Here is a 72089-nt window from a genome sequence, read left to right on the forward strand (position 1 = left end):
TATTGTTCCTGGATACGATGCTTCCACGTTAACTTGGAGTCGAAATGTACTCCTAAGTACTTGACTGTTTGCGCCAGCTGGATTTCCGCCCCTGCTAAGGTGGGTAGCGTATAGCTACCCCACCTGACGTTCCTAGTGAACATAACTAGTCCAGTCTTCCTAGCGTTCACCGTGAGTCCATTGCGGAAGCACCAGCTGTGGATTACATGCAGAGTTGCATTCAAGCGGTCACATACTGTGTCCGCAAACTTGCCGGTAATTATTACGGCTAGGTCGTACGCAAATGCTTGCGCGAAGACCTTTTTGTCCTCCAGGAGCCACAGCAGAGTATCCATTACCAAGAGCTATAACAGTGGAGAGAGAACCCCTCCCTGTGGGCAGCCCCTGAGACATCCTGCTTCAATAGACTTCTGGCCGACCGATATGTGGATTTTTCTCCATTCTAGCATGTGAAGGATCCAACTGATTAGCAGCGGCTCGATTCCATGCTGTCTTGCCGCATCACAAATTGCCGCGAATGAGGCATAATTGAAGGCACCTTCGATGTCCATGAATGCGCCTAAGGCGTATTCTTTTTCGCCGTAAGTTCATGGAGTGCTGTCTCCGTGGATTTGCCTTTCTGGTAGGCGTGTTGCCTATGGTAAAGTGGCCACTTAGGAATGTGTGTGTCCCTTATGAACCGATCTACTAGTCTTTCTAGTCCTTTTAGCAGAAAGGACGTTAGGCTGATCGGTCGAAAGCTTTTTGCGTCTGTGTAGGTGGGTTTTCCTGGTTTAGGAATGAACAGCACCTTCACATCACGCCATTTAATTGGAATATAAGCGTGTGCTAGGCATGCGCGATATATATTCCGAATATGTAGACCCATGGCATCCATTCCTTCTATTACTAGTGCAGGGATGATGCCATCCGGACCTGCAGACTTGTATCTATGGAACGAGTTAAATGCCCATTTCACTCGCTCCAGTGATACTACTTTGCATGCCAGATTCCAGTCTCTCGGTTGAGGGCTGTATCCACCTGTTGGCCCCGAGATTAGATTTTGGATGCTGCCTGGGAAGTGTACTTCAAGCAAATGATTTGCCGTTTCTTCATCGCTTTCTGTGTACTTCCCATTCTGTAAACGTAAATAACCCAGTTTCTGGCTACGTTCTTTAACCAGAATCCGCTTCAGCTTTGAGGTTGCCTCAAGAGAGTTAGTCTCTTCGCAAAAGCGTCTCCAAGATGATCGTTTGGCCGATCTTATGCTCTTCTTTAGAGCCTTCTGTGCCTCTTTATAGCGATTCCAGCTAGTGCTTGATTCACCCTTCAGAGCACGATTGAGGAGCATCCTTGTCGTTCTCCTCTGTTTTGCCAAATCCGAGTTCCACCATGGTGTTTTACCCTTCTTTGGCATCTTGAGTGGACAGCTTTCTTCGAAAGCTTCTCTCATGCTAGTTGTGATCATCTGGGTTGTCTTCTCAATTCCAGTAATGGATTTGATGCGCTTCCCAGGGATCGTGATTCGGGCGCTCAATTCAGTTTGATACATTACCCAATCTGTCTTCCTCGGATTCCGAAATGGAGTGGGTGGAGGTGGATCCATGCCCATAACGAAATCAATGCGTCTGTGATCCGAGAGTGTGATATCGTTTCATACTCTCCACTCTCCGATCAGAGCCGCGATGTCAGGAGATGCCACCGTGATGTCGGTGACCTCTCGCCTGACCACGTTGAAGAAAGTGGGTTCATTACCCACATTTAGGATCTGCAAATCGGTTCCTGCTAGATACTCCAGTAGTCTCGATCCTCTTGCATTGATGTTCGAACTTCCCCAGCATATGTGGTGAGCGTTGACATCACATCCTGCTATTACCCCCATGCCTCTACTTTTGGCATATTGGATAGCTCTGATGAATGTTCCACTGGGAACGTCTTCTGCGTCGTAGGGGAAATATGCAGAGCACCATAGTATCTCTTTATCTCCCTGTTGACTTTTTACGGTTAGTTTAGCCGATGTGGTGTCGCCATCACATAGGTCGTTAACCGTCGTTCCTACCATGCTTCTCGAAAATCATTTTCTGAGGAGATATGCCATAAACGGACCTAGAGTTGCAGAAAATACTACAAATGTTCAACTAGAATCAGGTTTACCGATTGGAGAGCCGCAAAGAGTCGGCGTTGGACATTATACAATAGCCATTCTCGTGCCGAGAAGGAAGTGTATTAAGGGTTGTTTCCCTATTGGAAAATAAAGAGTTGTTTTATGCCTAAGATGGAGGTTTGTAAGTATAGCTCATTACGGTATACTTCGATTTCATGTTCCAGTCCGCAAATACCAATATATTCACTCCTGTAGCTTTGAAGCTCTAATTCAACTGATTCCCCCCACTAAGATTGAATGTGAAAACTAAGACGGCTTTGAAAAGTACTAATCGAGACCTTTAATTTGATACCCCACATGAATATATTTGATGAAAAAAAATTTTACATTCCCTCTCTTGCATGTATGGGGACCCCCCCTTAAATTCAAGCTAACAGGATGTAACTCACTGTGTGCGTGAGCGTTCACAGTTCCCATCTTTGTACCAAATTTGGTGTTAATCGCTATAAGCGCCTCCGCGAAAAATGCGTGTGACGGACAGACAGACAGACGGACAGACAGACAGACAGTAAACCGACTTTAATAAGGTTTTGTGCAAATTAAATTAATTAATTAAATACTCGACATGTTAAATTTTTCCTGGATTTCATGATATCTTTAAAAAATTCTTTCTTATCAAGGGAGCTGAAAATAATTGTCGCCTGCAGCTGATCCTATTAAAAAAAAACATTTTTGGGAATGGGGGATATGCAATTAACTTCTTCTCTCCTCTCTAAAAGAATTACTTTAAAAAATTAACCGCCTTTGATACAATGAAAAAGTTTCAAAATCGATGTTTAGCAAGCTGTGCAAATCATCTGACATGGGAATATCTTTTGTCAGGTTGTTTGCATACTGAACCCATGGTGAGCTAGTCAAGTGATTTTTAATTGGGTGCACCAGAACAAACATTATATTTGAATATCTGAGGATAGCTGCTATTCTTATTTAAAATAGTAGGAAGCATTCCCCACTTGGTAAGTATGAAAAAATTATTAGCGATAACTGTGAATAGGCTGGATGCATGGATGAACCTCTGGATTAATTTAGCTGATTTATGGAGGGCTCATGAATTTTATTAGCAATGGTAATTCCAATAGATTTCTTCCGGCACATAGCTACAATACTAGCCTTAGGACACAAACAAGAATTATCATTTGTATATATGTATATTTATTCTGTTCATTATGGAATGAGCAACGACCCCATTATTTTTAATTCATAGATTTGCTTATAAATGGAGAATACAATCAGGAATTGAATTGGTATTGGTTTCGTACCAATAAACAGCGTCCAACTCAGGAAAACCATTATTGCAATAAAAGCTGAAGGAATATTTTCGTCTTCCGACAATGTGGATTTGCTAAATGATTCTTTTGTTACCTCACTACATTCATACATATGATAGGAACTGGACTGCCTTGAATGAACATCACTTAAAACACTATTGTATGGAAGTTGCAATGCGATGTGCATACAATTACAGCGAGCATCAATAAATTTTTCAACTTCCAAACAATTTGAAAAATATATGCAAATTTATTCAAAATTCCGAAGAGCAAATCTGATAGTGCTGTAAAAAGTTAAACCCCCAAAAATATTTCTTACTTTCTAAAAATTCCCTGAAAGCAAATTTGTTTCTAGTCGGCGACTTGGTTGTTTACATTACTGCTGGGCTGCACAGAGCATGCTTCTAGGATTATTTTCGGAAGGATCCTAAGAAGTTAATGAGAAGATTTAATTCACAAATGCATTTGATTAATTTGGAAATCATTTCCTTCTTGTGTGTAAATCAGAGGTTTAATTTCGACCTAGCATAACACAAACTTATGATTTAGCAAAAACTTTCGAATAGGTAGCTTACTACATCAGAGTGGGATCTGGTGGATACGCTTTCACGTTATCGTTTCAGCTCCGTCCATATAATAATACTGGTATGGCTGCAAGTGCGGTCAAGTTACCAATTAGTGGTGAAGACAACATTAAGGGAAGAAACCACTTTAGGAGGTTTTCAGCACCAGCTTACCAGCTTTTACCCGCTAAAAACCCCCCCTAACTCATGCCCTTGTGGCGCAGCAGGGTTAACAACATTCAAAATTTATTTCGAGTGTTGTTAACCCTGCTGCGCCACACCCTCTTCACCTCGGAATCACCACAAATTATTTCGTCGCAGGGTGGGCATGGCTCTAGCTTCTCCCTTCATCCATCAATTGCATTCGCAACCACCCCTTGCACGCCCCTGTGCATCTCTTAATCTGGACGGACCATGGGGACCATGTCATTAACTGCATTCCATTTCTCCTGGCACTCAAGCACCTTCCTAATTATATTTTCCGGTGCTACTGTTTCTCCCAATGTCTCTTCTTTTCCTCTACGAATCGGGATACCGTGATAGCTAGGACAGTTGGGTAAGCTGCCCCGTTTAAACCAATAGAGATATTCACGGTATCTGCCATGTCTCGTTAGAAACTGCGTGAGATCATAGTTTATATTACTAAGTGTTCTGTGCATCCACACCTTGATACTGGGAATCAATCTGTAGGTTCATCGGCCACTTCCCACCTGCTTAACGATTCCTCCCTTTTTGCATTTTTCACGTGCCGATTAGAGGAAGGAACGGGCCCATCATAAATACACATCATCTCATCGGCAAAATGTCGATCGGCATCATTCCGCTACGCGTAGGCTGCTTCGTCTGAGATGGCGCTAAAACCACAGCAGTCTTATCGTCGTGTTTCCGTAAATCGCGCTAGTCTTTTCAACATTGCATGCGGTATGCAATACAGTTACCCGAATTGGCGCTGCGTAGACTACTATGGAGCTCCCCACTCACTACTATAAGCAACCTACGAGTGCATCGCGGTCCACAACATTTGGCAGCATCCTCGCCAGAGCCATACTGGCATTAAACATCTGAGGGCAAACATGTTTTAAGTGAAATTGAACTTCGCATCTATCATCCTTCCAAGGTATTTATGTAATTGTTGATTTTTAAGTGATGATATGCTTCTCCACACTGATACAAGCAGTAGTTTCCTTACGCCGCTTCGTGATAAGCGTCACCTCTGTTTTATCCTCCGAGAATGCAAGACTTGCATCTTTCAGCCACTTCTTAGATGCGGATGAATACAATTCTACATCCGCGAGATGTCATCAGCGTAACCAGACCGCGTTTGTAACGGAGATATTGAGGTCGCCATTATACACGATGTTCCGCAACCGCGTCCTAGAGCAGAACCCTGCGGAATACCCGCGAAAACATTGTATTCTTTAGTACCATTATCTATGTCGCACCATGGCCTTCTACTTGTTAAATAGCTGTCGACAAATGTAGTTAATTAACTGGGTTCAAACAATTATCCACGGGTACACGGTTTTGAAATTTGTTGAAAAGGCGGGGAACGAGGCGTCGAAATTTTTAATTGCTTTAATAGACCCATTCTCAGAAACTACCCAACCGAAAAATCTGAAAAAAAATCATAAAGCTGCCTCTATACGATGCAAGGCCCCAAAATACTCTCTATTTGGGTAGCTACTCATAATAGTGTATGACTATGTTTTTGGAAGGCTGATTAGATGCCCCCTTAAGTTTATCCTAGGGTTATAAAAATGCAGCAATGTAGACTATGACGCGGAGCATAATATCCCCAAGTTTGATCAAAACAAAGTTCCGTACCTCAAAATTGTCTTTTCCGTGTAAATCCACTATAAGCCAAAATATTAGATATCAATATCACACTAAAATGAGTAGGTTACCATGCAGAATCATCATCATCATCAACGGCGCAACAACCGGTATCCGGTCTACCCTTGCCTTAGTAAGTGGTTTTGCGCCGAGGTCCACCATTTCCAATTCCACCGCCACCTTCTAAAAGCTGTCTGGCATCCTGACCTATGCCATCGCTCCATTTTAGGCAGGGTCTGCCTCGTCTTCTTATAGACATTCCGGGCTGGATCATCCTCATCCATACGGATAAAGTGACCCGCTCACCGTAACCTATTGAGGCGGATTTTAGCCACAACCGGACGGTAATGGTATCGCTCATAGAATTTGTCGTTATGTAGGCTATGGAATCGTCCATCCTCATGTATGGGGGCCAAAAATTCTTCGGAGGATTCTTCTCTCGAACGCGGCCAAGAGTTCACAATTCTTCTTGCTAAGAACCCAAGTCTGCGAGGAATACATGAGAACTGGCAAGATCATAGTCTTGTACAGTAAGAGCTTTGACCCTATGGTGAGACGTTTCGAGCGGAACAGTTTTTGTAAGCTGAATTAGGCTCTGTTGGCTAACAATACCCAGTGCGCGGATTTCATTATCCATCCATGCCATGCAGAATATACATATATACATATATATGCGTTGCAAGCGAAGGAGCAAGCGGTCCAGTGCATCATCAAGTGGATGAGGATTCAGGACTCCTAGAATGGCCAACAAAAAAAATCAGTTATGCTAGACGAGAAGGTTATTTAGAACAAAAATATGGAGGCAAAGATGAAACGAACTTTCACAGCTTATGGGCTGTGTGGGCGAACCTTTACTTCGACATGGGAACTAAGGCCTCAGATAGTAATATGGATAGATATTCCTATCATTAGGCCGATGTTCGCTTAGGCGACCGCAGTGTTGTGGGTAAGGGTGAAACAAAAGAGTTTTCACTGCAAACCCCTCCAGCCTTTGTATTTATTTATTCAGAACATTGCAATGAGAGCAGCTCATAGACTAGTTCGATTAGGTCTATGGGGAAACAATGGACGTGGGGCACAGAGCATTGGAACAGTTATTGGGAGAAGTGAATCCAATTTTCGCAATGCGAAACAAAACTGGGACAAACCAGAAGAATGCGTGTCAGGATATACTGACGTCTTCTACACCTGTCTCAAAGACAGAAAACGGTTCTGGAACATTAGTCAACCTTTCGAATAAAAACGAGAAGTGGGCTTTTCCTTTGGGACAATACACAACGGTCTTTCAGGCAGAAGTGTATGCGATCCTAAGGGCGGCAACCTGGATGATTGACGAGCGGTTGAAGGGCAGGCGCATTGCTATCTGCAGCGATAGTCAAGCTGTATTGCGGGCGTTAAATAGTCCTTTGATTACTTCAAAAATCGTTCAAGTATGTAGCAATCGATTGAGTACACGGTCATTGTGGTGCTCGAATGCTTTAGCAAAAGAGGGTTCAATTCCGCATGCCCGAACCGGAATCAGCGATCCTGTAATGAGGAAGCGAAATCCACTGAATATTTTCAATGTGAGTGCCCCGCCTATGGAAGCATGAGACATCAAATTTTCGGTGCTGATGCGCTACAACTTCATCTGGAAGCATCACATCCACTAATGGAAATCCTACGATACATAAACGAATGCGGGATATTCAACGGACTGGATGGATTCAATGGACCACCAAGGTCTGGATGCTCAGAGGCTTTACCTCTCCTCCACCTCCCTTAATTGCTGAATCGAAAATTGCATTAACCTGACCTTCTTTTCTTACGTACTTAGACAAATTGAGCTTCATATGTGACTGGGCAAAGCAGATGGTGCTTGTGAATTAGATAGATATCAGATAGACATTCGTTTAACTGAATCAGGGAAAATTACGACTCCTCTTTGGTCATTCCCAAGAACCCCACTTAGTTTTCTACACAATTTGATCATTACTGGAACTTGTTGGTCTCCTATGCAGAAATTCGTCATCCATGTTTGTACCCGTTTAGGGAAAAAGTGAATTGAATCTGCCACAAAAATGGAGATTGCAACAGTTTCTGCTTAATAACTTTCCTCTCTTGGGGGCAATGGCCAACTACCATTCCGAAATCTAGGTACATTAATTTGCAATTCATCATTAACACTACATTCTATGGAAAAGGATATTCAATGGTAATTTCCAGGTGAAATTTATTTCACTTGCAAAGTATCTCATAACAGCGGAAACTATGTGTATTGTACTCATTGTTGGGATAATCAAAATGCATTTTTTTAAAAACTGAAAATTGAGCAATTTGCTGCTGGTTGGTTTAATTACGTTATGTCACGAAACACAAATTATGCTCACTGACTTCCAGAGTTCGTCTTCGGTGCTTGTTTACATGTGTTTTATGCATCAATTCTTTCCTCTGCTGACATTGAAAGGTATATGCACTTTTATTTCACAGAAGTTTAGTGCAAATTCACATGTCCAACATCTCATTAAATGCTAAAAAGATTACCCAAAAACTTATAGCATAACCACGGTAGTGACGCTTTGGAATCCATTCCAATTTAATTGAGCGTAAACGTTTCTAGTAAGCTTGATACCTACTTACGTCAGTTGTAATTATCAACTGAATTCTTTGATAACTCAACCGAATAATTCTATGATCTAGAGAAACTACACCTCAAGTTCTATTAGATGTATCGTAATTCATGTAGCATTGAGACATGATTTTGATTTACATAGTCAATTTTGAACCATCTAAATTTTTTTATTTTCTCCTTGGGTTTATCTGATTCGGCTAATCATGATTTCTAGTTTATATTCCGTGGCATTAAATGAGTACATATTAGTAATGTTGCTTTTCTTTTGCATCCCGGATTTACCGGAAAGAATTGTTTATATCTTGTTAGGGATGCGAAAAAATAAACAAATTTTATTATAAATAAACGTGATCATCGATATTTGGGTGATGATAATATACAAACGTACGTCACAACATACACATCTTTTTCCAACCCTTATTCAACCTTAATTATAAATAGATGCGATGTGGTTCATTAAATTAGAAAAATTATATATTTTCAAAGCTTTTCCAATATACTATTTTACCTGTTTTCTGTTGCACGCTATTCGATACCACAGGACCGGAATTTTCTGGAAATAAACCTTTTTGTGTTCCGTTTTAGCCAGGTTGGTAGCTCGAATCGTGTTAGCAACCTCTCTTGTTTTGGTGCTTGGTCAAAGAGAAAGCAAATATTAAATGGGCCTCCCACCTGTTGATATGCGTGTCAACTGTAAAAATTGCACAAACTGCCATGATGTCTAGCTTTGTCCAAATTCTCACCTTCATTTCGAATTGGTGAGTTAGATTTTCAATTTTGAATACCACGATGAAACTCGATAGTTAAATTCCGTAGTCATCCCTGCCAATCGAATATAACACGCGCTCGATAGTGGAAATTTACTTACAATTTTCAAGTTATTCACTTGGAGAGTAAAGCTAGAACAATGACAAAACATCGTCATAAAAACGTCATATTTGAGAATTTCCGAAAAAAAAAAGATTTCGTTAAAAAGGGGACAGTTTAGCTTGTTAAGTTTGCCAGTTTTTACTGATTTGTTTCAAATGCTTTCCATATTATTTTCATTATACGTTAGCCATTAGAAGCTTAGATGGTTAAACCGAACAAATATGTAATAGCATTCATGAAAACAACCTCTGGTGATGGTAATTTCCACAAGTTAATTTAAGAACGTTCTGGTCTTACCTATTAAGTTGACTTTTGCATAAGCGTGTGCTTATGTTATATTGAATTCATTAGAAGCAATTATAAGATAGTTTTTATATTAAGAAAATTCAAAATACATTGAGGTAGCAAGCCTAGAATCATTTGAACATTTTCACCTTGGCCACATTACGCTTTTTTGAGTCTCTTATCAACTGTAAGATGTTGAGTGCTAATGTTGGGTGAAGTTAGTATCTTGTCAAGTGCATGGTCACCGCAAGTGTAATAATTAACTCTCCACTTAAAGTAGTTCAACGACTTTGTTGTTTAAGTCCATTTGTACCCAAAGCAGCGCATAAATGTATCCTCTTTGGACACTATGTTTAAACTACATACACTATGCAAAATCCGTATTCGTACACCATCATTTTAAGCAATAATTTGGAAAGTGTCTGTAAAATACTAGACGAAATCAAATGAAAGTGAGCAATTATTACAAGGAATAACATTGTTTATTGCAAACAGTAATATATAAACATAAACTATTTCAAACATAAACAACTTGGGAAACCGGAAGCTGTGCGCTTGTTTGTTTGCTTCTTCTGTGAGTATATTTGAGTGTAGAACTACCCACTTTAGTGTGATATTCATATTAATTGCAGTAAATTTACACGGTAGTCAAATTTGAGCTACTGTAACTTTCTAACTAATAGTGTGATTTCTATCAAATTTGCGGATAATATGCTTCACATTATAACTTTTATAACTCTGGAACAAACTTAAGGGCGGTTTTACTCAATTCCCTCAAAAATATGGTAATATACAATTATTAACTTAATTTGAATAGATATTGATGTGGAGAGTATTTTGAGGACTGGGCACCATATAGAGGCAGCTTCATGAATTTTTTAAGATTTTTCGGTTGCGGTCCATAAAAGAAATCATCACTCTCCACCCCTCCCACTACCCGCCTTTCTAATAAATATCAAAACTAAGACAAGCATTGAAAAGTACTAATCGAGGCCTTTCACTTGATACCCCACATGACTATATTTGGTGAAAAAATTTTACACCCCCTTTTTACATGTATGGGGACCTCCCCTAAATCTCAACGTAGAAGGATATCACTCACGGCATGTTTGGCCGTTCACAGTCCCCACCTTCTAACCAAATTTCGTGTCAATCCGCATAGCCATTTCTGAGAAAAGCGCGTGTGACAGACAGACAGACAGACAGAACAAGAACATCTTATGAGGCAGCATGCGTGATTGCGGGGATAATCCCGGTAGATATTTTAACCGATGAGGCAAGTCGTCTGTACGAAAATCAGGAAGCAAGCCTAAACAAGCAAAGTGAAAGTTTGCGGTCACGGGCTGCATGGGAAACAGCATAGGACCAGGCGGAGAATGGCCAGTAGACGCACAGGCTTATCCCAGACATAAGCATGTGGACTATGCGGAACTACGGTGAGACGAGTTACGATCTGACTCAGTTCTTAACTGGACACGGTGGATACAGAAATTATCTCATAGGTTCGGTCTAGATGAGTCCCCCGATTGTCCTACGTGTGAAGGTGCAGTCGAAAATGCAGAACACGTTTTGTTCGCAGAGCTAAATACCCGTTTAACGATGGGAAATCTGATAAGGTACATGGTGCCATTAAATACAACATAGGACGCGGTAGTTGCAATGGTGAAACGGATCCACCAGCAACTAAAAACAGCAGAAGTACAGCGGAGACATAGAAAAGAAGCTACTGCAATTAACGCCACGCAAAGCGAGAGTGTGAAGCAAATATGGAAAAGTTTAGTCAGTAAGAGTCCGGCATGAGTGTCCTAGATTTCAGATGCGTATTCATGACGGATTTCCCTCAGCCAAAAAAACAGAAAAACGGACAGACAGACATTGAACCAATTTTAATAAGGTTTTGTTTTGCAAACAACATTTCATATTCTGATCCAAGCGAAATCCGTATTCGTACACTTAATTAGTTAAAAAAAAAACTAACATAATTTTATTTTTAATAATTCAATGTCTGTCTGTCTGTCGGTCACACGCATTTCTTTCCAAAACGGCTAAACCGATCCAAACGGAATTTGGTGAACAGATGGGAACTATGAAATCACACGCGTGCAGCGAGTGGCATAAATTTAGGTGGTGTCTAAAGGAGGCTCCCCATACATGCAAAGGGGGGATTCAAAAAGTTTTTACGCCGGATATAGTTGTTCTGTAGTTATTGGTAACACACAAGTAATTCAAAGTGTAATTGGAGTTAAACTATGTTCTCATAATATTTGTAAAATTTCCTATAAACGGTAGGTTTGAATTTATTGAGCAAGTTCGTTTAATAATTTAAATGTTGCTGGGCAGTTCAAAGGTTACAAAAGTTAATTGTTATAATCGAATGGATAATAACACTATATCAGCTAAACTGATTGATCAAATTTATCACTAAGTAGGCAAAGTATTATGAACAAATAAAAATCACTTTTTCTTTTAGGTGGTTACGTGTGTATGCCGCCGCGGTTTGGAACAGAAGAGACCGATTTATTTCCATGCGGTCCTTACTGTCCCAAACAACGGCATTTTTCCACCGCTAATTCTCCATTCCCCCGGTGCGTTCAGAAAATGAGTGAGTGGAGAGTTCCGCACCATCTACCCGTCCGCATCCGCAGCATTCGAAATAAATTTCGAATGCTGCAGATCCTGCCGCGCCACATAGTCGTGTCAGGTATCAAATGAAAGATCTCGATTTGTACTGACATTAGAATTGCAAAGTACGTGAGTAAGGAGATAATGTACGCCCTTAAAGTGAGACAGGACTCATTTTCGGAAACTACTCAATCTAAAAATCCGAAAATAATCAGGGTGGTGGGCTTAGATGAAATCTAGACCTCAAAATATGTCCCATTCCATTATTGGAGCGATGGGTTGAGTACTTTGATGAGCTACTGAACAACCAGAACATCGGCGAGTTGGAGGTCCCGTCAACTAAAGACGACGGACAAATACTGGTACCACCAAATATAGGAGAAAAAGTTCGGGCAATTCATCGGCTAAAAAATCATAAGTCGCCAGGAGCCGATGGAATTACAGCCGAATATGAGTCAATTACAGCCAATTATGAGGTTGATACGTTGCTGAGTATCATCTATAAGATATTCTCCACTATCTTGCTAGACTGGATAGCCCCATACGCCCAGAACATCATTGGCCATACCAATGCACTCCAGGCAAATCAGCAACAGATCAGATTTTCTCTGTGCGGCTAGCGATGGAGAAACTGTTGGAATATGGACACCAGTTGCACCATTTATTTATCGACTTTAAAGCCGCTTATGATAGCATAGCTAGTGTAAAACTGTACACCGGCATGGGTGAATTCGGTATCCCGACGAAATTAATAAGACTGACTAGGCTGATCCTGATCAATGTGCGAGGCCAAATAAAAGCAGCCGGATCACTCTCCAGACCATTCTTCATCAACAACGGTCTACGACAAGGGGATGCCCTATCATGCGTCCTCTTCAACCTGGCCCTCGAGAAAGTGATCCGTGATGCTGAGGTGAATGCAAGAGGTACGGTCCTCTTCAAGTCCACCCAACTACTGGCCTATGCTGACGATATCGACATCATGGGAAGAACCACCCGAGACGTACAAACTGCCTTCATCCAGATCGAGCAGCGGCGCGAGATCTTGGGCTGCACATCAATGAAGGCAAGACAAAATATATGGTGGCAACATCAGCACCGAAGACGAATCAACCAACAACATCAAACCGCACTGGTCAAACACAAACACGAAGAAGAATAAGGATAGGAGAATACAACTTTGAGACCGTTGATAATTTCTTCTACCTAGGGTCGAAAATCACAACCGATAACAGCTACGATGATGAAATCCGTGCACTGTTTTTGGGTGCCAACGGAGCTTATTTCAGCTTAGAAAAACTGTTCCGCTTGAAACGTTTCACCATAGGGTCAAAGCTCTTACTGTACAAGACAATGATCTTGCCAGTCCTCATATATTCCTTGGAGACTTGGGTTCTTAGCCAGAAAAATTGCGAACTCTTGGCCGCGTTCGAGAGAAGAATCCTCCGAAGAATTTTTGGCCCCCTACATGAGGATGGACGATTTCCTAGCTTAAATAACGACGAAATCTGTGAACGATGTCATGACCGGCTGGTTATGGATAGAATTCGGCTTAATAGGTTACGGTGGGTGGGTGGAGAAAGTCTATAAGGGCAATATCGATGGTAGAAAACGAAAACGAGGCAGACCCTGCCTAAGATGGAGCGATGGCGTAGGTCTGGAACTGGTGGACCTCGCTGCAAAACCGGGATGTTTGGAGTTCCTTATTAAGGCAGGCTTAGACCGGATACCGGTTGTTGCGACGTTGATGATGATAGAAGACAATATTTCGTATATACATGCTAATTTGCATGGATTTCCATCAACGCCAAAGTTATAGCAGTTGAAACTTAGCAATTTCGCATGAATTAACTGCGTCCAAAGCCAAGCAAATAAGATGCTGAGGTCATAATCAACGGGAATAATTGATATTCGCGTGAAATATTAAAGTCACATTTATGAAGAATCTACTTATCTGCAGTCCTTTTTTTAGGTTTTGTGTAAAACACTTATGTGAAATCTAATCTTTGAGATATGTACCATTCCGGTATCTGCTCAAATAAATTTACTAATAGTATATTATCAGCTTTTAGAAATTGACTAAAACTCCCCTGAAGTTCATCCTAGGTGTTCTAAACGTGCGAATTAACAGCATCCTAAGTCATACAAATAAGATGCTGACGTCATAATTAAAGAGAATAATTGACATTCCAGGGAAATATTAAAATTCCATTCAACAGGAATCTACATAATTCTCTCTAGCCTTTTTTTATATTTGATATAGGTTACATTCTTGGCATTTGCTAATAATATAAGACTCAGAGTGTGAAGCGTATTGGGTTGTTATCAATACAGGTTGTCAGTATAGGGGTTTCCATCAAATGATTTATTTAAATCGCTTTCAAAAAAATAGAGGGCAATGGAATTTTGAACTATGTGATACGGAGCTGTCGGGCACTCGTCGCTCCTCATATTTTCTTTTTTCTTCAGCCTTTGTTTCGTTCACAAGCGGGGTCGGCTCGTCGTGATCGGTTTCATCATTTTATTTTATCAAATGCTTGATCAGGATGTAATTACCATTAATTTCGATGTTCACACCAATATTGGTAAGTGAATTCTCGTTAGCGTAATTTACGTGACCACAGCATCGAAAACGCCTCTCTCGCAGTTTTTCCAAACTCAAATCGGTCGCGAATATTCTCATTTCAGACGTGATCAAAACGTGTCATCGCACCAATGCAACATCCTCAATCCCATTACCGCAAGACACCGTTCATTGTCTTTGTAGTCGGCCAATACTCAGCACTATAGAGACCGGCAGACGGACGACATTGCAGTAAATTTTAGATTAGGGATGTGCGTTGTTACGTCGATCACAAAGAACACCAGTTGTGGAATGCCACCTCATCCAGGTTGCGCTAATGCATGAAGCATTTTCATTACACAGTTCTCCATTGACTGAGAGCATTGACTGGAGATATTTAAATCGCTGAGTTCTGGCAATGGCAATAACCTGCCCCTCGAGATATTTAAATCGCTCAGTTTTGGCGATGGCAGTAACCTGCCCAGAACTGAGTGATTTAAATATCTCGGGTCAATGCTATCAGCCAATGGAGAACTACGTTATGCTCCTTACATAGGGAAACACAAAACCTTTTATACCTGAAGCGTCAAGTGTTATTGACTTAAGTCTATTTGGCATAGATTTAACTAATTTTTTTGTTAAATTTGGTGAAAATTTTTCCGATTCTGTACGCAAAGCGATTTGAAGGTCTTTTGTGTTCCTTATGTTATAATATTTTAATTTTTTCTTAAAAATTAACCATAAACTTTGTATGGGATTAATGTCGGAACCTTGGAACCAATTATAAAACAACCAAAGCCACGTGGATGTTTGAAATTCGGCACTCTCATGCAAATTACCTTTTAAAATTTGAACGCATTGTTTGGCATCCTTTATACCATCGACAAAGTGTAAATTGCCGGCACTAGAAGCAGCAAAAGATCCCAGGGCCATTACGAAACCGCCACCATGTTTGAAAGTTGGTATAAGGTTTCTAGTGGAGAGCCTTGTATTACTTTGACGCCATATTCGCACACGCCCGTCGGATATTTTCATATTAAATTTATTCTTGTCTGAAAAAATTACCCTTCTCCAAAGCGGAAATTCTTGTCAAAATATTTATTTCCGAAATTTGCATTTTTTTTCTATTGACGTTACTAATAAATGGTTTGAGAGCAGCAATGCAACTGCGCAACCCAAGTCTCCGGAAGTAATTCCGAACACTCTGCGGAGTTAATTTGATTTTGAATTGATCGTCGATAAGTGCCAGTAATTTCACTCCACTCGAATAAAGGATTGCTGTCACCTTGCTAAAACCCTTGTATTTCGGTTTCGTATTGTCTTTTGGATTCTGTCGGTCTCTTCATAAATCGCAACGACACTTTGGTTGGTAGAATGACTTCTATGGAAAATTTTTGCTATTTCACTTAATGATTTGCCGTCCTTGTGTAATTGCACCATTAACTTTCGCTCATTGTTAGGTAGTTCACCAGATTTCCTACCCATTATAATATCCTTTATTTTAACTATGCTTTGCTCGAAATTGCTTATCACACTTTACTTGAGGTTAACAACTGAAATTTTACAGGGTGGAACAACAAGTATTGTACTAAAAGCATATTTTAACCGATCGGCAGGGTGTTCGAATACGAATTTTGTTTTGACTTAAGCAAGAAATTCCATTCATGTTAATGCAATAGTAATTGCAGCTAATATTTGCCATTGTTAGATAATTGCAGACACTGTAAGAAATAAAATTTGTTTATTTCACTTCACATATTTAGTACTAATGTGTAGTGTACGAATACGGATTTTGCATAGTGTATATCAAATTACTTGTAAATGTACTTAAATTACCCCAAAATGCCCAATTAGTAATGTCCATACTTTGGTTTACATTCACAATTTAATCTGTAAGCGTTTCAACCATAAACCAGTTATAATGCTAATTTCCCGGAAGAATTGCAAGACAAGCAGGGATGGCGTAAGTTGGACGTCAGAGATATAAAAATATTGTGTTTTCTTATGTGAGGAACCTTGAATGCATAACAGTCGGACCTGCATATAGCTAAAAATTAGAATCTTAATCTGATTTTTCAAGAACCATTAACACAACTAATTTGTTCTAGAAACTACAGGTAAATACATATGGCTTGGTCTTAATCGCCGTAACAACAACGGTGAAAGGTTCATAGATTTCAGCCTTGAATGAACCCAGGCTAAGTCCGACTGACTTTCAACGGACATCAAATCACTTTAGCCACACTGCGATCACGAATTGATTTAAGGGGGGGCATTCTGTGTGAAGGCGGTTTTTTTTGAAAAACAAAACCTTATTAAAATCGTTTCAATGTCTGTCTGTCTTTTTTTTTTCCGATGGAAGGTGGAAAGCTTCAAAAGCTACCGCAGGTTCCTGCCACACGGTTATGTGGGACTCTTACCCACTAAAACCACCTCCTTCTCCTTCCACTCTCCCCGCGGGACTCCCATTTGGTATTACGTCGCGGGGCTGGATCAGAATTTATTCTGCGCTCATGTCAACATTCGTGTTCCTCTCGCGTTCATTCTTTCGGATGACTTCCTCTTGCCTAAGCTTCTTTCCGATGGCTGTAATCACTTTTTCAACTTCGGTCCATATCCCCTTGGCTTTCACCATAAGCTCCATGATATTTTCGGGTGTAAAGTGCTCCCCGGTTTTAGCTTCTAATGTAGCCCTTTGGGTTTCGAATCTGGGGCATCTTGAAATAAGGAGTCGACGGCTCGGCCTTGGGCCACCTATATTTGGTAGCATTCTCGCAACCAGCGCTCCGATGTTATATGCCTTGGTTGCTGCACCCTCCACATGCAATCTGAAATTCAACCTCTGGTCAATCATTACACCTAAGTACTTAAGTGCAGGCTTGGAATAAATTGTTTGCGTTCCAACTTTGATCTTCATGGAAGTGCACTTTCTCCGCTTGGTAATAAGTACTACTTCCGTCTTATGCTCTGCGAGCTGTAGACCAGCATTCTCTAACCAGGATTTAATCTCATAGACTGCTTCATTTGCATAGAGCTCGGCTTCCTCGAGAAGGCGTGCAACAACCGTCACACCAAGTGCGGTCTTAGCTGTGTTTTAGCTACTAGGACAAGTGCATCCGTTGTAGACCTCCCCTTTCGAAAACCGAACTGATTTTCGGAGAGACCGCCATCCTTTTCGGCAATTCGAATTAATCTGTTATAGATTACTTGTTCGAATAGCTTGCCAGTATTATTTAGAAGGCATATCGGCCTGTAGGACGAAGCTTCACCCAAAGGTTTGTTTGGCTTGGGGACTAGAATTAATTTCTGCTTCTTCCATTGTGTAGGAAATACTCCTTCTTTAAGGCATGTGGTGAACGCCTCGGCAAACATATTTGGAGCTATTTTTACTGCTGCCTTCAGAGCTTTATTGGGGATGCTATCCAAGCCAGGTGATTTATTTCCAACAATTTTATCCGCAGCTTCGAGGACCTCCTTTTCGCTTACCATGGGAACTTCCGCGGTGTCTATCTCGACAGTGGGAAGGTTAGCGGTATTCATATTCTGTGGGAAAAGATCCGTTACTATTTCATCAAGCAGAGTAGGGGAAGAGATCGGTGGGAAGCGTTTGCCTTTAACTTTCGATACTACGGTTTTATAAGCGCCACCCCAGGGGTTCGTGTCAGCTTCATTACACAGTCGCTTAAAGTGTTCGCATTTACTTTTCATGATGGCCACATGTCGTTTCTTCCGAGCGTTTTTATATTCTTCATGTAATTGCTCGTATCCAGATCGGTTTCTATTTCGCTGACTGCGCCTTCTGGCCTTGAGGCAGGCCTTGCGGCATTCTCCGATTTCAGAATTCCACCAAAAGTTCGGAACTCGCTTCTGTGATACAACATACCTTGGCATGGATGCGTCACATGCTCGTCGCAACTTCTCGCCAATCTGCAGAGCTTTATTTTCTGCACTTCCTTCAAGCACTGTATTTTGCTGCAGAGCCTCTCCGGAAATTTCCTCGTCTAACCTATTAGCTGCCCACCTTTCAGCTCTCGTCCGAGACCGTTTCATTCGTTTTCCATGTCTGATTTCAAAAATGATGGCCTGGTGGTCGCTATGTGTATATTCGTCACTGACATACCACTGCAGATCTTTAGCTAAAACATTGCTAACAAAAGTGACATCTATCACGGACCCCATTTCTCTCTTACGAAAAGTGTTCACGCATCCAGTGTTAGCCACTACAAGATTCAGACGAGAAAGAGCTTCGAGTAATATTCGTCCTCTTGCGTTCGTTTCTCGGCTGCCCCATTCGTCAGCCCATGCGTTGAAATCTCCAGCCACTATCTTAGGACTATGGTTTTGTGCGTCTGTTGCTAGCCTCTCCACCAAAGAATGGAACTCCTCTGTCGTAAAGCTTGGATAGACAGACAGAATGTCTGTCTGTCTATCTATCTGTCCGTCTGTCTGTCTGTCACAGGCACTTTTCTCAGAAATGGCTACACCGATTGACACGAAATTTGGTGAGAAGGTGGGACCTGTAGTCCCCCAGAGATGCAGTGAGTGATATCCTTCAACGAGATTTAAGGGGGGTCCCCATACATGTAAAAGGGGGGTGTTAAATCTTCTTTCACCAAATATAGTCATGTGGAATATCAAATGAAAGGGCTCTATTAGTACTTTTCGAAGCCGGTCTTAGTTTTGAGATTTGTTAAGATAGCGCGGAGTGGGAGGAGTGTAAAGTCATGATTTCTTTAACGGACGCATTCTCAGAAACTACCCAACCGACAAATCTGAAAAAAATCATGAAGCTGCCTCTATGTGGCGCCCAGGCCTCAAAATACTCTCCATATCGATATCTGTTCAAATTAAGTTAATAATAGGATATTGCCATATTTTTGGGAAAATTGAGTAAAACCCCCCTTAAGTTTATCTGAGAGTTATAAAAGTTGGTAGTAGTATAAAATATAATATGCCTCATCTCCAAGTTTGATCAAAATGATACTATTAGTAACAAAGTTACAGTAGCTCGAAGTTGTCTTTTCCGTGTAAATTTACACCCAGAAGTATTAAATCTGATATGCTAAATACATATTCTTAACGGGCTACCTACAAATGGGATAGTTCTACACTCAAATATACTGACACAAGAAGCAAACAAAACCTTTCATACCTGAAGCGTCCAGCATCCGGTTTCCCGAATTGTTTAAAATTTTTTTTCTTTTGTGAAGAACTGGATAAAGATACAAATGCGAATTTTTGATCATGGCTTTATTAATATCTTGAGCGTGCATAGTAAGTTTCCCAGTCCAATCACATAGTTCGTTATTGAAATACAGAGCAATTTATCCACCAATCTCCAAAAAAGGTGTTTCTCTGCTGCCACGCAAGAGAGCGCTGCGATCATCTTAAAGAAAAAAAGTAAAAGGAATCTTAACGTACAGACTTAACTATCGTCCGCAAACTAGGATTTTTACAAAATATTAAAAGCTAAATTTTTGGTGCCTTGTTCAACTTTTTTTTGTGAATTTTGGTGGTTTTTCACGGCTTCTTCAATGAATAAAAAAAATTACTGAATGAAGCGCAATTATCCTAGTTTGCGGACCGTAGAAATATGTTCTGAATAAGTAGTGAAAATTTCAAAGAATTTCGTTGGATAGATTTTGGGCTATGGTGGCAGCCGATTTTCAACATGCAGTTTCGAGAAAAACGTATTTAAAAAGTAGAATGCGATTTTTACCCATGAAACCTTAACTGGCCATTAATCTGCTATACCTAATCCATAAACCTTAGGTTTCTTCAATAAACACATGTACAGCCTTAGCTCAATTCTTGTCCTTTTAGCAAAGTCATTCGAAAGTCATTCGGACCGATACATACGAGCTTTATTACGACGATCGACATAAATCTGGCATGTGACTTATCACGTGTTCAACACTATAATTTTCGAACGACTCCGAATATCAAAAAATCATTTCACCTATATATTCCCCACTATATCTAAATATAATTGACGCCAAAAAAGAAAATTCGATTTTGCGGATTCGACACACGGGACGATCCCCTTAAGAGTTGCCTTCTCTGAGAGCCTCGGCACCAAAATTAAATACGAGCTGCTTCAACGATCCGGCTGTCGTCTACAAGTTTGAAAACCTTCTTATTCCACAGTCGACGTAAACTCTAAACAATTTGTCCGAGAATATGGAGGAGCTCTGGGTGGTCATCAAAAGCGCCTTTGTCTTTAGTCATCATCATCATCAACGACGCAACAACCGGTATCCGGTCTAGGCCGGCTTTAATAAGGAACTCCAGACATTCCGGTTTTGCACCGAGATCCGCCAATTCGATATCCCTAAAAGCTGTCTGGCGTCCTGACCTACGCCATCGCTCCATCTTAGGCAGGATCTGCCTCGTCTTCTTTTTCTACCGTAGACCCTTATAGACTTTCCGGGCTGGATCATCCTCATCCATACGGACTAAGTGACAACCCGACGGTCATGGTATCGCTCATATCTTTAGCACGGGGCAAAATTGTCGGTTCCTTGCAAGCGTGGAGGCGAATTGACGAGAATAAGGAACTCTGTTGATGGCTCTGAGAAAGGATAAGCACAACGCATTGGATCTTCATTACCGCAAAAAGTGCGATAAGTACTGACTAAATGAATACCGCCACTGCGTAAATAAGGAAAACAAAAACTGCAAATAGCAACGATTTTTTTATTGTGTATCGCCTCATGAATGTCCTTGGAGATGTTTGTTAATGTTAGCCTTCTTCTCAACGATGATGAGTAGCTGAAGAGATAGAAGGAGCAATTCATTGATTCACAACGGTGTAATATCCGTAATGCAGTTCCACCTATTGCCAATGATATGGCAAATCACCATAACATGCGGGTGACTAAAAGTATTTCCATCATAAAAGCGTTTTAGCTTTTATGATCACAACGGTATAATATCCGATGGAGTTCCATCTATTGTCAATGATATGGAAAATGACCATAATATGCGGGTGACAAAAATATTTCCATCATAAAAGCGTTCAAGCGTAGTAAAGTCGCCGGCCGGGTTGATGAGCTTCCGGCGTAACTTTCCCCTGCAACCCTTATATATCACGAATTGCTACTTCCAATCAGTCGTGAATCCTGGAATCTGAGAAAGGGGTGACTGTTAACAATCCAAACCAATGCACTCACCTTGAGTATGACAACCGGAGTCGTATTTACCCGCTACTTACTGTCCTGAAGATACTAGCTAAAATCATCTTGGAACGCACCAAATAACACCTACAAAATCGTTTGAAGATCCTCTTTTGTTGTGTTGTCTAAAATCTGCAAGCGCAGTTATTTCAACACTGACACCAAGTTAAGACTGTCCCGCGCTAACTTTCCTTCTCCGTTATAGTACGGTAATAGCAAATGGAGAGTGACCATCACCGTTACTCGAAAGCTGCACATCATCTGCGTCGTATCATCAGACTACTCTGGCCTTATAAAATTTCGAAGGAAGATTCCTTTGGCGCTAGAAGATTAATTAGAAACTCTGAATCGCATACATGAAGAGGCTTGTCCTATTTCTCGAGGCAAAAGCAATAAAACGGTTCTATGGTGGAATTGTGAATTGCAACACCTTAGGAAATCAACCCGTCGACTCCTGAATCGCGCTTGAAAAAGCAATAAGAATGAAGACTAGTTACAATTTCGGAACACAAATCGTGTAAATAAAGGGCTCGTTAAGTATTCGAAGGGCGTACTGTGAGGAACTGAAAGGCCTTCCTTTCGCCGGAGAAAGGGAGGCTGTCTGGAGTCCTTAAAGGGGATGAGTCCCCCAAAATGGACTCTCTTGCAAAATCCGATGGTATTGAAGCAGCTGAGTGGCGACAAGGTCGGTGCGGAGCTCTTAAAGTTTTGGGCTTCAGCGACTGCCGGGAGGCACGCAGACCATCCTAGCGTGTGCAGGCCGCGGTTCTCTTTAGATGCTGACCGCGACTGCGGATACACGAAGCGCACACGCGCCCCGCGGGCACAATTGGCCGCAAACAATGTGGCCACACTTACAGCGGCCGTGGATGGTTTGCGTTTGAGATAGCGGTCTGGAACTTGTTCAACGATCGCCTCGAGAAATGGGCATTCGGGTAGCCACTCCCCGCGCTCCAGATCAAACTCCGATGTGTGCTGGTACCACCGTAGATTTGCAGATCAAGCCACGAAATGTACCACCCCATGTACTTTCAACGCGGCTCCAAAAAACTGAATTCGCAGGGGGGACCGGTGACTTCCACTCGAAATGCAGCAACGCTTCGCCTTACAGTATACGGCTTCCTTAGTGAGCGCAATTAGCTGGCAGAGACAAGCGCGGAAGTCTCGGTCCTTCCCGTCTCTAGACCCAACAAGCTATTCCCCCGCAACTAAAATTACCGGCAGCAAACTGCACGCCCATTGCAACCTGCGGTTACAGGCAAGTATGCGTGGCGCTTAATTTTATCTGACATCAGTATCCCCATATTAGGCGCAGACTTCAGACAGGGGACGGCAGGAATTTCAACCTGCTCTAACAACAACACTCTTCCTGTCATATTTGAGGGTCTTGTGATCCACGCGTTGGCGCACTCCCACAAAAATATCGTAACGTTATTTGCGAATGTCGTCTCTCTTAGCCACTTAATCATGATGAAATTTGAACCACCGCTTAGTAGTGTAAATGCAGACCTTCCAACAGCAGTTAGTCATCTTCACTTCATTTGGTCCTTAAGTCTAATGGCGAATGGCGACCTTGTGGAGATTATAGACGCCTGAATGCTCAAATTCCTGACCGGTACCATTCGACTCACCCCAGACTTTGCGTATTATTTGGCAAACAGTCGTGTTTTCTCGATATTGGATCTTGCCAAAGTCTGCCATCAAATCCCTGTCGCTCCCAAAGACAGCAATTTGCACAACTACTGGACTCTTCGAATTCACACGGATGAGTTTTAGCCTGTGCAATGCGGTTCAAACCTTCCAGATATTCATCCACTCTATACTACGAAACTTCGGCTTCTATTTCGTCTAGTTGGATGACATTCTGGTCGCTTCTTTCATAGAGTCTGAGCGTTTGGCATATCTCGATTGTATTTGTCACCGCTTCCTTGAAAATGGCCTACTTTTCAACGTTGACAAGTGCAAATTTCTCCAACAGCAGGTGAAATTTGTATTCCATTTCCAGACAAGGTGCAAGCGATTACGAGCTTACCACTGCCAAATACGGTCAAAGACCTTAGAAGTTTCTTAGGCACTGTAAACACCAACCGCCGTTTCCTGTCTAAAGCCGCCCACCATCTGACAGGTACTCCCTTGAAAGCAGGCCGTTCATCTTGTTTACGGACCGTAAGCCTCTGATTTTTGCCTTACGGCAAAAGCCCAACAAAGCGTCAACTTCGGCACTTAGCTGACATCAGCCTGCTCACATCACTAACGCTTTGTCCTGTATCTCCGAGATCAACATACCATCCACCGTCGATTTTTCAGCAATCACTGTGGTCCGGAAGGATGACGCAGTTCTCACAGCCTGCAATCTTACTCAAAATACAAATTCAATGACTTCTTATTTTCGTTCCTCTATCTATTGCGGTTGCCTGAGACAATACCTCTGAAGGACAAAACAGCACAACCATGTGCTGAGGCCCTCCGTCAAGAGTGGATTTCTCGTTTTGGTGTTCCCGCCGTTATCATTACAGATCAGGGAACACAATTTGAATCTTGTCTCTTCTTGGAGCTCGGGCTTCAAATGTCAGCGGACAACTGCATGTCATCCGAAGTACAATGGAGTGTTACAATCAATGTTGATCACAGGCCTTGTCTTTCGTTCTGCTTGGCCTCCATACAGCTCTCCGTGAAGAGTTTGCCGCCAGCCCTGCTGAGCTGGTGTACGGGCAGAACCGCTTACTATGAGAGACCGTTCCCAAGTTAAAGCCAGCTCCGCCATCTCGTTATACGCAGCGGACAGTCCACACTCCTGGGGAACTTAAAGTTTGTACCCATGTTCTGGTGAGGACTGATGCCCTCCGGCACTGGAAGGAAGCGATTTGACGTTCGAGATCGCTTGAGCTGCGTCCTTCGAAATCCACATGTTCCCATGGTAATATAACTATAAAACTAAAGTTAAAGAATCCTAGGAGAGAAGTTCTCCTTTCTTTTCCTTCTTACTATTTCCATTCAATTATTTTTTCAAAACTTTTTTAAAAATCCATTGAGCGGGCAAGGCCTACTTAACATGACAGCAATTACTCCGTTTGAAGTTATCCTGCAATCGGCCTAGTTGCAGATTGCGTCCTCTTCCAGTACCTCCACTCCACCATAGTACTTTCACGAATCCAGACTGAAATCAATACAGACCTTCTGAGAACTACACCATACGAGGAAACCGGTGAGAGAAGTGGAAGGGCTGTTTTTGCAACTTCTTCAACACGTAAGTGTTGATGAATTGAAGTACTGCGAAAGCAGTTGTTGCCAATGAAAAAGTGAGAGCTACCATATTGTCCTTTGAACACACAAACTCTTTGACATGGATGACACCTATCCAGCAATTCTAAAGGAAAGCATAAAGTAGTTAGAGCGACTGTTAAGAAATATGTTTCTAGCATGTCTTGCTTTGGGTGACGTGCCTACCTCTTGACAAAAACTTTAAGGTAGTTTTCATACCGAAGCCTGGTTAAGATGACTATTCAAAGCCAAAAAACTTATGACAGATCACCTTGATATAATTCTTGCAGAAAGGCTTGGACATAATGGTCGAGCCTCACATTCGTGGGAAGGCTTTTTGATTTCAAACATAAAGGATGCACCTCTGAAAAGTGAGTACACCATGGTCTTCGTGGACATTGAACTTTATGATGCCGCCAGAGCTTATGGTGGCGATGATACTTTAATTAAGCGTATCTATGCTACACAGAGACTGCTGGGCGCTGAAGTGGGTGTCGACCGCCACCTAATAACAGAAGTAACGAAAGGCTGTCCAAGGGAGTTTGCTATCGCCACTTCTGGGTACTAAAATTTGACAAGCTTATACTGGTAACGTGGCTGCGTATTGGGATCCCAGAACAGTGTGCAGAGGTATACAACGTGTCTTTGATTTGATTGACCTCAGTCATGGACTTTCAGCAAATCCAAATAAAGCTACGCTAGTATTATTCCCATATAACTCGGAATACCGGAAGCTGGACGCTCTATGAAGGTTTTATGTTCATCTTTTGTGAGAAACTCTCTATGCCAATTTTTCCTTTCGTACCCAGCTAAGAATGCAAAATATTCTGTCATATAATGCCAAACAAAATATGCATATTTATGTACATACTTATTAAAGATATAAATATTATGTTTAAAATTGATCTGACGAATCTTCGCCCATTCCCACTTTACTCTGTGCACGAAAGCATACTTACGTACACACATGTCTACCTTATTGAATTACACCCGCAAATTTCATTAACATACACACATGCCTGGAACCAGTAAATGATATTGATATTCAAATAACCCAGAACATAAAACCACCATGGAAGACGAGAGAAAGAGGAAACCGGGGGCTTTTAGGAGTAAGCAAACGGGCTCCAGGTCGTCAATATTCCTCGGCGGTAGTGAATCGGTGGTGGACAACTTGGCCACCGCGGCGGACAGGCAATTCTGAAAACCAGCACTAATATTTCAGAAGGAGGAAAACATGCACAAAAAGTAACAAAGTCAGCTAGTGTTGCGAATCCCCAGATGAATGAAATATATATGGATTAAAGTTACCAGCCAAAAAGCTAAAGGAAAAGCAAAAGTGCGAACTCGTCCAGATGCGATTGCTATCTCCAGTAAGGGCTATCTGTTCTGCGCGGAGATACTCAGAAAGTTGATGCCGATCTAGAAGATCAGAGCGGAAATGTGAACAAAATCTGAAGAACCCAGAAAAAGGATCTCATGTTCGAGCTGAAAAGATCCAACGTAGGGAAAACTGATGACTTTCCCACTTAAGTAAAAAACTCACTTGGGGAGAATGCCGTAGTTCGTGCCCAAAAACATGAGATCTACATTCAATGTAAGGATCTCGATGAAGTGACATCGAAGGGCGAAATTTGTACTGTTCTGAACGAGCAATTCAAGTTGGAAACACTTGCCGACGAGTCTATTGTGGGTTTACGCAAAGCCTATGGCAGTACTCAATCAGCCACAATACGAGTACCAGCGTAGGTAGCGCAGAAGTTGTTAGCGGCCTGAAGAGTTCGGATTGGATGGGTAGGTAGTCTGCCGCCTAAGAGAGCAAACTTCGCTAAAGAGGTGCCTTAAATGCCGTGTCCGGATAGCTGAGTGGTTAGAGCACAAGGCTGTTGTACGGAAGGTCACGGTTCAAATCTCACTGGTGGCAGTGGAATTTCTATCGTGATTTGATATCGGATACCAGTCGACTCAGCTGTAAATGAGTACCTGAGTCAAATCAGGGTAATAATCTCGGGCGAGCACAATGCTGACCACATTGCCTCCTACAGTGTACTGTAGTGTACCGTTACGGTCTTGAATGAATTGCTCTAACACACTTCAAGGCCCTGATCCAGTATGGATTGTTGTGCCAACGATTATTATTATTATTTAAATGCCTCATGTTTGGGCATTTCTGGAAGACATGCACCGGCGGCATTGATCGATTCAATCGATGTAGGAGATGTGGGAAGAAAGACCGCATTGACAAGAAGTGCAATAGGGACCCCAAATGCCTATTGTGCGAAATAAAAGAGGGACAGGATGACCGGCGTATTGCTGGAAGTGGTAAGGGTAAGGAAATTAGGAAGGCGCTGACTGCAATGAGGTTTATTCAAATAAACCTCAGTCATTGAAGGATCGCTAAGGATTTATTTGAGCAGACCACGTTCGAATTTGAGATGGAAATTGCCATCATAAGTGAACCATATAGAAACCGTCACGGTGGCATATGGGTCACAGATTCGACTGGTGGAGCGGTGACAGGGTTACTCCTTTTATACGCTCCTTCACTTTTGGCATTTATTGGCCTTGCCTGTACCTTATCCTTTACCGTCTTTGACAATGGTGGAGATCTCATAGTTGATGAGCTTCTTTTGAATGGGTCTCTTTCTTGGTGCTGGAGTTCCTCCTGCTGCCGCGCATCCTGAAAATATGCGGTGGGTGTTATCTCTTTGAACACCCCCTCCTCCAGATCCAAATCATTTGTAGTATTATATGCCACGGTGGCCGAGCTGTCCACCATCGAGGCAATGCGGCCGGGGGATATCACGACTACGAGCCCGCTTGCTCACTTTAAAAAAAAAACCGCCGATATTGGGCTGTCGCCTTCCATGGTGGTTTATGTTCTGGGTATCCTTCCCACAGCCATTTGGATCCACGCAACAGAGATGAGCAAACTCTAACCCATGCATTGTCAGAAAAGAAAGTGGATCTCACAGGGTCTGCCTGCCTGTCACAATTAATTTATTCGGAAATGGCCGAACCGATTGTCACGAAATTTGGTGAGCAAGTGGCGCCATTTTTCGTTGAGATTAAGAGGAGACTCCCTATACATCCGAAAAGGGGGTGAATGGGGGTCGCAAAGAAACATTGCCGTTTACTACTTTTTCAGACATACCTACGTATGTATTTATATGTATATGCTAATGAAGCTTTGAGGAAGTGTCGAATTCAGATAGATATATTTGTACATTAAACCAGCAGTATTTAATGCACGTACTGTATACGTACATAGGTAGCATAAGCAATGACACTTCAAAATTAGTGAGTATTTTGCTTTTCTGTGTGCCTATTGCATTTGATAGTATTCCACCGTAAGTTGGGATGTCGAGGCTGATTCCTTGTCATCCTCAAACTAACGGAGAAGACGATTGTTTAGTGGACTACCAATGCTCTTTGTTTTTACTTCTTTTTAGCCATCCTTTAGGGCACTTAGACCATTTGGCCTATGAATGGAGGTTAAAAGACATTAATATACAACATTTATGAAGGTGAATAAAAATGTATTATATAAATTTAACAGGAGTGAAGCATATTGTCGGAAGAGGAAGCTTTTAATGGAAACAGGTCCAATCATTTCGGTGTACGATAATAAACTTTACGATTATTGAGTGGTTGCAAAGCTCGATTATTTTTAACCAGCCTCTTGACGCTGCCATCTCTCGCAATGGTTTGAAGTCTACGCAATTGATTCAACTGTAAACGAGTTGACAAATGAGAAAGTTGTCATTGAAGAAATTTTTTTTTCTTTTCACTCACCTCTCTAGGAGAGCATTGGAGTGTATCATCAAAAATAATCCATGTTACGCTCTCTGAACAAGGAGGTGTTGTGAGTGATCCTGGAAAGTAATTTAGGCAAGAGAAATGGACATTTATAAATTAATGAAAATAAATCGAGAGTAATACCTTGATATTGATAGTAACGCCTGGTATCAACATCACCTAAGAAGTAGCGGATATTAAATGATGGCTTGATTAAAACGCTCGAACCGTATTCCAGTACTTTATCTAGGTTCTCAATAATAGGGTCCAAGTTGTGGCCACTCCCTTTCTTCAGCTACGAATTTTACAAGATAGTTTGTGGGTGAATCAGATACCACGTTCTGCAATATTCTTCGACTTACCTCATATAACACAGCTAGAACAACGAATCCATCTTCTTTTCTAGGAGCCTCCTCCCTAGTATATTTGACGTTTCTATGAACAATATGCAATTCCAGGACGGTTTCCCTATTGTTTATTGTATGCTCTGAGCCCCGATCGTCAGACTTCCCCCAATGGAAATGCAAGCCTTCAAACTGATATCGACCCTTTAAATTTCCGCCGCTTATAGAAGGAGGTTTGGCACCTTTTCGAATTGCCTGTTCGTCAATTGCTAAGTTCACTGTAAAGAAACGGAAGCATTTAATCGAAACATTGAGATGTTTTGAAGTTCATTCTTTTCACCAGTTGGGGTTATAAACTAGTCATAGTTATAGTTTTGCGCCGAGTTCCAATTTAATATCCCCAAAAGCTATCTGACGTCCTGATGTACGCCATCACTCCATCTCAGGAAGGGTCTGTCTCATCTTCTTTCTCTACGATAGATATTGATCTTATAGACTTTCCGGGTTGGATCAGCCTCATCGATATGGATCGCAACCATCGCAACCTGTTGAGCCAGATTTTATCTACAACCAGACGATCGTGGTATTGTTAATAGATTTCGTCGTTATGTCGGCTACGGAATAGTCCATCCTCATATAGGGGGCCAAAAATTCTTCGGAAGATTCCTCCCTGGAACGCGGCCAAGAGCTCGCAATTTTTCTTGCTAATAACTCAAGTCTCCGAGGAATACATAAGGACGGGCTACGATCTTGCCAGTCTTGTATATTAAGAGCTTTACCCTGTCTAGAGACGTTTCGAGCGAAACAGCTTTTGTGAGCTGAAATAGGTTCTGTTGGCAGCCATCAACCGTTCGCGGATTTCATCGTCATCGCTGTTATCGGTTGTAATTTTCGATCCTAGGCCGGAGAAATTTTCAACGGTCAGTTGTAGTCTCCTATCTTTATTGTTTTTGTTTGACCAGTGCGATTCGGTGTTGTTCATTCTTTGGCTTTTGACACTGGGCAGGTTAGGGATTAAGGATATATTTAAAATCTTCCAGGCTTATGGTAATTGTCGACTAAAAGAGATAGACATTTTTGGGCTATCAACTTGGAAATTTTTAAGCTTTATTGCTACCGAAACATCAACAACGCCTCAGATAGGGACTGACCTTTGGCTACCGAAAACAGACTGTGATTGATTTGTGGAATGTGACGCAAATCCTATGTCGGGATACATCTGACGGCTACCGTAAGGCGCGGTTTCTGGTAGACTTGTGACTGCAGGATTCCTATCCAGGTTAAGTAGTATCAGAATCATGTTCACCAATGGAGACTTCCGACATAGCGGAGAAGGATGCTTTTTACGAGCAATTATACGTAATTCAGGAGAGGCATCCTAAAGATGATTTTGTGATCGTGATTTGTGATGAGTGAGTTCTGACGGGCTCTTACAACCCTTTGCTCGGACATGTGATGGGGACACAAGGTCCTGGCGATCGTAACAATAATGGTGGCAGGTTTGTGGATTTCTGCAAGTGGGTTTTACCTGACCAACACCGTACGAGCAATCAGATCGAACACTTCGCGATCAGCAGTAAATTTAGGAGCTATCTGCTGGATGTGCATAACAAGAGAGGCGCTGACATGTTCCTCGAAGAAGATCACCATCTGATTGTCGTTTATGTTCCTTTTGCATGTTGCGTCCGCTAGTTTCGACAGGGTTGGAGGGCTGTAACCCATCAAGTTCAACATTGACCGTTTATATGATCCAGCTGTGGCTTGACAGTGAGGGAGCTAACTTACTGATTGGATGGCAGATTTACTGAGTTACCCATCGGAAAATATCGATGAGCTTGGGCCACCATCTAAAATACTTTTTTTTCCGGGTACTAGGCAGGTCGTCGATCACGACCTGAAGGGGCATCATAAGGTCTGGCTGATTTCGAAATTGCTGAATCGGATCAATGAACGGAAGGGGTTGAAGCCTCCATTACCGCTGCGAGTAATGGACGGCATGGCCTGATCAAACTCCGATACCGAGCAGAATCTTGAGGAATTGGCTGGCTTCCTGGTGGTGATATTGCAACCATGATGAGCGATCTTAATGCGAAGATATGTAATGGAAGCATTGACTTGGTGAAAGTAATAGGTGGTTTGAAAGGTTTGTAGATTTTTGCAAGCGTGGTGCATTATTCAAGCACAGGGCCTGTTACAACATTTGCTGTGTTTCAACTGACGTCAATTGGCATCTGACAAGAGTGGTTACTTTGCGGACCAAGCGGATCGATGAACGGAAATGGTTGAAGGCTCTATTGTGCTGCGTGTGATGGTGGGCTCCAAATCCGATATCGAACAATTGTACGCGCCGTTACAGGAGAGAATTTGCGATTGCGCTGGTCTGAGAAGCGAAAAATAGGTCGAGTATCTAGATGCTCCTTGCCTGTCGTCGCAAGAATAACTCAAGTAATGCCGAACTGCATTAAAGAGCATCTCAAAATCCTGACCGACAGAGAGCAGGCTGGTTTCCGCACGGGATCCTCCCGCATTGACCTCATCAACTCGCAAAGGATCATTTTGAAACAGTAAGCGGTGTTTAGATTTTCTGTTCACCTGCTCTTCATTGATTTCGAGGAAGATTTCCATTGCATTCATTAAGAGTGCATCTGGCATGCTCTACGTAAGAAGAACATTCCCGGGAAATTAACAGTTATTACGATAGCGGCATATGATGGCGCAAAATGTCACGTGCTACACCGAGGTAAAATCTCAGACAATTTTAAGGTCGAGAGCGGAGTCCATCAGTGTTGCATCTTGTCGCCGATTATTATTATTTTTTCTTGTTATCGATGACGTTCTTCATGCTGCCTTGTCTAGAGGGCGTGAAGAGCTTCAATTGACGAAGACATCTTTCCTCAATTACCTCAACTGCACTTATAACATGTTTGTTCTCTCAGCGGGTTGTGGACCTTCGCCAAATGGCTCTGGATTTGGAAAGAGAGGTAGGTATTTTCAGTTCAACTGAAAATGAAAACCAACAAAACCAAGGGTCATCGCATTCCTTCTGTCTGCATTAATTGGGAGAGCATCGACGCATCGCTCAATTTGTGTATCTAGGAAGTGTCGTTTCCGCCGACGATGACATCGCTGTACCCGCTTTCGCTAACCTGTTTCAAATCTGAAAATGCAGTTATCTAAACTCAATTTGAGACTGTTCTGTGCTGGTATTCTTTACGTGTTGCAGGGGGTTGAGAGTAGTACTCGGAAACTGCCCTCTTGCGCAGTATCACAGAAGTACGCTGACCTGATAATATCACAAACAATGAATTTAGTCGGGGCACATGTCAGGCACCAGGAAGTGATTTAGGATTACTTGCGGTATATTCAGAGGTCAGTGTAGGCTAAACAACTAATTATAGAAGAAAATACTCGGATATTATTTGCAGATTCGATCGTGAAGGAAGTGATACCACCATTCACATTTTGGGTAATGTCCAAATGTCTTAGAGAGCAGACAATTATACCTGAGCGCTTATTAAATATTCGTCGCATGGTTGAAGTATGTGGTACAATAAAATTCCTATTGCTTTTTGAACGTAATGACATACTGCAGCTTGCTCGTCATTTTAACAAACTGATGGGTCTAGAATGAAATCCTTTGGGGCATTATCACTTCGCAGCATCACTTGAATAGCACATACTTGAATAACGCAATGCATTCTTTGTTATTTTCAGCATGATCTCTATCAACACCAAGCTAGAGTAAGGAATTTCATACTCTATACAGCGGAACTCTTTCTTCGTATTAGCTATGAAGGGACCAGTGGTCAGTAGGAGGCGGCGATGAATTTTTAGAACCTGTTAAGCAGTGAATGTCCTTCCGTAGAATAATTTACGGTATACCTGCACAAGACTATCTGCACTTAGGTCGGCATTTTACCTGTTTGTCAGTAACCTTCAAATCATAATCTGGTATAACATGACAATATCGGTTAGTTCGTCAGGTGGCTACGAATGTGTCGATAAAGCCGGAGACTACAGAGACGGTTCACAGTCTAAGCACTATCAAAGGACCACGGTTTTTCCTTTATCCACATTGTGTTGATTTTTCCATAAAGCATGAACTTTTTCAGGTCCATATAATGCAGAATAGTCAAAGGATTACCTGTCAAAAGCTGTTGCACCACATGTTATTGATAGAGTTCTATAAAGGGCACTTTTGGGGTGATGAGCTAGCATATATGGAAATTCCGCGTTTGTTACTGACACAACGAAGGTGGAGAAACAAGAACCAACGAAATAAATATCTTCGTAAAATTAGCCCACCTGATTTACGTCTTAAGATTCCTTAAACTTGCCCCTGATTAATCTGCATTCTTAATAGAATTGATTTATAATATTTTGAAGAAACTTGCAACGGTGATGCCAAACACAAGTTATTCAATATTAATATACATCTAGACAAGATACCTGTGTGCCCGTTGTTGGATAGCCGTAGCAAAGGCAGGTCCTTTTGGTAGTCATCAAGATTTAAAGCAGCAGCCCTGGAGTTAATAGCCTTGTGAAAAATCGAGAATGATAATTCAATTTAATTATTTCTTAATCGGGACTCAGAAAATATTACCTTTCTCGTCAAAATTGCAATGGGGGACTGCTGGGTGCCGCCACATTCGGGGTAGTATTTAGGCCAGAGTTTCTGTTCGGCAGGAGAGTATCCAAAGTAATCACTGTTGTCCGCCGCTGCGTAATTTCAGAATCAATGTTATGAATTTAGGCATATCCTTCCACTGGTGTAAAATATAAAGTACCTTCAACTCTGATTGCTATAAGCACTAGCAATATCGCGAGACTTGTGTAACTCATCTTGAACCTTCCAATCTGAATGACCATCTTTTCGATATTTCATATATTTTATATGATTCCGCCTGTAAGCTGGACTTGCTAAAGTTCTTTCTGTAACTGCTGCCTCGTACTGGCATGCAGGTGTTTCACTGAATACCTGCATTGTTCTAGTGTGTTCACACCTTTTCTGGTTGATAAAAATGGGGCTAATCTGGTAGTTTTGCAAGAAATTATTAACAATGAATTTCACTCAACGCAAAATGGACTCAAATGAAGAATAATTTATGTTCTGTTTAAGCTGCATTTTTACGGTAATGTCATGTTCCATTATCGCATGGGCGTTTGTGTTATCATGGGGATAGTGCCGCGCTAATGCAAAGTATTCACTCAAAACGGCGGCACGAATGAGGTCTCATATGCAAAAATAGAACGATTTAGAATCGAATATTCATGAACAAAACTGCCCATATGGGTGTACATACATATATTATTGTAGGAGAAATTCGTATGCTACCGTCTTTCTACAGCTTCTACCGGCCATTCGGAATTTCAAATCAAGCTGAAAGGACTCTGAGTTTGTGTGAAAAGAATTTGAATATCCGTCAGTTTGTCCAGCTGTCTGTAAATTTGCTATTTTCCTAGCAAAATTACCACGAAATATAACGCGGGGTGGACTTAACTCTTGCTTCCTCTTCACCGATCGATTGCATTTGCATCCGGGCCTTGTCTCTCTCAGCCTACACTGAATCTGCCTCATGCCCTCACTTAAAGTTTTCGAAAAAGGAGTATCATCGCATCTGAGTCAGTTAGGTGAGCTGTCCAGTTTAAACTATAAAGATATTTACGATATCCGCCATATCTTGCACTCTGCGTCCACATTTAGATGCTGGGAATGAACCTCTGGATCCACTGATCCCTCTGCAAACATTTCCAGCGTTGTTGCTACCTGCCTAGTTATTCCTCCCTTTTAGCGTTTTTTACGTGAGGATCAGAGGATTGTACTGGACTGGGCATTCTGGGCCTAAGCGAGGTGAGATGGTTTGACTCTGGAAAGTACTCCTCTCCCTCTTGCCACTCTAATGGCATTGTGCCTTGTACTCTATAGGGCCGAGTGATAGTAGACGCAAATCCGGTGTTAGGTTGTTAGGTGCGCTCTCTGGATTTGGTAGCCAGTTTCTGGAAGAAAGCAAAATTCCGGTCCAGGTTCAGGAGCATCGAAATTGTACAGTGTTACGCACCAACGAATACTTCTGTTGTGGAGCAGAATGCTTTTTACAAGCAATCACACGTAGTTCTCCGGAGCTTGATTGATAAAAGTGACACTGTGATGCGTGATCTCAAAGGTGGGCTCACACAACACCTTGCTCAGACATGTGATAGCAAAACACGATCTTCGCGACTGTAATGATAATGATCGGAGGTCTGTGGATTTTTGCAGCTTCCACCTCCTTGTCATTCGTTTCGACCCCAGAGCTTTCCAAACCGTCAGTTGGGTTTCAAAGAGCAACCAGAATGACCAGTTTGGAGTCAGACGTAGATTTAGGAGTTGTCCCATGGATGTGCGTAACGAAAGAGGGGCTAATATTGGTCTTGAAAAAATCACCATCTGATGATGTCTTACATCCACTTGCGCGTTGCATTTGTCACTTCACGCAGAATTACAAAGCTAAGACACCCCCCGCCCCTCCCCACCTTCAATGTATGATCCAGCTGTCGGTCGATATTGGGAGAGTTATCTTACTGACTGGACATCAGATACCCTGGATAACCCGCCTCATAATATCGATGAGCGTTGGGTTACCTTCAGAAATGCTACTTGGGCGCTAAGCAAGTCGCGGGTGACGTCCAGAAGGCGTATCATAAGATCTGGCTAACTGCCGGATCGTAAACGGAAGGGATTGAAGCCTCTATTGATCACTGCGAGTATTATTGTGCCGATCAAAGAAGCGCGAGGTATCTCAAAACGCAATGATTTCATAAGTATATGTGATCACCAAAGTATTTGCATATGGCCGCAAATTGTTCGACGGTCCTGTGAAGAAGGTAAACGATCGATTCCTCATCTACGTTGATGAGCACCTGAAGAGGAGGAAAGAACACTTCACCACGGTTCTAAAACATATCACATCCGGGAAAATTCCTCCTCTTGTGGATAGTCACCGTAACATGCGAATACGCGGAAGAAGCAGCAGAAGCAGAAGAATAATAATTTCAGCCATAAATGCACTTAAATAGATGGGCTGGACTTGATGGTCTTTTATTCTTGCACGTGCAGTTACTACAGGCCTGCTTCTTTTACTTGCACAACGAGGATGATCGTCTAGATTCGAAAGAAGTGCACCCATTTGGAATATTGTTATTGGAATGGTATTAACATGCTCCTGCCGTCATAAAAACTATACCTAAAATGACCATGAAATGCATCAAAAACATCTTAAAAGCAGGCAGAATCCATACTGGTTTCCGCCCGGATCCTCCTGCATTGACCACATCAACATCCTACAGATCACTTTGGAACAGTACGAAAATACATCTTCGATTCCTCTACCCTTCAGATAGAGATAGCTGCGATAGCACGAAGAGATAGTGTATTTGGCCTGCTCTATGCATTCCGGAGAAACTAATGTCTACGCAAAACTCCGCCAGGGTTGCATCTTGTCACCGACATTATTTTTTCTCATTGTCTTCAGTCAGACGGATTATCACTCTCTCTCTGTCTTCACTACTGGGAAGGGTATCCAAGGCATCGATCAATTTATATATTTAGAAAACACAAACCACCCAACGTCGCATCGAACTGGAGGTTACCCGACGTGCTAACAGCGTCAGGTCCGCCTTCGCACTGTGACTCGAAAGCTCCAAACCTTCATGAGCATCTGTCTGCGAAGTATCATCGAAGTCCGTTGGCTTGACAATACTTTAAACAAAGAAATTGATTGGCACACAGGCCTGTCATCCGAGGCCTCACCCATGAGTGATGTGATCGGAAGGCGGAAGCAGCAGTGGATAGGTTACACATTAAGGACAAGCAACAATTGCATTGCTAGCTATGCCATGCAGCGGAAATCACTTCATCATGATGCCCGACGAGTGGATTGCGCCAAGAGCACTTATGCAAAACAATGGAGGAGTGCAGGCGTTTCAGGAAGTCATGGAAGGAGCTGAAGCGTATTTTGGGTAACACCAAACGGTGGCGGGTAAGTGTGGTTGGCGCGGTGTACCTTTACACCTTGGTAGGATATGGGGAATGGCAACGATATATATATATATATATATTATCTCATCTGGCAAAAAATATATACGGGCATCTTTCCAGCTAATGCGTAGGCTGCTTCGTCTGAGACGGTTCTGAAGCCATATCATACTCTTAACCCGATCCTTTTATACACCACACTTCTTCTTTGAGCATTATATGTAGTATGCAGTGTGGTTGCCCAAACTGGCGAATTGTCGGTTTGATAAGCAAGATTTCTTTCAGATACATGACACATGTTTTCGTTAGTCGACATCGAAGCTTCATCCTTACTAACATGTGGTCAGAATCATATAGTGACCTTACATTCCTAATGCTGGTTGCAGTCCATTTTCCATTTTTTCATGAACATGGACAATTTGATTGAATGTGGAACCGTCTTACTATGCCAATGTCGTTTTATATATGTCGCGATGTGGGAAATAGGTTCTCCTAAAGCCTTTTGTTTACGTTGTTGGCCAACTCAATTCGTTAAAATCTGTAGAAGGTCACCCGGGTCTTTTTGCTGTCCAGGTAAGCAGTTGTATGCTTATCATGAGCCATTGCTCATTTTTCTCTAAAAATAGGTGGTCTTTATAGCTAATCGCTACCCATTTTTGCCAAATTGGAATTCAAACGTCATTAAGGAATGCTTTAGTGACGTTTGCTTGTTTTTGGGAGATTTGGTAATATTTTTAGGGTGATCTTCTAAAATACAAATTTGTCCTTGTATTTCTCCATGAGTAACCGTGCAGTGTGTACTGCGTCAGTAGTTCGACAGTTCTTGACAAATCCAGCTTGATTCACGATTATTTCAACGATTTTGCGAGTACGGTTTTCAAGAATGCTTTCAAAAATCTTCAAGGTATGGGAAATTAACTGGATGGTAATTTGGATATTCAGCTGGTCTACTTTTCTATTTCCATATTTGAACTGTGGTACTTTCTTGTCAGTCAGATGGTGTTCTACCTTCCTCAATAACCCGATTGAAGAATTCACCTAGCCATATTGTTTGATCTTAGCTCTTCGATTTCCAGAGCTCAAATGCGATGCCGTCAAGTTCTGTTGCTTTCTCCGATTTCGTTCGTTTTATTACTTTCTAAAGATCTTTGTACTAGACAACTCGGGTGATAGTTATCTCCATCTTTGCTTCCCGGTTGGCATTTTTATAAATTTGCAAATTAGTGAGCGTTTTATAGTCGAGAAACTTGTGCTAGAGGCGTTTCATTGCACCGACCTTAATTTCAACACCGTCATTCCAAAGTCAAATACCTCTGTTTATGAACCGCTTGCCTGGCTTGGTGACCCCGACGGTTGCATAGATTGATTTGTGGATCCTGTCTTTTATCTGGTTCCACGATTCTTTCATATTCGTAATGCTTTGTAATCGGATAAGTGAGATCATTTCTTCATTTTTCTCACGAAATCGTCACCATTTAATGCACGGTGGGCCAGAGACGGTGGTGTTTTATGAGAATACAGTCGATTTGCGTTTTATTATTCCCGCTATAAAGTGTAGGAAGGTGAGACAATCATTTTATGACCCATTGTTCATAAGTACAAGGTGATGGCTGTCGCAAAATCGATTAAGCGCTTGCCACCCTCATTAAACGCTCCAAACCTCTTTCCCCCTTGGCCCCTGTTACCTCTACCTCTTCAACCACATGATTATTAGGGTCGTCTGGGACGATGATATAATCATCAGCAGGCACGTTACAGGTCTATGCTTCGCGAAGTTACCAGAAGGCATCGTTCTGGCTGTGGCGCGTATACGGTGAAGAAGTGAATAGTACGGTCAGCTGATACAACCTTCATCAGCCGGCCGACTTTTCTAATGACAACACAGGAACCTTCTGAGATGGCAATCCTAATACCAAATTGAGTGTTTCACCTAACAAAATAGAGAAGTTTATATCCATTTTTACCACATTCGCGTTCTAAGTCGCAGCTTTTGGCACGAGACCATCGGGTTTCTTATAGAGCGCAGATATCAATACGTTTTTTCGGAAGGGCTCGTACGAGTTCCTCGTATTAACTTAATTACGCCGACGCCGCCCATGCGTCAAGAACCCTTGCCCATTTCTAGACAGAACCGGAGCCCGTTCTTCCGCGTCGATTGAGGGGGACGCCCTAGCATTTCTCCGTGGCTTGTGACTCAATGCGATGATGTTGGAAGGAATTCCGAACGCTGCTTTGAGAAAAAAACAGAAAAAGGACCTACCTGAAATTGTCCTCCAACGATACAGGCAACAGTGACATTTAAGGGTGCAGACGTTGTTTATAGATTTTTATGGAATTTTTGAAATTGACTTTTTCTTAGAAATACTTCTCTGTCCGTCATCCGATTAGGGTACAGTGATGTTGTTGATGTTCACTTGAGGACAATTTCCTTTTCGCTGAGTGAAAGTTAGTTGCACACATTTGACTCGTTAACTTTGATACTCCACATTTAAAATCAGTTTTCTACTACGGAGAAGATAATTCTGGGTTTACATGCGAGCTTAAGATTGCCGTGTCGTCAGCAAAGGTAGCTATGGTGGTGGTCCCGTTAACAGGAAAATCCGCTGTGTATATAATGTACAGTGCAGGACCGAATACACTCCCCTGAGAAACTCCTGTTCTGATCTTATGCCGTTCACTGAGGATATCTTTGTATTTCACCTGGAATCTATGTTTCATTAAATGTAATTTTAATAGATTATGAAAACAATTAGTAGTCGTTTGATTTAATTAATAAAACCTGCGTACCAAACCTTGTCGAATGCTTTCGTCACATCTAGAAATATCGCTGTGCAATATTTCTTCCTTCTAGAACATTGTTTATTTCTAATATGGCGGACTTACTCTATTATATTGTGCTCTCAATGCTACAGAAGTGGTTCATATCTTATGTGCACTGGTGTCGGACTTTGACAAGTCGATACAGGTTTCTGTTACCGTTCCGATTGCTCAGTTTATCATAAAGATCAAGTTATAATTGTCCACTCGGATAACAGTGGTCCCAATCTTTGATTCATCATCATCATCAATGGCGCAACAACCGGTATCCAGTCTAGGACTGCCTTAATAAGGAGCTCCAGACATCTCGGTTTTGCGCCGAGGTCCACCAATTCGATATCCCTACAAGCTGTCTGGCGTCCTGACCCACGCCATCGCTCCATCTTAGGCAGGGTCTGCTTCGTCTTCTTTTTCTACCATAGATATTGCCCTTATAGACTTTCCGGGCGGGATCAACCTCATCCATACGTATTAAGTGACCCGCCCACCGTAACATATTGAGCCGGATTTTATCCACAACCGGATGGTCATGGTATCGCTCATAGATTTCGTCGATATGTAGGCTACGGAATTGTCCATCCTCATGTAGGGGGCCAAAAATTCTTCGGAGGATTCTTCTCTCGAACGCCGCCAAGAGTTCGCAGTTCTTCTTGCAATGGACACAAGTCTCCGAGGAATACATGAGGACTGGCAAGATCATAGTCTTGTACAGTAAAAGCTTTCACTCTATGGTGAGACTTTTCGAGCGGAACAGTTTTTGTAAGCTGAAATAGGCTCTGTTGGCTGATAACAACCGTGCGCGGATTTCATCATTGTAACTGTTATCGGTTGTGATTTTCGACTTGTAAATTTTTCAATTGGCCGGTCTTTTATTGTCAAGAAACTTATGGCTGAGGCGTTTCTTTTCATGGACCTTCATCTGAACATCGTCATTCTAAAGCCGAGTATCTTCGTTGATAAGTCGGTTACCACTTGGTGGCCCCGAAGATAGGCCGCTTTATGAATCGTTCTTTTAATTTACTTCCACGATTCATCGACATTCGCAATGGTTGGTAACCGCGTATGTGAGATTATTTCTTCTCTTTCCTCATGAAATTAATAATAATAATCGTTGGTGCAACAATCCATGTTGGATCAGGGCCTTGAAGTGTGTTAGAGCACTTCATTCAAGATCGTAACGGTGCACTAGGAGGCAATGTGGTCAGCATTGCGCTCGCCCGAGATTATTACCCTGATTTGACTCAGGTACTCAGTCACAGCTGAGTCGACTGGTATCCGATGTCAAATCACGATACAAATTCCACTGTGTGTCGAGTGTGTCCGTAAAAGGGGCTTTACATTCGCCACCCTCATTACATGCTGGAAATCCTTTTCCCACTAGCAAGTTTTTTGGTGATGCGGTTATAAAATTATTGGTCTTTGTGGCAGCTTCTGCTTTCCTATTCAGTGCAATAGTAAATTCCCTTCTACCACCGTGCCTCCAAACAAAGCCCAGCGACTATTTGATGGTCACCCCTTTCAAAGTCGATGTAAGCGCCCACGTTGTTTCAACTTCAGAACAAAGTTACCAAACCGCCAGGTTTCTCTATTACAAGTTCTCAACAATTCTTCTCAGAGCTCATCTTTTCACACCCAACGATCGGCGTCATAATCTCACCTTTGCACTCAGTTGATCATCGAAAGGATTCATTTTTTCAGTATTGAAATTTTTCGACGATGCAAAACATAAGACAGTATTCTGCACTAAATGGGCTCCTGGTCATAAGTCCAACACCATTTTATTCGATTATTTTTTTAGGGGTTCAATAGCACAGTGTCGAATGTGGAGGAGGGATATTCTTTAGAATTCTCTACTCGTTCAGATATGCAGATTTGGATCTGCTATACAGAATAACTCGAATATATACCATTTGCAAGTTAAGTTAACGTTCTTATAAATCAAATTAACGCTTCAGCAAATGACACTAACGCTTCAACAAATGAAATTAACGCTTTAACAAATAAAATTAACGCTTTAATAAATTAAATTAAAATCTTATTTTACTTAACTAATTTTCAATGACTTCCAATTACAATTGTTTATAGATCTTGTCCTCCTTGTCGATAGGAATGCGTTCCAATGAGTGACAGTAATATAAGTGGGAATAGTGTAATTGATTTTAGTTCTGGTTCAGTTATTTTTTAAGAATAAAGAATAAATAAAGTGTTACATACTAATAATACGATGTATAATTAGATGAACGGTACAGTCCAGAGCCTCAGCAAAGTTCAACTTCGTCAGATATTGATGTTCAACAACGTCCATCCGGGTCTTCATCTAATGTTCGAACAAGACGAAGGAATCGAGGTCATTATACTCCCTATAGCAGGCCAGAAAAAGATCTCCTGATAAAATTGTATGAGGACGGAATGAGTATAAAGGAAGCAGCAGAAACTGTGCATACATCAAATATGAGGCGACCAGAAGCATTCTACAGCAATATAAAACAAGTCACAATGCCGGGAACTCGGCGCTTCAGGTAAAAGGTTTTGTGTTCATTTTATGTGAGCACCTCTCTGTATGTTTTCAAAATATGTTTCTAAACTTTAAGATACACATATATACATACATATCAACGACATAAATACTGTGTTTATTCTAAATAAACAAACATTGTCTATTACCGCATTAATAAATTGATCTAACGCATTTCCGCGCATTTCCACTTTACGCCAAAACCACATACGTAAATTAAAAAACCGCTAGTAACCAGGTACACACATGTCTATTACATTGGTTACTACCCGTGCATGTCTACCTTGAGTAATTGACATTGAAATGCAAATTACTAAAAAAAGCCATAAAGGAAAGCTGAAACATCCCCATGAACCCCGCCATTCATACAAGTTCACTTTATATGATGATGGCGTCACACACGCCTTAGGGTGGAATAAATTTACCTGAAATGCGAAACTTTGAGCTTCTATAACTTTGTTAATAATAGTTGGATTGCGCTAAAACTTTTCAGAATTATGTGCTTTATTAGCGGCTATGCTGCTGTGTGTATTTCTGGGATGAACTTCAAGGGGGTTTTCCGGTAAATTTCTAAAACATGGTAATATACTACTATTAACTTTATTTCTGCAGATATCGGAACGGGATGTATTTTGAGGCCTAGATTTCATATAGATGCATCACTGTGATTTTTTTCAGATTTTTCGGTTGGGTAGGTTCTGAGAACAAGACCTGTTCCACTTTTTGGGGCACACATTTTGCGCCCTATCTCCCCTATGTTTTACCCAACATCAAAAATAAGACCAGTATTATTCGAGGGCTTTCATTTGATTCCCCACATGACCATATTCTGTTGAAAAAAAATGTACACCCCCCCCCCTTTTGCATGTATGGGGAGCCCCCTTTCAAAACTAACATAAAATGGAGCCACTTGCTGCATGTAAAGGGGGACATAGACCACATGTTCTTACAAAATTGCGAGTACTATTGAGTTTAGAGAAGAGTATGCCATCGAGTTGTCAAGAAGGTGTCAACAAACGTGACAGAAAACAATTTTCATTGATGAATGTGGTTTTAACTTATACCGTTGGCGTCGTCAGGCCCGATCAAAAAAGAAGACTCGAGCCCGAGTAATACTGCCGATAGAATGGGCCCACCATGTGACACTCAATGCCGTGGTGACGAGCGAGGAAATTATCCAACATAAGATATTAACGAAAGAAACCTGCAATGGCGAAGGATACTGTTGCTTCATCAGGGAATTGTTAGAGAAGCTTGGTCCACCTTGGTAGGAGGCTTACCGATAACGCAAAATCCCACAAAGACCGGGGAGTTGAGTATACTGCCGGTTTGTTGATATTATTTTTGCCTCTTTACTCTCGACTGCTGAACTCAATTGAAAAGGTTTTCTTTGAAAATAAAAGGTGCGAATGCTTGGCGCAAGATGATTTACAAGAACGACTCCAAAACCTGTTTCATTTGGGAATTGGGAAGGTATTGCCGTCAGAGTATACCTTTGATATGGATACGATGATGCAACCAGCAAGTGCGGCAACTGACAACGGGTTGTACTAAAACTTTTTAAAAATATGATAAGATGAAATACATTTTTGAACTAGGGGAAATATCGGTGTTATTATTTACAGGAGCGTCTGTCTCATTTTTGTAATCGAAATTTGATGGACAGATGGGAACTATGAAATCCCACGCATGCAGCGAGTGGCATAAATTTGGGTGGAGTTTAAAGGAGGGCTCCCCATACATGCAAAGGGGGGATTCAAAAATTTTTTTCACCGGATATAGTTGTGTAGGGTATCAAATGAAAGGTCTCAATTTGCACTTTCCGAGACTGGCATTAGTTTTGGCATAAATTGCAAAGTGCGTGAGTAAGGAGTCAAAATGTACGCACTTGAAGTGAGACAGGACTCATTTTCGGAAACTACCCAACCTAAAAATCCGAGAAAAATCAGGGTGGTGCATCTAGATGAAATCTAGGCCTCAAAATATGTCCCATTCCGATATCTGCTCAAATAAATTTGCTAATAGTATATTACTACTTTTTAGAAATTTACTGAAAGACCCACCTTAAGTTCATCCTAGGACTTCCGAATTTTGTACCAGCATAGGGGACAATATTTCGTATATACGTGCTAAATTTCGTGGAAATCTGGCAATTAACGCCAAAGTTATAGCAGTTCAAACTTAGCGATTTCGCACGAGTTTACTGCTTCCAAAGCCATGCAAATCAGATCTATTTATCTGCAGCCCTTTTTCAGGTTTTGTGTAAAACACTTATGCGAAATCTAATCTTCGAGAGATGTCCCATTACGGTATCTGCTCAAATAAATTTACTAATAGTATATTATCAACTTTTAGAAATTGACTAAAAAACTCCCTTTAAGCTCATCCTAGGTGTACCAAATTTTGCACCGGCATAGAGGACAGTCTCGTGCATACACTTGCCAAGTTCCATGAAAATCCAACTATTAGTGTCAAAGTTATAGAAGTTCAAACTTATCAATTTCGTGCTAATTAACAGCATCCTAAGCCATACAAATAAGATGCTGACGTCATAATTAACGAGAATAATTGAAATTCGAGTGAAATATTAAAATTCCATTCAAGAAGAATCTAATTCTCCCTAGCCCTTTTTTATATTTGATGTTGGTTAAATTGTTGGCATTTACTAATAATATTAAACTCAGAGTGTGAAGCGTATGAGGTTGACCATTATCAACACAAATGATTTATTTAAATCGCTTTCTAGGAAATAGAGGGCAATGGAATTTTTAGCTATATTACACGGAGCTATCGTGCACTCGTCGCTCCTCACATCTTTTTCTTTTTCTTCAGCCTTCAGTTCACAAGCGGGGTCGGCTCGTGGTGATCGGTTTTGTCATTTTATTTTATCAAATGCCTCATCAGGATGTAATCTCGAGACCTTTAAGTCCCCATCCAGCGCATCAAGCCACCATTGTTTTGACCGGCTTTTTGGTTGCTTACCATTGCTTTCGATGTTCTGACCAATACTGGTTGTTGAATTCTCGTTAGTGTGAATTACGTGACCACACCATCGAAAACGCCTCTCTTGCAGTTTTTCCACGATCGGTGCAAACCCATATCGATCGCGGATATTCTCATTTCGGACGTAATCAAAACGTGTCACACCACCAGTGCAATGCAACATCTTCGTCCCCATTACCGCAAGACGCCGTTCATTGTCCTTTATAGTCGGCCAACACTCGGAACTATAGAGAGCGGCAGACGAACGACATTGCAGTAAATTTTAGATTTGGGACGTGCGCTGAAACGTCGATTACAAAGAACACCAGTTGGGGAATGCCACTTCATCCAGGATGCATTAATGCGTGAAACAATTTCATTACGCAGTTCTCCATTAGCTGATAACATTGACTCGAGATATTTAAATTGCTGAGTTCTGGCAATGGCAGTAACCTGCCCTTCGAGATATTTAAATCGGTCAGTTCTGGCAATGGTGAACTGAGCGATTTCAATATCTCGGGTCAATGCTATAAGCCAATGGAGAACTACGTTATGCTCCTCACATAGGGAAACACAAAACCTTTTATACCTGAAGCGTCAAGCTTCCGGTTTCCCGACTTGTTTGAACTTTATGGAGTACTAATGGAGATTAAATGTCGCGGCGAACTTGGTAATCGATTACACTATCCGACTTGATGCTAAAATCAAATGCAAAGTAGATTGCGGTAAATCTTAATTAGCCCCTTTAGTAAAAAAACTTTAGAAATTCCATGGAACCTAGAAAACATTCAGGACACGTAACATACCAGCGACCCCCTCTCCCCACTGGTAGCACGAGAAGCGGAGGTAACTTCAGTGGGTACGAATCCTCCACATTATTGCAATTCATATCAACATAAACTACATGATATGGAAAATCATTAAGGCAAATAAAAAGCACACATTACAGATTATCAACCTCAAAATTGTTTTCGAGTCTAATCTTTTTTACCCAGATTCCTAGATAGAGGTATAAAGGTAACATTAGCAGACCATTCACCATCTTACCCCGCCTTATCTCAATATATCCGGTTTTTATCGCTGAAATTGGAGCTATTTTGCATTTTAGAGAGCCATCATACCCACAAAGAGGAACGTCTACACATTTCAGAATACAATCATAAACCGTTGTCAAAAGCAAAAGGTCGTAGTTGAAAAGTCAGTCCGTCACCGAAACATGCAATCACGATACGATATCAATACGATATCATCAGAAAATCATGAGTAGTGTCGCTTATGCTTTACGGATCAGTTACTTATTGGTTTTTTCATCTTTTAACTAAACAAATTTGTGGAGTGTTTGCAACCAGCAGGGGAACTGCGAACTGGTTTGGTTGTTAGTTGAAATTATGTTTTCGTGCAAGTTGACAGCAGAAAAATAAATGTCTGTACGTATTTCAGACATGAGACAGACAAATGTCGGTTTCGAGTTAATGCAACAATGCAGACCTATTTATATTGAAGGCAGGTAACATCCCTTTTAATATAATAATAGACACCCGTTAATCGATTATTGTGAATGAACATTGCCAATATTTTTCTGATTCCCTTTAATAGATGGCACCCCAGATTATAGCACTCTGTAATCATACCGAATGTATTTGCGTTGAGACGGTAGATGGCGCCGAAAGTTACGATAATTTCAATATCAGAACTTTGTCAGGTTCTGCTATGAATTTCGGGCTGGGTTAGTGTCTCAATTCATATTATCTTATGGTTTTTGTCTCGCCCCAGTAAAAAATCACCAGTGGGCTTCTGGTCGTCAGTGAGAAGTACGACTGGATTACAAGTAAGCCAGCTTGGACTTTCAAATCCGAAAATTTTCCGTTATCTTCTAAATGACAACATAGAGTCTCGCAATGCATTCCTCTCCAATTAGTCTCGATTCCTCCGGGCACATCACCGCTATATAACTTTTGTTTCTTATGCTACCCTCTACCCCCACCCCAAATTTCATTTCAATCGGTCTTGACTGAAAGAATTCAGAGCAGAAATCAGAAATCGGGTGCAAGATTTTTAGTTTTAATAACTGGACCATTTATTCATTTCAGAGAGTTGGTAGGTTTGTTCGGCTTGCCATGGGTATTTTGCTGTCCAATATTGACCATATATACTCAATTAGATTTAAATCCGGAGATTGAGCTGGCCAGTAAGGTTTTCTTATTGAGTTTTGCTGAAAGTACTGCATTGCAATGCGAGTTGTGTGTTTGGGGGTCATTATGTTTAACAGTCGGTTACAACATGGTAGTTTTAAATCGATCAGCTGGTCTGCACCATACTCGTTTACGCGTTTTCCCATTCTTACGCTCAAATTTTGACTCCTTAAACCAAATCGATTTATCGCAGTACGATTGTGGCATGGCCACGTATTGCTTGATGAATCGTAGTCACTTTTTACGATTTGCCTTGGATATCATGGGTCCTTTTTTTGGGACAAAGTTTCGCAGCTAAAGTGGTTTTAATTTTCAATGCACAGTCCTTTCAGAAACATCCAATTTCTTCTTCTTCTTTTAGTTGTAATTTCAGAATTTTGCGTCACTTTTCGTTTTATTATAAATTAATGTGATCATAAGCCGATAGCTTTGATTTTTGTCCACATCCCCATTGCTTAGCATACGTTTCGTTCATTTATTCGTGTTGTGCGTTCAAAGTTTGCACAAACTTTCTGGGCATCCGTCTTGGATATGGAATTTTTTTGCGCTATATTTCCATATGATTTACCCTTTCTCCGTTCGTCTATAATTAATTTCCGTAGGGCTTCCGATTTCTACTTGTTCAATATTAAAATTGCAATAAATTTAACTAACGCTAGTCAAACCACTTATAAAATACACTATTTATATATATGTAACCCATTTATAAAATATTTACTAAATTTATTAAAAATGTTGCACTTCAAAATGAACGTAAACAATTGACACATTAGAAGCTCGCCTTCAACTGAACTAATCCACTTATTTATTGCATATAAAGAAAAATTTACAAAAAAATATATATATTCAGCTACGCGTATGTGAATGTACATTGCAATGCACATGCAAACCTTATTAAAATCGGTTTACTGTCTGTCTGTCTGTCCGTCTGTCTGTCTGTCTGTCCGTCACAAGCATTTTTCTCGGAGACGGTTATAGCGATTGGCACCAAATTTGGTAGAAAGGTGGGAACTGTGAATGCTCACGCATATAGTGAGTTACATCCTTCTATGTCGAATTTAAGGGGGGGTCCCCATACATGCAAAAGGGGGGTGTAAATTTCTTTTTCATCAAATATAGTCATGTGGGGTATCAAATTAAAGATCTCGGTTAGTTCGAAGCCGGTCTTAGTTTTGACATTTGTGGAAAAGGTGGGGAGTGCGGGGGGTTGAAAGTGGTCATTTTTTTAACGAACCCATTCTCAGAAACTACCCAACCGAAAAATCTGAAAAAGTCAGGGGGCTGCCACTATATGGTGCCTAGGCTCCGAAATACCCTCCATACTGATACCAGTTAAAATAAAGTTAATAATAGTACATTACTAGAATTTTTAGTACTTGACAGGGAAACCCCCCTTAAGTTCACCCTAGACTGACAAAATTTTGTAACAGGCTACAGCATAGAGCATGATCCTGCCAAATTTGGTGAGAATCACACTATTACTAACAAAGTTATACTAGGTCAAAACTGTCGCTTCTCTGCAAATTCAAGACTATGAATGTAAATATTACTTGAAAGTGGAAATTTTCACATAATATATGCATATTTTATGTGCTACATGCTAATGAGACAAATGCACACTCAAATCTCTTTATAAAGGAAATACACAAAACCTTTCATACCTGAAGCGCTGAGCTTCCGATTTCCCGACGTGTTCCATTCGTATATGGCTAAAAACCCAAAATATTACTTCATATTTTTTTCAAAATACAAGCGATGCAGGCATATATATTATCCTCACCCTAAACAAAGAAACATTGCCTATTATAGAGTACTATACTTATGTATATATGCATGTATACAAATTGATCGTACACATATTTTCGATTTACTTCGTGAACAACAGAATACATACATATAGTATGTATATATACAGTGCGTAGATTCAACACCGCTGCTTTAATGTACAAATATATCTATCTAAATAAGGCACTACCCTAAAGCTCCATTAAGATAACATATAAATACCTACATATGCCAACCTCGAGTAATTGATATTGATATATACATAGCATAGCCATCAGTTCTGTCAGTCGATACGTATAGCGAGAAATGTTAGGCCACTGGTAACACTGCGCATGGAGAGTACCTAACCATACCCCACTTCCATCAGACTTTCAGGTTCCGAAGGTCAGTAGCGCGATGCACCAATGTGGGAACACTCCGAAAAAGATTCATAGCGTGTTAAGAAAGCTGCCGGTAAACGAATGATTCGTTTTTAGGACATTAGCTCGATGCGGCGAAACGGCTGATGTGGTTGACAGGCCGTGGGAGGTGCGCTCACGCTCCATACGTCGCCCGAATGTCGTGCATGCTGTGCGTGGGCGTGTTTGTCGCAATCCTCTCCGCAAGCAGAAACGAATGTCGGAAATGGGCATTTCAACTCGAAGTATTAGTCGTATTTGACGAGAAGATCTCGGTCTCGGTGCGTACCAGCGGTGCGTTAGCCATATGTTAACGCCAAAACTGACGAACAAATTTTTACCATGGAGGAAAAATTCAACCGACAAAATTATCGAGTATATGCTCACAATTGTTATGAAGCCAAAGAAAATGCTCCGCGAGTCCAACGTCCTCACCATCCGACTTCTGTCATGGTATGGTGGAGCGTCTCATATCACGCGGTAACTGATATTCATTTCTGCGAGGCCGGTGTCAAAACGAATGCAAGCGTGTGCGAAAAGATGTTAGAGGATGTAGTCGAGCCATTGAGTGAATCTCTATTCGCTGGACAGCTGTGATGCTTCCAGTAGGACTCGGATTCCGCTTACAGAGCCCAGATAATTCAGCAGTGGTTAGCGGCGCATGTTCTTGACTTCATAACCGCGGATGAATGAGCCTCAGGCAGCTTAGATTTGAATCCTCTCGATTACAGCTTTTGGGCTAAGAGAGGCATAGGAGACTGCATGCGATTGAACTTACTCCGATTTGGAGAGTTTGAAGGCGAGCATCGTGCGTGCAGCTCGAGAAATGCCTCTTCATACCGTGCGCGAAGCGATTGGTGCATGGCCTCGCAGACTTCGGACCTGTATAGCTACTTGCGGCGGTCATTTTGAATATTTTTTTTTTGGTTTGAAAACTCTGTTTCCCTTTTCTAATGGTGTACTTTTCGATTGATTTGGTTTATTACTTCGTGAGAAATAAAGATTTGTTTGACTGACAGAACTTATAGCTATACTATGTAAATTATTGAAAAACTAGAATGAAATGTTTCCCTGTCACCTTCCATTCGTATGAGCTCACTTTGTTTTGTACTTCTAATATGAGCTTAAACCCCCTTAAGCTCATATTAGAAAAATTAAAAAAAATTTCTAAAATATTCTAACATAGTATTATTAACTTTTTTTGCACAGATATCGGAACAGAATATATTTTGAAGCCTCAATTTTGTTTAGATATACCTCTGTGTTTTCTTCTCAGATTTTTCAGTTGGATAGGTTTTGAGAACGAGACCTGGTACATTTTTGAAGGTCATATTTTAATCCCTCACTTCCTACATTTCACCCGATATCAAATATGGGACCAGTTTCTAAAAGTACTAATTTAGCCCTTTCATTTGATACCCTAGAATGCCTTATCATGCGTCCTGTTTAACCTGGCCCTCGAGAAAGTAATTCATGATGCTGAGACAAATGCAAGAGGTACGATCCTCTTTAAGTTCACTCAAGTACTGGCCTATGCTGACGATATCGACATCATGGGAAGAACCACCCGAGATGTACAAACTGCCTTCAACCAGATCGAGCAGGCGGCGCGAGATATAGGGCTGGACATCAATGAAGGTAAGATAAAATATATGGTGGAAATGTGAGCACACACAAAAACCAACCAACCAATAACATCAAACTACACTGGTCAAACGAGAAGAATAAAGATAGGAGACTACAACTTTGAGACTGTGGATAATTTCTCCTACCTAGGGTCGAAATACACAATCGATAACAGCTACGACGATGAAATAAGCGCACGGTTTTTGACGGTCAACAGAGCCTATTTCAGCTTACAAAAACTGTTCCGCCCGAAACGTCTCACCATAGGGTCGAAGGTCTTACTGTACAAGTCTATGATCTAGCCAGTTCTTATGTATTCTTCGGAGACTTGGGTTCTTAGCAAGAAAAATTGCGAACTCTTGGCGGCGGGAGGAATTATCCGAAGAATTTTGTATCCCCTGCTTGAGAATGGACCATATCGTCTATAACGACGAAATTTATGAGCGATACCATGACTGTCTGCTTGTGGATAAAATCTGGCCCAATATGTTACGGTGTGCGGGTCACCTAATCCACAGTGGATGAGGATGGTCCAGCCCGGAAATACTACCGTAGAAAAAGAAGACGAGGCAGACCCTGTCTGAGATGGAGCGAAGGCGTATGCCAGGACGCCAGACGGCTTTTGGAGATATCGAACTTGTAGAACTCGCGCAAAACCGGGATTTCTGGAGTTCCTTATTTAGGCAAGTCTAGACTGGATACCGGTTGTTGCGCCGTTGATGGTGATGGTAATGATTTGTTATTAGTTTGTATTGATGAAATCACGAACGAAGAAATAGTTGCGCAAATTGCTACTGTGAAAAGTGAAACGACGTATATGACCAATAATTTTCTCCAGCAATAAAATTCAAGGTCGGAGACGAGGGTTCTACGACGCTGTGTTTGACACGCTCCGTGGCAAATCTGGTAGCTCGCTGTTGGATATAATGAATAGAGCTTTAGGAGTATGTTGCGGGACTGACGAATTTCGTCATTACACGTGAGAAAGATATCTAGAAGATTTAATCAACTTCTCTTAATGGTTATCCCCGAGGCAGAGTACCCGGACGGCTGAGAATCTTTGAATAAAATTATAATGGCTTTAGACATGCAGAATGGTATACTTCTGCATAATTTGAACCAGATTGTGTGAGAGCCCTAGGACATGAGGTATTTAGGTACAATACTTGTAGCTGGCAATATTATGGGAATCACAACCACCCGCTCGAGATGCCGAATTTCTTTGATTTTCCGAGCCAGTGGTTCATAGTTTACATTCTTTTCCACGTATTTCCGTTTGATGTTGTTATTATGGGAGATAGCAACATCAATAATATACGCGGAACGACCCGTCTTGTTAATTAACAGTACGTCAGGCTTGTTGTGCGGAATAGGGCGATCAGTTAGAATTTGCCGGTCCCAATACATGCTGTAAGCAGAACTATCAAGTACTGTTTGCAGCTCATATCGGTAAACCTGACATGTTCCCGTGATCAGTCCATACTTGTATGCAAGGTTTTGATGGATTACCTTACATACAGCATTATGCATAGTGATGTATTTCACCGGTCTCATAACAGTGCAGCCAGAAATAAGATGGTTCAACGTCTGTCACGCCGAAGCATACATTCTGCACTGAGCATTTTATAAGCTCGGGTGGTAACCACGCCTTCCTGAATGGCGCACATGAACACCTCCGTCTCAGCAAAGAGCTTCCCAGCAGACAACAATCTGTTCGACAAATGGCTGTCAAAGATAATTCACGTGTTTACCGTGCATTGCCTTCGACTTCCATTCATCGATCCGCTTTTGGTCCGACTTCACCCCACTCAGAGGATTGAAAGATCGATCCATAAAGTTAAGTGGAGTCAGTCCACAGTTTGCCTTAGAGATATCCGCATGGAAGGGACTCGCCTGCTCTTTGCTCTAAAAATAAGGGCGCAGCGGGTCGATTTGGCGATGATTTTGTACCGGCACATTAACCACGCCCTTACCTACGATGTCATGAGGTAGGTTCATCTGCTCCACGGCAGACTTTGGATGCATTCGAAATCTAGACATAGTTGTCCGTATCCGCCGCTGGACGTATTCCAAATCGGTCTTCATCCACGGCAACATTCCGAATGCATAGACCAGTGCAGGGGTGGCGAATAAATATAATGCGCTTATTTTATTCTTGTCCGAGAGATACAATTTTAACACCAGCCTTATATGTCGTAGGAATTCGGACAGCAGAGCATCCTTCAGATAACCAATTCAAGCATGGGCCTCAAACAGAATTCCTAGGTATTTGTAGAAGTCTGTCTCGGTCATAGCCTGGATGTGGAGGTCACCAATGCTATGTCCGGCGTGCGGCTCGCGATGACCTTTGCGGATGGCTTGGATTCGACACTTGTCTAATCTCAATTTCATCTAAGATGGTCGTCAGTACCAGCATACAACTTGATATCATCTAAATACATTAAATGTTCAGTTCGTATTTAGCAGGTAGGCCATATTTGATTGCAAAACCATGCCTTCTAGCATCATTCAGTGGCCATGAAAAGGGGTTCAGTGGCATGCAGGAAGATGCCTCTCTGTATGCCGATGGGCTTTCCAGTAGTAACACCTTCAGATGTACGTACTGATAAGGTGGTATGCCCCCCTTGCATCACTGTCGCCAAAAACTTTATTAGTTTCGGATCAATGCGATATAGATATAGGACATCGATTAGTCAGGTATACGGGACGCAGTCAAAAGCTTTGGCATAATCGATATAGTAACTAAAGAGGTGTGTTTGGCCTCTAGTTTCTTATCTTACAACTACCGAGTCGATAGTGAGTTACTCTTTGCAACCCATTGACCCAACTCGGCAACCTTTCTGCTCCTCGGACAGAATGTTGTTGGTGTCAAGGTGCGCATTGACCCTAATAATAGACATTATGAATTTGCACATCAATGAAGGCAAGACAAAATTTATGGTGGCAACGTCAGCACCGAAGACGAATCAACCAACAGCATCAAACCGCACTGGTCAAACACAAACACGAAGAAGAATAAGGATAGGAGAATACAACTTTGAGAGCGTTGACAGTTTCTCCTATCTAGGGTCGAAAGTCACAACCGATAACAGGTACGATGATGAAATCCACGCACGGTTGTTGTCAGCCAATATAGCCTATTTCAAATTACAAAAACTGTTCCGGTCGAAACGTCTCACCATAGGTTCAAAGCTCTTACTGTACATGTCCTCATGTATTCCTCGGAAACTTGGGTTCTTAGCAAGAAAAATTGCGAAGTTTTGGCCGCGTTCGAGAGAAAAATCCTCCGAATAATTTTTGGCCCCCTACATGAGGATGGACGATTCCGTAGCCTACACAATGACGAAATCTATGAGCGATATCATGACCGTCCGGTTGTGGATAAAATCCGGCTCAATAGGTTACGGTGGGCGGGTCACTTAATCCGTATGGATGAGGATGATCCCACCCGGAAAATCTATAAGGACAATATCTATGGAAGAAAAAGAGGACGAGACAGACCCTGCCTAAGATGGAGCGATGGCGTAGGCCAAGACGCCAGACAGCTTTAGGGCTATCGAATTGGTGGATCTCGGCACAAAACCGGGATGTCTGGAGTTCCTTATTAAGGCAGGCCTAGACCGGATACCGGTTGTTGCGCCGTTGATGATGATGATGTGATTTCAATCAGTCTAGCAATGTCCTGCCTTCAAGTTCCAGACGAATTTTCCATGGTGGGTCTCTTCGGTCACTCAATACACAAGTCATTGTAGTTGCAGTGGCGACATATCAGTACACAGTCGGGGTGCAATCTCATTATTGATTTGAGATAGAATTCTCGGAGTCGCTCGAGATGCATAGAACTTGGGAATACCTAGCCTATGCAAAGGATCCACTTCCGAGAATTCTATACACATATAATTTAGAGTACGATCCTAATAAGTTTGGTGAAAACTGCGCTATTACTAATAAAGTTATGCAGACATAATATATGCATATATATTACGTGCAAGATACCAATGTGACAAATGTAAATTCAAATGGCTTTATAAAAGAAGCGTCCAGCTTCCGGCTTCCCCATTTGTTTTTTATTGTGCGTCCTATTCTTATTTGGTACTGGGGGCACGTGGTGCAGGTATTGACACATTTGCTGGAGCACATATATTTGATATTTGACCATTAACAACGACTCGTATATATATGCTTTTGAAAGGAATCCTGTTTAATCTCTCAGAAATTTCCTTCTCTGCTAGCTGTCAGTACTTTGTAAACTAATTTTTGTAATCTTTAGAGTGGATCTGATTTCCAGAGGATTTCACTGAAAATTGAGATTAAATTTAGGAGCTGAAATCAGCAAATCTAGTGCAAGCCTCACTCACTGAGGTTGGATCGTTTTACATATAAAGCCAATCAGTTCTGCCAATTTCTACATTTCCTTTTTGATTTGATCCGATTTGTGTATGGTGTTCAAACTATATGTATGCATGTCCTTATCACTGCCAACATTCACATCAATTTTGGGGAGAATTGCATCTAAAATTAATCTGTTGAATAAATGAGTGAATCATTGAATGGTATTGGATACAGTATCGGCCAGCTTGCTTTGAGTGCGTAGTGAGCAAATACGCATTCCAGAGTCCTCATTGGGATATGTTTCGGATAATAATTAAAATGGATGGAATGGAATTGAAAGCACTTTTCGAATGGAAGCAGAACATATTTTGTAAATCAACAAATGTAAGGAGGCAGATATTACAAGTGAACCTATGGATATAGCTCTACAACATAATTGAGTGAAGGAAGAATGGTGGAGCGGTACAAAATTAATACCAGTTCAAATGAGAGGGGGATCCGTGCAACCTCTTGATCTTCTTGGCAATAAAGCATCGCGCTGTAAGGAAACTGATACTTGAAAAAACAATTGTTAGATGATAAACTGCTGCAAACATAGCCACCTCCCTTTTATTTTATGGATGGATGTGTGGAAGTTCACAGTTCCAATCATTCTATCAAATTCCCATGTATCTATCTATAGCTGTTTCTGAGAAAGGAGGGTGTTTCAGAAAGATCTGTGAGAAGTTGTGAGATTTTCGGTCAAATCCGTCTCTTCGTGCGGATAAATGAATGCTTCGTGAATCTGGAGATGCGCATGCATTATTATTATTATTCTGTGAAAGGGAAGTCCCTCTGCGTCATTCAAGAACTATTGTGCACCTCTTACTGGTTATAGTGTACCTATTAATTATAGTATCTCAAGGAAGTCTATAATCGTTAGGGATTTTAGTATATTCACTACTTTCAAATCTTTCAATTTTCCATTTGGTATTAAGTGTTCTTCCAGGTGCCTCGACCTACTTTTCGCAAGTCTCCCAAAACGTGTATAGAGGTTTCAACACACTCCCCACAGAACCTGCAGGCAGATATTCCTGGCTTCCCTAGGTAATATTTTAGTCGAAAGTGTCCAGCGAAGATTCCCACTATGATTTGAAGGTTCTTCGTGGTTTGTATAGCCAAAGGAGAATCTTCGGAGTCCAAATCAATTTTTTTCCTCCTATGGACCTAAAAGTCATCAGAGCTCTCGAAGCTGTGAAGTGTTTCCGACATGTGCTTTCCAGAGTAATTTTTGGTCTGGCGTAATTCCCAAATATTTGACCTCTGTTTCTCGTTTCACCTCCATGGCATGTAACCTTATGGCTCAGGTGATGAAGCTTACGTTTCCTAGTGAATGGTACTATGGTGGCTTTAGTTGGATTGATACGCAATCCCACCTTCGTGCACCAGGCATTAGTAACCCTTACTAGTGCTTGTCAGTACTTCTATTCGCCTACTTTAGCATTTTGCCTATCCAGAAAGCCAGGGTGTCTCCCACTCCCTTGCGAATCAGGGCATCTTGTATCTCTATGTGCGATATGTTATCGAACGCTTCTTCGATATCCGAAAACGCACACGGTGCTATTTCTTTTGTTTCTATGGCATCCCGTAGTATATCGGTCTGTTGATACAGAACAGTTTCGGTTGGCAGTCTTGCCTTGTAAGCGTGGTGACACTGATGCAGGGGATTACACTTTAAAACGTTGCATCTAATACAGTTGTCTATGACCTTCTTCACCGTTTTGAGTACAAACACAAATTGGTGTGAAAGATTTGGGGTGAAGAGAATGTTTTTAGCCGCTTTTAGAACAAAGACAATTTTTGCCCGACTCCATGCTCTTGGTATATATCCCAGGGCTGTGCTACCTCTTACCACCCTCAGAAGAGACTCTAAAATGACTTCTAGGCCTCTCTGGATTAGTACTGGGAAGATGCCATCTACTCCGGATGACTTCACTCGTTCAAAAGTTCCACTGCTCACCTTACCCTAGCTTCTGAGCATACCTCTCTTGTTAGTTTTCAGTTTTCCTTTCTTCCCCTTTTATTCGTTACTGGGGTGTCAGGCAGAATATTGTCGCCTGCTGTCGTCGGGCAGAACCCCGGGAAATGAGTTTTAAGAAGCAGGTATCCTCTGTCCTCCTCGTACTCAGTAAATATCCTATCCTCATTCTTCAAGCAGACAGAAGATATTGCACCGTTCGTTGGTTACAGCTTTGCAAAAGCCTGGCTGCTTCTGTGATTTGTACGATCCCTTCACATAATTCTCTGAAGCTGTTCCGCTTTGCTTCCCTTATCACATTGCTATACGCAGTCAGGGGTTTGTTTGAAGAGTTTTCGTACCTCTTATGTCTAGTACCTCTTGTCTAGTTCTGGTATCAAATGGAGTTGCAGTGTTCCCTATGTTACATGTTTCTAACTTATTGCTAAGAATAAATTCAAGAAGGTACTCACTCACCTCTACGATTCGTGTCGTTGCTTTCCCAGACTTCGTGATGGGCGTTGCTGAGTAAAACGTAATGCCCACTTCTCACAGTATTTCACCAGTTTACCCACTAGGTCCGGTGGAACCCGCATGTTGTCTCCTGAGAAGTAGCCCAATGCTACAACTGCCTCCCGAGTGCTCTACCCGGCGAGTGTATCGAGTACCCCAGTGAGACTCGGATAGCCACAAGGTCCCTAGTTAGGAATTTTGAAGGAAACATATATTTTAAATTACGTTTAAGAATTATGGAAGGTCTTAGTTTTTCGCAAGAGGAGTCTTAAATTACCTGCATGCTTCGTCTTTGTAGATCACGAACCTGCCACCAATACACTCAGGGCTCCTCAGCCAGTACTATTCCAATGTTCTCCTTGGAACTTGTCCTTTCAGTCACCGTAGATGCAGCTTTCGCATGGTGGATATTTATCTGGGCTATCTTAGTGCTGGCCATTGGCTCCGGTATTGTTTGGAGCTCTTTTCTACTGCTGGAGTGTCACCCTCCTCCCCCAACATATCGCTTTGCTATGATTCGGTGTTCAGCCTAAGCCCTAGAAGATCCAGGTCTCCATTTTGATTCTAAAGACTCTTCATAATCGCGTATGGAAATCTTTATTCTGAGCGAGTAGGAGGTCCATGAGATCCTTCGTCTCTATTGTTCCGGCTTTCGGGAGAAACACTGTCACCTTGTGTGGTCCTGGTAAATCATCCCCTACACATGTTGACAGTTCTGCTCCTTCCTTATCTGGCAATTTAGGAACTATGGTCCTAAGTCACTGTGCGTGTATCTGACCTGGTCGAAAGCATATTCCGGTGAACACAAGTTTCGTAGTCCATTCCTTGCACGTCTGCCTGACGACAAGGTCGATAGTTTCGTGATCCTCACGAGAGAATGCCCTTCACCGCGTTAGCATAGCTAATGGAGGGTTTCCCGAGTTTTTTTACCCTTTTGGGTTCATGGTTGAATTTTTTGGGAGCATTCCTCTCATGCGGGCTAATCTCTGCTGTGCCCCGCTTTCTTGGCTCCGACAAATATGGCTTAGGACTATTCTGAGCTTTCTTAAGGGCCTCTTCATTAAGCATTTGCGCCATTGAGATCTGTATCCTTCCTGATGTCTGATATATTACGCATGTATATTTGCTCGCAATTTAGAAGGTGAGAGGGAAACATACCCCCCTGGCTAACAATGGCTGTGGAAAGAACACACTGAATGTAAAGCCAGCACGGAAGAGAAGAAGAAGAAAGAAGAAACCTGTGGTGAGAAAATTCGGAATTTCAATAATTGCATCGTTGATACCTCCTGTTGATTTCAATGCCCGACTGGCTGATAAGTTCGCCACAGTGTCATCTAATGCGACAAGCGAAACTTTGGAAGAAGTGGACCCCTTTCAAATGCAACTTTACCATACAATCATGATGATACCACTACTAGGTTCGCATATGAGAAACTTTCTATGCACGTTTCTCCATTCGTGTAGCGCTATAAATTGTTACGTACGCAACAACTGTGGCACATGGTCACTAAGGCTGTCAAGTTGCTACTTAATGCTCATTAAATGTATTAAATATAATATAATAAAAGAAAATAAATTCAATAATACGCATCTTTTTCAGTTTGGGGCTCGGTGTATTGCAACATTTTCTAACGATTGGTATAGCCTTTCTGAGCAACATTCTGACAGTGAAAGAGTCGCCTTCGGCTTCAATAACTCCCCAAAGGTATTATCTATATACGTCGTAATCGTACCTCGTTAAAACAAACCACAGGTGCCTCGGCGGCCCCATCAGCATTACCAGGGATGACTGAAAAGGATGCCGAAGGAGGTCCAGAGAGGAGGAGGGTAGGACCTTCCATGAGTGATTATGTTCTGACCAAAAGTCAAAAAAGTACGGGGTGTTTTCGGTGACTGAGTGAACGGACGATCTCAGCGCGCAGCGGATCGCGCTGATCATGGAGACGTAAGCTCGAATGGCAGCTATTAGATATCGGTTAACCCGTTCGGGAACATTCGCCTGAGGAGAATACAGAGCGGTGAACACGTATTTAATACACCTTTCCTTCATCACCCGACCGAAGTCAGCCGAACGGAATTGTATCTCGTTGTCCGTCAACAGCAATTAAGAAGTGCCAAAGACATTCAAGATGCGATCCACTAGGAATCGGGTTACAACTTCAGCCATGAAGCGCTGGATTGGCTTCACGAAAACGAATTTCGTGAAGTGATCAAGCGCCACAATAGCTCCAACGTTTCCCGACTTACTTCGTGGATACGGACCCATAAGGTCGATAAACAGCTTCTGAAACGGCCTAAAAGGGAGTGGAGTGTGAATCGTAAGAGGGTGAAGTACTTGATAGGGCGCCTTCGTGGTCTTGCACTTAGGACAATTCTCTATATATTACTTTACTTGTTGAACGATATGAGGTCAAAAGTACACGGTTTTTAGACGATGTAAGGCCTTAGCAAACCCCTCATGGACCGGACCAAATGAAGAGCAACTTACTCGCACGTTTTTTTCCACGGACCCCTCGTGAGGGGCATAGCACCCAAGAATTCAAAAACAATGACTAACGGTTTCGTCTCTGCCCTGGGAGCAGTGTGAACGAAAGTTGCAACAGGTAAAAAACGTTCCTTTATTTATTCGCAAAAACACGACAAGTGTGCGAATTATATTCAAGTTAAACCACCAATAGCCTATTGTTTGGGATATAGGAGATCCTAACTCCACATCCACTTGGTCCGGTCGAACATCATGTCGATGTGGAGTTAGGATGTAACTGGGAAGGCAACAATATGGCCATGTGGAAATCGAGCTATTCAAGAAGTGATGGAGTTTCCAGAACTTGGATTCGTCAAGGCAAAGATAGCTGGCATCTACATATATAGTTACGATTTTCTACCAAGCGCGACGATAGCAGAATTCAAAGGAACGCTGGGTATGTTAGTCTCGGATGCAAGAAGTCGACACCCCGAGATCATAGCGGGTGATTTCAACGCGTGGCCGTAGATTGGGGCAGTCGCACTACGAACACCAGGGGCCTTATCCTGCTCGGGGTTTTCGCGGAGCAAGACTTGATGACTGCAAATACTGGAAATGTGTCCTCTTTTCATGAATCATTGTTGGGCTCAATAGTCGATCTGACATATGTATGTGTTTATCACATTGGCGAGGAGAATGACATCGTTTGCCAGTGAGCATCATTCTCATAGCGATCATCAGGCAATGTTCATCCAGATCAAATTGAGCCATCCGGCGATGTGCGGTCCTACGGAGCTGGAAAGCAGGGCTGGTCCGTGAAAGGGTTTGAAGAGAATGCATTGGTAGATATGCTGTTAGGAGGTTACATCGCGGTGGTGTGGCTTCAGAAAAGGTAGAGCAAATGATGGGACGCGGTCAAACTATTGGTGGAGTAAGGAGTTCGCGGAGTTGTGAGCTGTATCTTTTCAAGCTCAAAGGATTTGTGAATGATCTAGAGGAAGACCAGACTTCGACGAGAAACGGTAAGTATATGTGAACCTTGGAGTTAGGCTTAAGTAAACTATACGGACCAACAACGGAATGCTTTAAAGAACTCTTAAACTCGCTGTTAAGACCAGACCCGACTGGTTTATTAGTGTATTTGGAACACGCATGGTAGAAGGAGTTGGAGTACACCCGAAGCTGAATAAGCACAAAGGAAATCCATCATCATACCGCCCGATTTGGCTCATCGGCGCGGTAGGTAAGGTGATCGAAAGGGCCATCTACAATAGACTACTCCCTATCATTGAATTTAAGAATGAACTATCGGAGAGACAATTTGTATCTCGACAAGCCCATCAAAGATCGACGCCATTTAAAAAATGTTGTGCCGTGGTGACGTTAGACTTCAAAAATGCGTTAAATTCCGCTAGTTGTGAGTGGATAAAAAGCTCACTGGCTAAAACGGGTGTCCCTAATTTTTTCACAAAGCTCCCCGAAAGTTACCTCGCAGAAAGGACGCTTTGGGACGATATGGATGAGGGATTCAAGCAGTAGACCGTCATTTCAGGAGCACGACAGGGCTCAGTGTTGGGTCCTCTCCTGTGGAATGCGATGTGCAATGGGGTTCTTGTCCTTCCCGTGTCAAAGGAGACGACGATAATCGGTTTCGTAGGTGATCTAGTTGTGGCTGTCGTCGCGAAACAGCCTGAAAACTTTGAAGTGTTCGCTAACGAAACTATTAGCACCATAAAAGCGTGGTGGTCACATTATCACTTCGGGGTTATCGAATACCTAGGGGCACTTGGGCTATGTCTGTGAGAAAACGGCACGAATGATGCCTAACATTGGAGGTCCAAGATACAGTCGCAGATTATTTGTGGCCAGAGTGGTTCGCTCTACACTATTATACGCGGTACCAGTTTGGGCGGAAGCACTAGGGAGAGAGGTCGCTGGACCCACATTCTGATTTCCCGTATTGAGGAGTGGATCCAGCGACGACACGGCGACATTAACTACGATCTCACCCAATTCCTGCCATGACATGGTGGTTACAGGAAGTATTTGCACCAACCAATTCAGGTTAGATGATACTCCCTTTTGTCTTGAATGTGGTTGCACACCTGAGGACCTGAAACATGCCATGTTCCACTGTCTACTGATGAGAAACCACATACGTCCGCAGAATATCGTCGCGCAAAGTAATGCGGTTCCGCAGGGAAGGAAGAAGGATAAAGAGGGGTGGTTTCAGTGGGTGAGAATGCCACACACTGCTCCAATCTGGCGCGGCAGTGGCTTTGTAAGATTTCCACCTCCATCCTTACAAAAAAAGACAGACAGGCAGACGGGCAGACAGGCACTGAATCGATTTTATTAAGGTTTTGTTTCACAAAAAAGAGGCCCTCGAAAATCAGGGGAAACAGAAAGCTTTCCCGATTTCGAACTGACAATGTAATCCTGCAGAGAGAAGTGTTATCGTGGAGATGCGTTGAAACAATCACTAGACGGGACGTTGATCACTATGATCGTGGCTTTCAAATGCCGAAGTGTCCAATGACTAACAACAGTTTTCTCTTGACCCTCATTTAATGATTTCTCCTCGTTGTCAAGTAACTTTTCACTTGATGGCTAAGTCTTAGTTGAAGTTGTAGTTTTTCGGAAAAGTATCTTGTTCTATTGACTTTCCTAGGTTTAACCTTTGAGATGCTGCAGTGCTTCCTAGATATTCTGACTAGAACAGTTCTGCCTTCTCGGTTCAGTGTTGATTTCAGGGTTTTCAGTTATTAACTGAATTCAAATATAAGGGAAAGAAGGTTTCACAAATTTGGATGCATTTATCTTGCTCCTTTAAGCACTTGATACTCTAAAATTTGCGCCGATTTGGTTTATGAATTGCACTTTCGTTATTGCATTAATTAGTTTCCGGATAGCGCTAAAAATGATTATAATGACGATATTTACCAATTTAGAAGAAGCAACGTGGATTTGACAAACAGTGGAGCTTTCACGTATTTTTTCTTTGAATCTTTGTGCATTCCAATAAAAGTCCTTCAATTTGACCATTACAGGATCAATTTCATATAAAATTAAGGTCTGTCAATACTACATAGATGTTAGCCTTATTTTTAATAAAGATTCCTTCCTTTAACCTTCTTTCCGGGAACCTTTCCTTTCTCATTGACTTTTGTCCACTGAAAACATTAATTATCTTAAAATGCTTAAAACTGTATCTCACCTTCATTGTGAGCACATTGCAGGTGTTCCAATTAATTATGGATACCCTTGTTACTCTAACTGACAGTGCTACCTGGCGGCATTGATAAGTTTAAATGCAATTAAAAGGGACCTAAGAGAGAATAGGATAAAGGTAAAATATAAAACAATTGAATCCTCCTTCATCCTCTTTCCATCGCTGTGTAAAAAATAAATTAATTTCAATTGGTTGATACTATCTGCATAGATAAGCATCCGTTGGCAGGGGGGATGGAATTGGGATAACCTTCATTAACCCGTAACTTTTGATGGAAAGTGTGAGGTTGATTAAAGTAGTGTCGAAGGAAAGAATCACGAATTCCGTTTATTTATTTGCCAAGGTTCAATGAGCCACGGTTGCTTGAACTTTTACTGAACCCGTCCGATGAGGTGATAGTTAATGCTTTTAGGAGAGACGTGGTTGGATTGCTGTACTTATCGCCACCGGCCAATATTTCAAAGTATGTCCTTTGTTAAATAAATTCAAATTACAAACTTTTTCTTTAGTTTCAAATGATTTTTTGGTTGTCTGGGCGACCGCTCTTGCCAGTTACTTTCTTTCCATTTCAATGCTTTCGGTATGTTACCTTCGAGGCAGTTACCATCTGTCCATTTGCATTCTCTAAATTGTCTTTTTCTGGTATTTGGATTTTCCTTTTGACACTGTGCGTTAGCGACTTGAAAGATTCTTCTGCATCTCAATCTTCATGCATTCTGCAGCCAGTGGATTCCATTGCTCTTTACATTCATGAAGGAAGTTTTCTTCGGGTCTAGTCAAGATTGATATGGAGAGTCTTGAAGGAGTCATAAAGGCATTCACTGGATAAATATTTGAGGTCATGGTCGTTTCGGAAATATGTATGTGCAATTTTTCCGCCAAGGGAAAAGCTTTGTTTATATAAAAATCTGAAAGTATCTTTGCACGTTAGCTCAGTACACTGTTTTGCGGACAAGATTAATTATGGTATGCCCACTAGGATGAATATCTCTGTTTCTTTTGTTGTTAGATTTTCATTTCACGGGAATTTAGTGATAATTTTAATTCCATGAAGCATCGTTAGAGTTGGTTTGTATGGAAAGTTAAATTAGTTTTATTACCGAAAGTTACAGGTCAGTTTAGAACGGGAAATTAAAAGGGGAAAACCACATTAGAAGGCTTATTTTCCCCCATTTTTTTGAGAATTTTCAGTAAGTAGATTTAATTGGCATTTAATCAAAATTCGATATTATACTAGTCATATTGTGAACAAATTTTGAGAATTGTTTTGAAAAATTCAATAGTAATAATAATCGGTGGTAATGACAACCTTGTGCTCTAACCACTCAGCTTTTCCGACAAAAATTCAAGCCAATAATAAACAAATTGGAAAACTGGAAGCTGGGCACTTCAGGTCATAATCATTGCCGACATTTGGAGCAGTTGCACCTGTTAGCGCAACTAAAGTCGAGGAAGCAATAAAACGAATGAAATCGGAGAAACCAACAGGACCTGACGACATCGCATCTGAGCTCTGGAAGCGACCCAACACTGTGGCTCAGTGAATTTTTTAATTGGATTATTCAGGAAAGTAGAATACCATTTAACTAGCAAGAAAGTACCACAGTTCCAATATGGAAAAAGAAAGGTAGTCCAGCAAAATCTTCAAATTACCATCCCATATTATGAAGATTTTTGAACGCATTCTTGACAACCGTATTCTCGAAATGTTTGAAATAACCGTGAATTAAGCCGGATTTGGCGGAGTTACGCACACAATACACGCGGCGCGGTTCCTCATGAAGAAACACAGTGAGAAGCATCGCCTTTTTTACATTGCATTTCTGGATCTGGAGAAAGCTTTTGACGGTTTGCCACACGAATTCATCTGGTATGCTCTATGACAATACTTAGTGCCAGAAGAGCTCGTCGGTTGGGTTCAATCGGTCTAAGACAATCCATAAAGTAAAGTTCGAAGTCTGGCGGGTGTATCAAAACCGCTTCGTGTGTCTGTTGGTGTTCATCAAAGAAGCGCCCTCTCACCACTTCTCTTCGTTCTTTGCAGGAACACCGACACACAGGACATCCTAGGTCCAGCGCCCTATACACCGCTTCATCCAGATAATGTTTTCCTAGCGTCTAATAGCAAAATTGATCGATCATGGAAAAGTTGCGAAAGTTGCGAGATAGGCGTCTTCGATGGTATGGTCACGCAATTCGCGCCAACGAGAATTCACTTGCCAGGATTGGTCTGAACATCAAAGTCGATGGTAAACCACCAAGAGGCAGACCTAAACAACGGTGGCTTGATACGCTAGATGGGGATTTGAAAGCCTCGAGATTGCACCCAGATCAAGCATTCGATAGAGCCAAATGGCGAAGCCGATCACGACGAGCCAACCCCGCTTGTGAACGGGACAAAGGCTGAAGAAGGAGAATAGCAAAAATGATCTCAACCAACTTGTTCAAAAATGGTCTCAGATTGAATTTGAATAAAACTGAATTTTTGATGATCGATCCCGATGAAACAGGCACAATCACTATCAACTGCAGTGACCTGCCCAGAACTGAGCGATCTAAATATTTCCGGTTAATGTTATCAGCCAATGCAGAACTGTGCTATGCAATTGTCTCATAGTCTTTGTGATTGATATATCAACGAACGTCTCAAATCTAAAATTTATCACAATATCGTCCGTCCTGTCGCTCCTATGGTCCTAAGTGTTGGCCGACTATAAAAGGCAATGAAGGGCGTCTTGCGGTAATGAGATGAAAATGTTGCGTTGGACTAGTGACGTGACACTTTTTGATTACATCCGAAATGAGGATATCCGCGGTCGATATGGGTTTGCACTGATTGTTGAAAAACTGGGAGAGGGGCGACTTCGATGGTATGGTCGCATAATTCGCACTAACGAGAATTCGCTTGCTAGTATTGGTCTGAACATCGAAGTCAATGGTAAGCGACCAAAAGGTAGACCGAAACAACGATGGCTTGATACTCTGGATAAGGATTTAAAAGCCTCGGGGTTACATCCAGCTCAGGCATTTGATAAAATAAAATTGCGAAACAGATCACGATAAGCCGACCCCACTTGTGAAGGGGACAAAGGCTGAAGAAACGGAAGAAGATAGTAATATACTATTATTAACTTTATTTAAACTGATATAGGTATGGAGGGTATTTTGGAGCCGAGGCACCATATATGCCTTTTTCACATTTTTAGGTTGGGTAGTTTCTTAGAGTGGGTCCGCGAAAAAAATATAACTTTCGATCCCCTCCCCCCTCAAAACCCACCACCTTTCCAAGAAACAACAAAATTAAGACCGCTTCGGATATTACTAACCGAGGCCTTTCATTTGATACCGAATGGTCCCAATTAGTACTTTCCGAATATGATATTAGCTTTGACGCGAATTAAAGTGAGACATGACTCATTTTCGGAAACTATCCAAACTAAAAATCCGAAAAAAATCAGGGTGGTGTGCTTAGATGAAATCTAGGCCTCAAAATATGTCCCATTCCGATATCTGCTCAAATAAACTTACTAATAGTGTATTACTAACTTTTAGAAATTGGCTGAAAAGCTTCCCTTCAAACTTATCAATTTCGTGCGAATTAACAACGTCCTAAGCCATACAAATAAAATACTGCCGTCATAATTAACGAGAATAATTGAAATTCGAGTGAAATATTAAAATTCCATTCAAGAAGAATACTATTCTCCCCGGCCCTTTTTATATCTGACGTAGGTTACATTTTTGGCATTTGTTTAATAATATTAAACACAGAGTCTGAAGCGTATGAGGTTGACTGTTATTAATAGAGAGCTTTCCATGAAATGATTTATTTAAATCACGTTCTAAAAACTAGAGGGCAATGGAATTTTTGACTATGCGACACGGAGCTGTCATGCACTCGTCGCTCCTCACATCTTTTTCAGCCTTTGTCTCGTTCACATGCCGGGTCGGTTCGTCGTGATCGGTTTCGCCTTTTTGTTTTATCAAATGCCTGATCATGATGTAATCGCGAGGTCTTTAAATCCCCATCCAGCGTATCAAGCCACCGTTGTTTGGGCCGGCTTTTTAGTTGCTTACCAATGACTTCGATGTTCAGACCAATATTGGTAAGTGAATTCTCGTTGGCGTGAATTACGTGACCACACCATCGAAAACGCCTCTCTCGCAGTTTTTCCACGATCGGTTCAACCCAATATATCCTATGCGTCATCGTTTCATCGCCCACTTTCCTGACTTTCTGAGAAACTTGCACTCTTCCTTGACTCTTCTACGCCATGTCTCTAAGGCAACTTTAAAATGATTAATTTGATGAGAAGGATTGGTTTGCAGACCACAATCAGACCCCGGCGTGGCGCCGTGATATAGGCACAATCATGCCAATTATGAAACTCCCACAAGGGAACCGACCCCAAATAGCTCTTTTTGTGCCAGATAACCTCCAGTGAGGCTTCGTGCAAGAGTCACTTAAGATGAGTTCTTTACAAACTCGGGTCTGATTGGCCTTCTCGGTGATATTGTCGAGACTGTAGCCTTAGGCTCCATCATAAGCACTAGACTGCTTTGATTTAGTAAGTAATTATTACCAAATTTTCTTCAAGTTCTTTCTTCAATGGAAAGTCGTATTATTGAAATATAAAATGTTCAAATATGAATTGGGAAAAGCTGAAACAACTTCAGAAAAGATTTTTCGTAGAACTTTTATTCATTTATTCAGCGTATCTCCATACTTTATGGGTAGTTTACTCCGGTATTAAAATTCATATCCTCTGCCTCTAGGTCTTTAACTTTAAAGCGCGCTGCTAGCATATGTAGTCTTAACGTAGGGGCACCCACACAGGAACGTAAATTTTGAATGAACAGCTGGATGAAGTTTTGGAAACCATGGAGTTTTCCATTTTGCTACTCTCTCAACGTTTTACATTCACTTTGATGTTTTAATACCTTTTTTTCATAATTGGCATAACGTACAGAATGTCATTTGTTTCTACACTACAAGTTAATAGGTTTAGCAGGGTTAAGTCTGCAAGCTTGAGAGCGTATACAGTCTACATATTGATGAGAATTTCATTAGGATTTGATATGGCAGAGTAAAGTTAAGGGAAGATTTGTTTCTAAATGCTAAATGCTACGGCGAAAGATAGTTTAAAAGCGATTCAAAAGTTTCGAATCTGCGGCGCAAAAATTATATGCACGACTAGAGTTTGAACATGACCAAACGCCACAGCGTGTTGATTCTTCTTGAATTTACCTGTTCTTCGGCATTGGCTGGTAACACAAAAGCCGGCTTTAAACCGTAAAGAAATATCTTCCTCTGTACTACCTTAACTTCAAGTAACAAATGGCGCAGCCTTTGGAGATCGTCAAGCAGCCATCAGCGTTTGGGGTGGCAATGCATTTTGTCGAAGAGGAAGATTTAGGTAGTTTAGAACTAGTAGGACATGTAAATAAGGCTCACATCTTAGAGGCCTAGGAGAACCTGAAAGTATTACGGATCGGCAAAATTACTCCTGCTGAACAGAGAGGAAGGAAATTTGCATCAAAATCATAGCCTACCAAACCAACAATCGTATCATACTAACTGGAAGCTCATTGAGAGGATCATCTAATAATCGTTACTTGAATTCGTCATCATCAATGGCGCAACAACCGGTATCCGGTCTAGGCCTGCCTTAATAAGGATCTCCAGACATCCCGGTTTTGCGTCGAAGTCCACCAATTCGATATACCTAAAAGCTGTCTGGCGTCCTGGCCTACGCCATCGCTCCATCTTAGGCAGGATCTGCCTCGTCTTCTTTTTCTACCATAGATATTGCCCTTATAGACTTTCCGGGAGGGATTATCCTCATCCATACAGATTAAGTGACCCACCCATCGTAACCTATTGAGCCGGATTTTATCCACAACCGGACGGTCATGGCATCGCTCATAGATTTCGTCATTGTGTAGGCCACGGAATCGTCCATTCTCATGTAGGGGGCCAAAAATTCTTCGGAGGGTTCCTCTCTCGAATGCGGCCAACAGTTCGCAATTTTTCTTGTCTTTTCTTGTTTCCGAGGAATACATGAGGACTGGCAAGATCATAGTCTTGTACAGTAAGAGCTTTGACCCTACGGTGAGACGTTTCGAGCGGAACAGTTTTTGTAAGTTGAAATAGGCTCTGTTGGCTGACAACAACCGTGCGCGGATTTCATCATCGTAACTGTTATCGGTTGTAATTTTTGACCTTAGATAGGATTCTTCCCGTTGGGCCAGTGCGGTTTGTGGTTGTTGATTGGTTGGTTCTGGGTGTTGACATTGCCACCATATATTTTGTCTTGCCTTCATTGACGTGCAGCACAAGATCTCGTGCCGATCGCCGCCTGTTGGATCTAGATGAAGGCAGTTTGTACGTCTCGGGTCGTTCTTCTCATGATGTCGATATCGTCAGCATAGGCCAGTAGTTGGGTGGACTTAAGGAGGATCGTACCCGTTACATTTAACTCAGCATCAGGGATCACTTTCTCCAGGGCCAGGTTAAAGAGAACGCATGATAGGGCATACCCTTGTCGTAGACCGTTGTTGATGTCGAGTGGTTTCGACAGTGATCATGCTGCTTTTATCTGGCCTCGCACATTTGTCAGGGTCAGCCTAGTCAGTCTTATAAATTTTGTCGGGATTCCAACAGTTTTTCCATCGCTTGCCGCACCGAGAAAATCTCATCTGTTGCTGATTTGCTTGGAGTGAAGCCTCTTTGGTATGGGGGAATAATGTTCTTAGCGTATGGGACGATCTGGCTTAGCATTTTTGGTATGGACCAATGATGTTCTGGGCGTATGGAGCTATCCGGCCTAGCAAGATAAAGGAGAATATCTTATATATGGTACTCAGCAACGTGATACTTCTATAAATGATGCACTCCATTTTTATGTATGAGACAGATAATGCCTCTTTGCCAGTTATCAGGCAATGATTTGCTATCCCTCCTATGAGGAACACATGGTGTAGTTGGTCGCCTCCATATTTAACGAATTCGGCTGTAATTCCATCGGCTCCTGGCGACTTATGATTTTTTAGCCGATGAATTGCACGGACAGTTTCTTCTATACTTGGTGGTGGCAGTATTTGTCTGTCGTCTTCAGTTGACGGGAACTCCAACTCGTCGATGTTCAGTAGTTCATCAAAGTACTCAACCCATCGCTCTAATATGCCCATTCTGTCGGACATCAGATTTCCCTCTTTGTCTCGGCAGGATGAGCATCGAGGTGTATAAAGCTTCATCGTGCTAACTTGTTGGTAAAAGTTGCGTGCCTGGTGTCTATTACGGTCGCTCCCTGTATTTCCCAGTTCACAGACCTGTTGGCTTTCTTCCGTATGTGAAGTCGTTTCTCCGCTCACTGGAGTTCGTGATAAGTCTGCGCGCGAGCCCGCGTTCTTTGAGAATGCAGCATTAATCGGTATGCAGCATTCTTCCGTTCTGTTGATAGTTTACATTCATCGTCAAACCAGCCCTTCCGACTCTTATTGCGACGGGGGCCAAGTATGTTTGCGGCCGTATTTATGATAACGTCCTTCAGGTGATTGATGCTTCATTCCCAGTATCTCTGTTGACTGCGGTTATTTCGGTATTCATTTCCCTCTTATAGGTGTTGCGGAGGGCTGTGTTGTGGATGGCTTCAATGTTAACTGTGACCTGATTGTCAGGGGGGATTCTGGGTGGTGTTGTTATTCAAGCTCGAAGCACCATGCCAACGAGATAGTGATCCGTTATCATTTGAATTTTGATGTAAGTTTTGGGAGCCGACGTATCGCCTGAATACGGGCTGGGATGGGAAATGGAAACTGCAACCACCCGCTCGGAGACGCCAAATTTTTTTGATTTCCCGAGCCAGTGGCTCATAGTTCACCTTC

The 72089-nt window shown here is 41.8% G+C and overlaps 1 protein-coding gene across 1 annotated transcript; it reads right to left on the reverse strand.

The window, feature by feature from the left end:
* Positions 1-28712: 28712 nt before the first annotated feature.
* On the reverse strand, positions 28713-34281 carry LOC119659729 (carbonic anhydrase 7-like). Its single transcript, XM_038067985.1, has 7 exons — positions 34124-34281; positions 33940-34055; positions 33786-33873; positions 29355-29614; positions 29137-29287; positions 28990-29069; positions 28713-28926 (listed from the first exon to the last, which is right to left on the reverse strand). Exons 1-7 carry the CDS (start codon positions 34203-34205, stop codon positions 28804-28806), a joined length of 900 nt encoding a protein of 299 aa, XP_037923913.1. The 5' UTR covers positions 34206-34281; the 3' UTR covers positions 28713-28803.
* Positions 34282-72089: the final 37808 nt, after the last annotated feature.

Source organism: Hermetia illucens, chromosome 6 (genome assembly GCF_905115235.1).
Source record: "Hermetia illucens chromosome 6, iHerIll2.2.curated.20191125, whole genome shotgun sequence".
NCBI lineage: Eukaryota > Metazoa > Arthropoda > Insecta > Diptera > Stratiomyidae > Hermetia > Hermetia illucens.

Excerpts from the sequence above, each read along its gene's own strand:
- LOC119659729 (XM_038067985.1), bottom strand. The coding sequence starts at position 34,205 with ATGGTCATTCAGATTGGAAGGTTCAAGATGAGTTACACAAGTCTCGCG. Across the intron at positions 34,056-34,123 it reads TATAGCAATCAGAGTTGAAG|CGGCGGACAACAGTGATTAC; the intron begins GTACTTTATATT and ends GAAATTACGCAG. Across the intron at positions 29,070-29,136 it reads GCGTTACTATCAATATCAAG|GATCACTCACAACACCTCCT; the intron begins GTATTACTCTCG and ends ATTACTTTCCAG.